The following is a 59,514-nucleotide window of genomic DNA, read 5'->3' on the forward strand; positions in this document are numbered from 1 at the left end:
GGGGACAGTCATGTTACATACTGTACTGTAGCAGCAGAACGCCTTAAACACAAGCTTCCATTATCATTTACACTAAGCTTTTTCTCCTACAAAGAATATATATTGTGATGAGTGAACTGCCTCCTCCCTGATTGTCACCGGCACCCCGTCCTAAATCGCCGCCCTTCACCAGGCTCCCGACTGGAGTGGGTGTGTGAGGGGCGCTGGACGAGTCAGGGCTGCGGCGTGTGATGGGGCACACCTGAAGGAAATGGAGCCTCATCACTGGCGCTGTTTAAAAGCCCAACGCGCCTCTCCTCGGGAGACTGGTCTCTTCCCCGTGCATGCACACTGGTGTCCTCGTGGGTCCAGGAAGGGTGCGTTGAGGGACTCCCGCACCACCACGTGAGCTGCCGGACCTGCGATCCGGGTGGGAACCGCACCCGTTTACATGGCTGTCTGGCCAGGATGCCGGGCCGTCCATCCCCTGCCAGCGCCGCGGCCAATGAGAGTGACTTCTCTGTTACTGTCATTTTCCCCTTTGGTTGGTTGAGACTGTCACTAAAACCGGGTTTCTCTGTCCCTGTTCCAGAGCGCTGCGAGAGGGAGGACTGCCCGGAGAGGAATCCCCGCCCACTCCGAATGTTTGGGGCCTGGTTGAGGATGGTAGCACTCCCGTGTGGGTGGCGCCCTGATGACGGGGATGTCGCTTGGGAGGGGGAATGTGACGAGTCAGCTGCCTCCTCTCTGATTGTCACCGGCACCCCGTTCTAAATCGCCACCCTTCACCAGGCTCCCGACTGGAGTGGGTGTGTGAGAGAAGGGGCACTGGACGAGTCAGGGCTTGCGGCGTGTGATGGGGCACACCTGAAGGAAATGTAGCCTCATCACCGCCGCTGTTTAAAAGCCCAACGCACCCTCCTCGGGAGACCGGTCTCTTCCCCGTGCATGCACACTGGTGTCCTCGTGGGTCCAGGAAGGGTGCGTTGAGGGACTCCCGCGCCACCAGAGACGTGAGCTGCCGGACCTACAATCCGGATGGGAACCGCACCAGTTTCCACGGCCGTCGGGCCAGGATGCCAGGCCCTCCATCCCCTGCCAGCGCCGCGGCCAACGAGAGTGATGCCCCTCGCGCCCCGGACCGAAGAGGGGAGCGCGTGTGGCCGCCAGACTCCGCCCCTTACCTGGACCCTTCCTCCATGAACACTGCCCGACCCACACGGATGCCACAGCACAATGAGGACACCAGATTCCCTGTTTATTTTGGACACTCTTCCCCTTTGGCCACCTTTATCCCGTTTTATTTGATTTTCTGTTAATAAAAGCCTCTCCGAGGCCTGACGCCACGCCCCCTGTGTCTGTTTTGTGCTACTCCCGTCACAATTTATATATGTGTATATATATATATATATATATGTATGTATATATATATATATATATATATATGTATGTGTATATATATATATATATATATATATACATATATATAATGAATTACACTAAAAACAGTGGTCATGCAAGTAAGACAAAATAATGTACCCTTAATCTGTAAGTAATGTAATTAGATGTGCATTAAATTTAACTGAAAATAAATAGGTGTTTAGACCGCAAGCATTTCCCTTTTGTTAGGCACAGATTGCAATGATTATTCATGCGTAACATTCAAATATAATTTAATTTTTTCTTAAATTTGATCAAATAGCCTACAGTACACACCTAATCAAATATATATATATATATATATATATATATATATATATACATATATATATATATATATATACATACAAGTCCGTCTCAAAAAATTAGCATATTGTGATAAAAGTTCATTATTTTCCATAATGTAATGATAAAAATTAAACTTTCATATATTTTAGATTCATTGCAAACTAACTCGTTTTAATATATTACTCGTTTTCAAAAGTCTGTTTTCGAGGGTTGAAAGCGCCGTAATAGTGTAAAGGACAGGCATAACTGTAGCAAAGGTTCTGAGTTTTAAAATGAAAACGCACTAGTGTAAACGTAGCCTTAAGATGAAAAAAAACAAAAACCTGTTACTCATTTCTCCTTATTAGAAGATCATTACCAGAAGGTACACAGATCAGACCTTAAAAAAAAACCTTGCACTGTTACAATCATTTGGTGATGAAAATCTTGCAATAGTGTTTCTTCTAAATATAAGTCTTGACATTTACTTTTAGGTGCTGTAGAAATTTTACAATAAAAAGACAATTAAGTTTTATTCATGTGATGAAGTGTTTTAACTGATGAATAAAGATTCATATTGCTTGTCTGGGCATTTGAATTTTAAATGAATTTTAGATTTAAATTGTATTATTTATTTATTTTTCATTCAGTCATGGTATTCAATGTGGAGAGAGCTCTGTACATTTACTACTCCCACCTAAAATTCCTGCCTTGAACTCACAACCTTTTGGATTACAAGTCCGACTCGCTAACCATTAGGCCATGACTTTCCCAAACTCAAACCTAAAACTCAAAACTCACTTATCAGATTACAGACACAGAACAACACCCGGACTCAGTTTTAATCATTCTTGGGAACTTTAATATAGCAAATCTCTCCCTTGAACTTCAAAAATACAGACGGCCACTTTAGAGAGAAGTGCAACCTTTTCAACGATTCGTGTACCCAGAGAGACAGAGAGAGATCCAATTGCAGGTATTTATTTATATGGTAATCCAAATCGTAGTCGAGTACAGCCAAGGTCAAAACCAAAAGACAGTCCAAGCAAAACAAACAAACAACAAAGGAGGGAACCGGAAACGGGAACTCGGAATGCGAGATGACTCGGAGGACGAGCAGACAGGAAGAATCTCGGGGGACGAGAAAGCTGGACACACGAAGGGTAAGGACTCCATACAAACAACAGGGAAAGACAGGTATTTATAAGGAGGCTAATGACAATCAAGTGACTGCACCTGGTGCAATTAACAGGAGTGCAATTACTGTGAAGACAGGACCAGACTAGAGGAATTCTAGTGCCTACGCTGAAGTGCCTAAGGGGAAGTGAGCCCACTAGTGGACACCCAGGGAAACAGAGACTAGACAGCGTGACATTACCCCCTCCTCCACGGAGCAGCTGCCAGATGCTCCACCCGAACCCAAGGAAAAACCAAAAACACAAAGAGACCAGGAGGGAGGTGGAGCGGCGGAGGACCAGGGGGAGGGACGGAGGGCCAGGTAAAATGGGGAAAACAGAGACAAGACAACCAGGTAGAATGGGAAAACAGAGACAAGAGAAGTGCAACACAAAACAAGGAGTCCAGGAGGGCGGTGGACTGGCGGAGGATCAGGGGGAGGGACGGAGGGCCAGGTCCTTAGAGGGAAACAGAACTAAAGACACAGACAAGAAACCCAGGCGGGAGGTGGACCGGCGGAGGATCAGGGGGAGGGACGGAGGGCCAGGTCCATAGGAGGAAACAGAAAGAAATACACAGACAGAGAAACAACAAAAAATAAACACAAAAACACAAGTCCAAGAAGGACATCACGTGACGCCCACCAGGGCGGAGCAGAAGACCACCATAACCGTGTGGTCAGGGGGAAGCCCCCCTAGGCAGAGCAGAATACCACCACAACCGTGTGGTCAGGGCGGGAGCCCCCCAGGGCGGAGCAGAAGACCACCACAACCGTGTGGTCGGGACGGATGCCCCCCAGGGCGGAGCAGAAGACCACCACTTCCGTGTGGTCGAGACCGGAGTCCCCCAGGGCGGAGCAGAAGACCACCACAACCGTGCGGCCGAACCAGACGCCCCCCAGGGCGGAGCAGAAGACCACCACATCCGTGCGGCCGGACCAACAGGAGGACAAGTCTGGTTGGGCAAGTCTGAAACATTGAACATGTTAGAGGTAGCCTCCGTGGCCACAACAGGAACAGTCGGGTGCTCAGAGAGTTCGACTGAGACATAATAATTAATAATAATAATTCATTACATTTATATAGCGCTTTTCTAGGCACTCAAAGCGCTTACATTGTCAGGGGGTATCTCCTCATCCACCACCAGTGTGCAGCATCCACCTGGATGATGTGACGGCAGCCATAGTGCGCAAGAAAGCCCACCACACACCAGCTTACTGGTGGAGAGGAGACAGAGTGATGAAGCCAATCAGCAGATATGGGGATTGTTAGGAGGCCATGATGATCCGAGGCCAATGGGTGAGTTTAGCCAGGATGCCGAGGTCACACCTCTACTCTTTTCGAAAGACATCCTGGGATTTTTACTGACCACAGAGAGTCAGGACCTCGGTTTAACGTCTCATCCGAAGGACGGAGCTTGTTGACAGTATAGTGTCCCCTTCACTACACTGGGGCACTAAGACCCACACAGACCGCAGGGTGAGCACCCCCTGCTGGCCTCACTAGCACCTCTTCCAGCAGCAACCTAGTTTTCTCAGGAGGTCTCCCATCCAGGTACTGACCAGTCTCAACCCTGCTTAGCTTCAGTGGGAAACCGGTCTTGGGCTCCAGGGTGATATGGCTGCCGACAATGATGAGTCTCTGGAAGTTCCGCAGAGGCGAGGAGAGACTCTGGTAGTTCATCAGAGCCATGGAGAGGCTCGGGTAGTTCCAAAGAGAAGTGATGAAAGTCTGGTAATCCCATGGTGTTTATACTTGATTCCAGAAGATCGGTGCTGACTTGACTCTGCTCATGAAGATTATTGGTGACTTGCATTTGTTCATGAAGATCATTGGTGACTTGTGGTGACTTGCCTTTGTTCATGAAGATCAGTGCTGACTTGCCTTTGCTCATGAAGATCACCGGTGACTTGAATTCTCCCATTAAGATCACCGGTGACTTGACTCTGTCCTTGAAGCTCACCGGTGACTTGACTCTGTCCTTGAAGCTCACCGGTGACTTGACTCTGTCCTTGAAGGTCAACGGTGACTAGCCCTGATTCTGGAAGGTCAACGGTGACTAACCTTGACTCTGGAGGGTCAACGGGCACCTGATTCGACTCTGGAGGGTCAACGGGCACCTGATTCGACTCTGGAGGGTCAACGGGCACCTGATTCGACTCTGGAGGGTCAACGGGCACCTGATTCGACTCTGGAGGGTCAACGGGAATCTGACTTGATTCTGGAGGATCAACTGAAACGTGATTCGACTCCAGATGGTCAACAGGAGCCTGACTCGACTCTGGAGGGTCAACGGGCACCTGACTCGACTCTGGAGGGTCCACGGGCACCTGACTCGACTCTGGAGGGTCCACGGGCACCTGACTCGACTCTGGAGGGTCCACGGGCACCTGACTCGACTCTGGAGGGTCCACGGGCACCTGACTCGACTCTGGAGGGTCCACGGGCACCTGACTCGACTCTGGAGGGTCCACGGGCACCTGACTCGACTCTGGAGGGTCCACGGGCACCTGACTCGACTCTGGAGGGTCCACGGGCACCTGACTCGACTCTGGAGGGTCCACGAGCACCTGACTCGACTCAGGAAAGCCCACTGTAGCTGCCATCCTCTGCAGTGGCTCCGGGCTGGCGGCCATCTTGTGCAGTGGCGCTGGGTTGGTGGCCATCTTGTACTGTGGTGCTGGCTCAGCAGACGTGACGTGAAAAGTCTCTGGATCAGCAGACGTGACGTGAACACGCCTGGGAATCTCTAGGATCTTTGACAGCATGGAGAAATAATCCAAAAACGTCTCAGCGGCCATCTTGGGCGTTGGTGCTAAGCTGGTGGCCATCTTGCACCGTGGCGCTGGGCTGGTGACCACTTTGTGCTGTGGCACTGTGCTGGCGTCCATCTTGCCTCGTAGCGCTGGGTTGACAGCCATCTTGTGCAGTGTCGCTGGACCTGCGGCCATCATGGGCAGTGGTGCTGGGCCGGTGGCCATTCTGCGCAGTGGCTCTGGGCTGGCGGCCATCTTGTGCTGTGGCGCTGGGCTGGCTTCCATCTTGCCTCGTGGCGCTGAGCTGGCAGCCATCTTGTGCTGTGGTGTCGGGCTGGCTTCCATCTTGCCTCGTGGTGCTGGGTTGGCCATTCTGTGCAATGGTGCTGGGTCGACGGCCATTTTGCGCAGCTGCGCTGGGCTGGCGGCCATCTTGTGCAGCGGCACTGGACTCGCGGCCATCTTGTGCAGCGGCGCTGGCTCGGCAGACTTGCGCCTCCTTTCCCCTCTCCGTCCACAATGGTTAGACGGCGGTTCCCAACCGAACTCAGGGTCGCTGGTGGGCCATATTGGAGAGTGATGCCGGACCTCCTCTCGACCACTCACTCCTGAGTGACCTCCCCTGGTCCCCCATTCCTCACCCGCTCGGTGACTGGGGAGGAAATATGAATAGACATACCGCTGGATCTCTGTTTTGGATGGAGTCCTTCTGTGACGATTTGTGTACCCAGAGAGACACAGAGAGAGCGAGAGATCCAATTGCAGGTATTTATTTATATGGTAATCCAAATCGTAGTCGAGTACAGCCAAGGTCAAAACCAAAAGACAGTCCAAGCAAAAACAAACAAACAACAAAGGAGGGAACAGGAAAAGGAAACTTGGAATGCGAGATGACTCGGGGGATGAGCAGACAGGAAGAATCTCGGGGGACGAGAAAGCTGGACACACGAAGGGTAAGGACTCCATACAAACAACAGGGAAAGACAGGTATTTATAAGGAGGCTAATGACAATCAAGTGACTGCACCTGGTGCAATTAACAGGAGTGCAATTACTGTGAAGACAGGACCAGACTAGAGGAATTCTAGTGCCTACGCTGAAGTGCCTAAGGGGAAGTGAGCCCACTAGTGGACACCCAGGGAAACAGAGACTAGACAGCGTGACAAACCTTCATTCAAATTGCGTGCGCATTAATACTTTTCTGCACAAACTTAAACATGGGGCGTCGCCCCCTCACTCAAGATGAGTGTGAAAATAGATTTTATTTATGAAAAATAATGGGTTATTTAAAAACAAAACAGTTGCCAAATGCATAGGCTTTCTAGCATTAATATGGTGCGGCTATAGCAACAATTTAGGACAGTCCATTTCACAAAGTCAACTTTTTATTGTTACATCTGATAAACTTTTTGTGAAAGCGGTTCAGCTAAGAATGCAGCACTGAGTAACCTGAAGGTATGATGAAATAATTCCTCAATGTTTAACCCTTGTGGATTGTTCAAATTCACTACCCTTTCGAGTTGTTCGGGATGAAAACATCCACTCAATTAAACTGCTGTAAAAATGTATCAGATTCATATTTTTTTCCAATTTTTTTGCATAAATCTGTTAATCAACCTCAGTCCTGATCAAAACTACCAAATGTTTTTTAAAAATCCAAGATTTTAACTCTTTAATTGCCAAGTTCATAAATTATGTCACTGATTTGGGGGAAAAAAAACACACAAAATGACTTATTTTCAATATAAAAGTAATTGTGGCTGGATTTTTTTTAATACTTTTTATAACAGTCTTAGGCATGTCAAAGTTTAGTAGCAACATTGGCTTTGATGCATTTTTTGTTTTTGTGCAACATTAGATTTAATTTTTTTCTCCCTAATTAGTTGTTGGTGGCTGTTTTTGCCCCATTGACTTCCATTATAACGACATTTTTTGATTGCAAAGCCATGACACCATGTAATCATGCATTCTTGATTGTTTGTGGTTTTCCCTTTTGGGAAGAGGTAAAATTTGTTAATTTTACAGTTGATCACTAGGTGGGACCATTAACCCTTTAGATAGGCCTGTGCAAAAAAGGCTTAGTTTCTGGCTTGTATATGGAGTTATATGGAGTATAACAGCAAATTAAAGTGTTTGTGTGTGTGTGAGATTCTTGATTGTTGGTGGTTTTCCCTGTTGCGAAGAGGTAACATTTGTTATTTTTACAGTTGATCACTAGGTGGGACCATTAACCATTTAGATAGGCCTGTGCAAAAAAAGCTTAGTTTCTGACTTGCATATGAAGCTATATGGAGTATAACAGCATATTATATTGAGTGTGTATGTGTGTGTGTGTGAGAAAGAGAGAGAGAGTGTGTGTGAGAGAGACCTTTGCGCACTTACCTTAATGTATTTCAGAAAATCACAATGTACACCTCAGCTCTTAGAACTACATGGAGTAAACAAAAATGTATTCATGCACCTGCTGCCTTTTAATGGTGGTGAAAGTATTCGGTTGTTAAAGGGGGGGTGAAATGCTCATTTTCACTCAATCTCCTGTTAATCTTGAGTACCTATAGAGTAGTACTGCATCCTTCATATCTCCAAAAAGTCTTTAGTTTTATTATATTTATAAAAGAAAAATAGTCTGTGCCGATTTTTTTCGGAAAAACACGAGCGTCTGGAGGCGTGACGTGTGGGCGGAGCTAAAGAATCACGAGCGCGAGTAGGCTTTTGCGTTGAGAGCGTTTGGAAGTTGTGACATTACCGTGAGGAAAAAAAAAACAATCCAAAACAAACCATGGCTAACAGTCAGATTCAGCCGTTTATTTATGATCCAGAATCAGATCACGAGGCTGAAACTGAACGAGAGCAGCAGCAGCAATGACTACAGCAGGACGTCTCTATGTGGTATGTATTGAAAGTGTATATATTTGCTTAGCGGTTTTGGAAAAAGACTAAGTTCCACTTTGTCATCTTTTTTTTTTCTTTAAAGGTGTACAAGGTTTACTTGATGTGCTTACGCGCCGATAGCTAAGTTAACAACACAGAGATATATGAAGCAGTTTTACTCACCGCCTGCGGTTCCAACACACGATCGTGACCCTTTTTCGTTGGGATTGCATCATCCTTAAGAAATAAACGATATGCAAATCCGTCGTCAAACTGGGCCTTGTTTCTAAAACAAGCATCTTCGAAATGCAGGGAACAAACAAAAACACTTGCACAACTCCGTCGATGCTCTGTAAAAATAAACTCCGTCCACTGGTCCCTTAATGTTTTTTTTTTTTGGTAATCTGTGCAGGGTTGTCTTGCCCTCGCAACCAAAAACACACTTCTTTTGTGACATTTCGCGATGCTCTGATCAGTGAATGTCTCTGCTCTGCTCTACGGGAGCGCGCGCACTTCCGGCAGAAGTGCCCTTAGGACCCATATAAGGAAATTCCGCTCCATCTAACGTCACACACACCCATACTTGAAAAAAAACTTTCCGAAACTTGTGATAAACCGGAAGGAGTATTTTTGGAACAAAAACGTACTTCAAACGTACAACTTAATTTTTGAAACTTTGTCCATGTTTAGCATGGGAATCCAACTCTTTAACAGTATAAAAAACTCAGTATGCATGAAATAGCATTTCACCCCCCCTTTAAGTAATGACGTAAGAAGCGCTGGGCTGGATATTTAATGGTGAGAAGAGCAGCAAGCAACACGAGAAAGGGCTTGACTTGTACCAAAGTTTTAGAAATGAATGTAGCGTGACCCCTCCAGCGAGCTGCAGCTTATTTGAAGTTGGTATTGCATTTTGGTTCATAATAAATTATGTTCAAAAATTTGATGCGAAGTAGATTTTTTTACAGGATTTTAAGGTTTTAAACTGGCTTTACCATCAAGAAAAGAGGAGCATTTCACTTATAGGCCATCTGTACTTTTCACCATCAAAAGGAGGCAGGTGCATAAACACACTTCTTTTTTTATTGTTTACTCCATGTAGTTCTGAGAGCATGAGGTGCATATTTTGATTTTTTCAAATACTGTACATCAAGGTAAGTGCACAAAGGTCTCTCTCACACCCTCTCTTTCTCTCTCTCTCTCTATCACACACACACACACACACTATAATTTGCTATTATACTCCATATAACTCCATACAAGCCAGAAACTATGCCTTTTTTTGCACAGGCCTATCTAAAGGGTTAATGGTCCCACCTAGTGATCAACTGTAAAAAATAACAAATGTTACCTCTTCCCAACAGGAAAAACCACCAACAATCAAGAATCTCACACACAAACACTATAATTTGCTGTTATACTCCCTATAACTCCATATACAAGCCAGAAACCAAGCCTTTTTTTGCACAGGCCTATTTAAAGGGTTAATGGTCCCACCTAGTGATCAACTGTAAAAATAACATTTTTTTTTACCTCTTCCCAAAAGTGAAAACCACAAACAATCAAGAATGCATGATTATATGGTGTCATGGCTTTGCAATCAAAAAATGTCGTTATAATGGATGTCAATGGGGCTAAAACAGCCACCAACAGCTAATTAGGGAGAAAAAAATGTAAATCTAATGCTGCACAAAAACTAACAATGCATCAAAGCCAATCTTGTTACTAATCTTTGACATGCCCAGGACTGTGATAAAAGGTAAAAAAAAAATCCAGTCCACAATCACTTTTTATATTGAAAATATGTAATTTTGTGTGTTTTTTTCCCAAATCAGTGACATCATTTATGAACTTGGTAATTAAAAAGTTAAAATCTTGGATTTTTTTTTTTTTTAAATTTGGTAGTTTTGATCAGGACTGAGGTTGATTAATAGATTTATGCAAAAAAAAAAATAGAAAAAAATATTTATCTGATACATTTTTACAGCAGTTTAATTTAGTGGATGTTTTCATCCACAAACATCCTGAAAGGGTAGTGAATTTGCCCACAGTGTACCGTTGAGTTTTTGAAAACTTTCAAAGCATTTTCCCAAAATATGGGTCAAAATAAGATTTGTCACCAAAAATCATTCCATTAGCTCAAACAGAGAGAAAGTTGTGGCCAAAATAAGACTCAACTTTACCCCCTAGTGGACGAAAACGTCCCCAACAACCCACAAGGGTTAATAGAGGGCTAGATTGGTGTTGTTAATTGGTTATTTAGCTGTATTGTTATTGTATTTTCAAGTTGTTTTAACTTAAAATTATGCATCTGTTTAATGGGTCAGAATGAATATCAGGCAATCGGTCGCAATGAGCTTGTGTTTCTGTGGTTGGGGTGGATACACTTGTCTATATTTGCGGTAAAACTGCTGCCTAAAACATGTTATTTCCTGAATATCAGATTTTCGAACTTGTAGCCTATGCGATTTTGCTTTATTCAATACTCTGCCTCCGTATTTGCAAAGTAACTTTTAGTAGGGTCATTTTTCACTCTACTGTTGTTTTTCAAACATTGTATTTCAAACTAAATGCGCTACTGACGTCTTTGAATTTGTGTTTGAATGCTGCGTTTGTCTCAGGTCAAGGCAGCTTCTTGCGCATAAAACATTATGTAACATGAAGTAAATTATTATTAGTATTTTTTTAAACATTTCTCTAGACCTTGCAGTTAAAAAAGGAAAAAAAAAAACTTCCACTGACCTGTCTCGCAACCAAAGCTCAATCTGTTTGAACACTGTTCTAATAGTCGTAGCAGTAGCAGGCAGGCTTGTTTACGGTCTGACAAATACATGAATGTGCCACAAAAAGTTTTTATTTAATTATTTTATATATTATTTATATTTTATATTATTTATAATATTTTTTTTACTTTTTGCTACGTCATTGTCATTTCGTTACTTTAGCTGCCCCCTCATCAGGGGTGTGCCGGCACCGAATCTCCCCTTATACAAAGTCTCCGGTACATCAGTCTGGCCAATAAAGCTGGCTATAAGTTTCAAATCCACCTGCAGAATGTGGAAAAAACATAATACTTGCTGGTCTGTGGCATAGACCCCGGAGGGATATTTTTATTCACAGATTTGTAGAGCAAGCACAAAAACTGGTCACAGATGGGGTGGAGAAAGATCATAAATTTGTGGATAAAAACTAATTGGGTAGGGTTATGCTATTGTGGGACTCTGTTGCTAGACCCCTGATGCAAAATTTACCCAGTTCAATGGCTACCGTGGCTGTGGGTTTTGTTATCATCCAGGATAGTATTTCTGTGGAGCAATCAGGTATCCTCTAGTGAGGAGCAGTAAGCTGACAGAAATGCACCAGAAATTATCCAAGACATGGAAGAGGCAGTTAAAGGAGGACAATCTATCAGAGTGGTCAATGGCCTATCACCATTGGTCAATTTGCTAGATCTTGATGTGGTTTATGGACTTGTGCCAGATTTTATGCTTTGTGTTTACTTGGTGTGATGAAGCAGCTGTCAAAATTGTGGCTAGAGATTTGGGTTTGGGTAGTGAATTCTACATTGGCTGCCCAGACAATCTACGTGTTGTAAATGCATGCTTGTCCAAACTAAAATCTCCTCTGTATATTCGCAGACTCCCCTAGGATCTCAATACAATACAGTATAGAAAAATACTGGAAAGCTGCTAACTGGAGAGTTGGCTCCTTTTTTTTATGCATTGCCTCAAATATGTTTAACCATCTAAGTATCTTGGCCCTTTTGCACTATTAGTGCAGGCTGTCTATTAGGATCTATTATTTCAGTTTGTGTTTTGTTTCTAGATGTTGTATGGAGAAAAGTCTATTACATTTAATGTCCACTTGCTTTTCAGTGAGCGTGAAAAACTGGGGACCTCTTTGGGCACATTCAGCCTTTAACTTTGAAAATGGCAATGGACAGCTTGTAAAACGTGTTAAAAATGCCTGGGGAGTGCCACTTCAAATCATTAAGTTCATTATGGTTAAAACTCTTCCGATGATAGCCAGCACAGACAAAATCGGTGAGAGCACACTCAAGTTATGTGGAGATATGGCTGAAACAGACAGACTTGAGCATTCTCATACGGTAGGTGATGTTGGTCTACTTGGCTCTGCTGTGGTTTTGTCACTCAGGTTTAAGGAGGAAGTTACTGTGAGAGGAATTATTCAAAATATGCCTGATGATATGTGAGTGAAACATTTACTACAGACTAATTGTGAATTCGGAGGCCATTCACTCCACAGATTACCCAAAATCAGTCAGGTCAAATGACACTGTTGTGCTTTTGAAGGATTTAAAATTAAGTATTGTCAACAAGATCCTAACTTTGTGTAGTGATGAGTCAGAGAGCTGCATTGTGCTGTTAAAAAAAAAAAAAAATCTGTCCTGTTGATGTGCCCTTTTGCAAAATGGGAGATCAAGTTTTTTCCTTTTCAACATTTTAGTATGCTCTTCTTATTTAGGTCAATTATGGGCAGTTCCCCCAACCGAAATAGTGAACAAATGGTTGAACATTAACTTCACTAATAAAAACTACATCTGTGTGTTTCCAAACATTGTGGAATGGGACATTTATATATATGAGATACTCTATAACAGAAAAATTACTGCAAAATAGCTGTAAAAATGTAACTTACTGTAACGAGTAATCCACTGAAGGCGAGCATAGAAGTACCCAAGAGCAGCTTATTTACAGAAGTGATAATTTAAACATCCAAACAATAATCCCAACACTAAACAAAGACTGGACTTGATGTGGCATGGCATGAACAAACTTCACCAGACTTGATTTGGCATAAAACAGATAAACGACCAACAACAGGTACATACGTCAATAAACGACAAAGCACAATGGTAAAAACATGACTACTTATACAAACAATGAGGGTCACATGACAAGAACAAACCAATGGGAAACAAGACTAAGTCAACCAATCGGAACATTACACAAGGAGCAATAGGAACCAATAGCAAGACAACAAGAGGACAAGGGAAGCAGGACACAAACAGATTAAATCAAACTAATGTCATTTCAAAATCACACAAGGTCCCCAGATAATATTAATCTTGTGCGAATAGGGCTAAAGATGATGTCTGCTGCAATGCTCAGTGTTCACAGGTGTCTGAGTAACGTCTGCCATTCCTTCAGTGATGACATTTCTCTTCATTACTGCAAAACTTGTGGCATGTTAAGAGAAATAACCAGTTACTCCTTTGTGTCCCTACATCCGGAGTAAAGAAGCAATTAAAGTAGCAACAAAAGTGATGAACTGTGATGCTGTGTTTGTGTTGTAGTCACATGTATTTTGGCAGAGGTGAGCATCGGTACATGTACAGTCTGTTACATGATGCACAGTATTGGGGACTAACTAGTTACATGTAACTAAATTATGTAATTTGATTACAAAATAAGTGTAATTGTAACTTGATACTAAATGTAATAAATGTAATTACAGTTACTGAGAAAAAACTGCAGTTAAATTAGTTACCTATGGAAATGTTAACTATAACAAAGGTATTTACAGGGTTTTTTTTCCACACACATCCGCATACAGGTTTAATTGATTTATTTCATAAATTGCATTAACTGCTCTAAAATATGAGACAATATTACAGGTGTTTAGGACATAGAGTTACTTATTTGATAACTTATTTTATTTCCTTTTTGCGATTATGTATATGGTTAATTTTTTAAGATGAACCTTTTCCAAGGCATTGTTAGATGTCAGTGAAATCAAATCTTTGCACAGCTATTACAGAAAACAAAGAAAGTATCATAGCTATTAAACTATTTCTTGTTATGATTTTAATCTGTATTAACCACAGAATGATCCCGAAGTAAAAAGAGGTGGTAATCTCTGATTTTGTGGTGGCTATGCTTTAAAATTATCCTCTTAATTCAAGTGATGAAGGATTTGGAAAGTCTGACGGTAATAGTTTACAGAAAATGATTGACAGTTAAACATCAAAAAGTAATCACATGAATTCAGTTACATTACTTTAATTATTTAATAATTGAAATAGTTACACTACTTATTACATTTTATATAGGGTAACTTTCCAAATTTCCAAAGTAACCCTCCGAACACTGCTGAAGCATACGACTGCAGTATATTCTCATAAAAATAACTGAAACTAGCATATTATCTTATGTATTCAATTGAGGTTATTTGAAAACAATGGCTATATACGCACACTACAACAAATCATCTTCACTCTCATATCCTTTAAGAAATATGGAGAAAAACAATGTTTGCTTTTTGTGATTGCATTTACAAAATTAGGAATTTGGAAGCTAAAAATACAAACAAACCTTTCTCTTGTAAATGCTGGACCGCCATCCTCCTCCTCTTCCTTGACCGCAGTGTCGCTCATCAGTTTTCTGTAGCATAAACACTCTAGACCTGCACGACAATACTTACAGGTGCCGGTTTTTAATTAGAATATCAATAAAAAGTTTTAAGATTTATTTCACTAATTCCATTCAAAAAGTGAAACTTGTATATTATATTCATTCATTACACACTGACTGATATATTTCAAATGTTTATTTCTTTTAAAAGGAAAATCCCAAATTCAGTATCTCAGAAAATTAGAATATTACATAAGGCTAATACAAAGAAAGGATTTGTAGAAATCTTGGCTGACTGAAAAGTATAAAAATGAAAAGTATGAGCTGCAATGCGGCGTGGCATGGAGTCGATCAGTCTGTGGCACTGCTCAGGTGTTGTGAGAGCCCAGGTTGCTCTGATAGTAGCCTTCAGCTCTTCTGCATTCTTGGGTCTGGCATATCGCATCTTCCTCTTCACAATACCCCATAGATTTTCTATTGGGTTAAGGACAGGTGAGTTTGCTGGCCAATTAAGAACAGGGATACCATGGTCCTTAAACCAGGTACTGGTAGCTTTGGCACTGTGTGCAGGTGCCAAGTCCTGTTGGAAAATGAAATCTGCATCTCCATAAAGTTGGTCAGCAGCAGGAAGCATGAAGTGCTCTAAAACTTCCTGGTATACGGCTGCGTTGACCTTGGACCTCAGAAAACACAGTGGACCAACACCAGCAGATGACATGGCACCACAAACCATCACTGACTGTGGAAACTTTACACTGGACCTCAAGCAACGTGGATTGTGTGCATCTCCTCTTTTCCTCCAGACTCTGGGGCCCTAATTTCCAAAGGAAGTGCAAAATTTACTTTCATCAGAAAACATAACTTTGGTCCACTCAGCAGCAGTCCAGTCCTTTTTGAAGTGAGATGACAGTCTTCCCCATGATTGTGTAGCCTAAAGAACTAGACTGAGAGACCATTTAAAGGCCTTTGCAGGTATTTTGAGTTAATTAGCTGATTAGAGTGTGGCACCAGGTGTCTTCAATATTGAACCTTTTCACAATATAAATTTTTTTTTCTGAGATACTGAATTTGGGATTATCCTTAGTTGTCAGTTATAATCATCAAAATTAAAAGAAATAAACATTTGAAATATATCAGTCTGTGTGTAATGAATGAATATAATATACAAGTTTAACTTTTTGAATGGAATTTGTAAAATTTCTCCCTCCTGCAACTATTTGATGATATTCTAATTAAATCACCAGCACCTGTAGATCAAAGATGAAAAATATAAAGTTTATTTATTTTGTAACTTATGTTTTGGACAAAAAAGAAAGAAAGCCACTTTCATTGCAGTCTTGCACATGAGGTAAACTTTTGCGAGTTCCGTTATTAGCTTATGAGCACCTGTGCTAGTAAAATAACAAAAATAAATGCTTAATAGAAATGTTTTATCGAACCAAGTCCATACATACATATCATAGGTGACTGAATAAAGTCGAGCCCAATATACCCTGCTTAAGATACATACAAATTAGCATATAAAAGAATGACCTGATGCTCATTACATAAATAGATTTTCTATTGTGTGACGGTTCAATGAGTCTTGTGCAGTGAGTGCTTGTGTGTTTGTCCCGAGATACAGGCTGATTGCTGGTGGGCGTGGCTTTACACCTGAACCAGATCAGGCTACTTTAAAAGACACACTGTCAAACAGAGAGAGGGAGAAATATCTTCTCATGTTACATACTCCTATACAGTAGGTGGCGGTATGCACCTTTATAGTCATGGTTGCAATCTGCCAAAAAACGAAAAGAAGAAGAAGAAGAAGAGAGAGGGAGACAGCCTAAGAGTAGTGTGATATGTACAGACTCACTATCAGTTTTGAAGAGTTTAGAAAGTGGAAAATCTTTAGCAAGACAAGATATTTTAAATGAAACATTACAGAAGCTATACAACATAAAGCATTTAGGTATAAAGGTGAGTTTTTTGTGGGTTCCAGCCCATGTCGGAGTAAAGGGAAATGAGGTAGCTGATAAATTGGCAAAGGAGTCATTGAAAGATCCTGAGATCAACATCAGAGTACAGATGAGTAAAGCGGAAATTAAGGGGCTGATCGGGACTAAAGTGAAAAAGAGGTGGCAGAGGATATGGGATAATGAAATAAGAGGAAGACACATGTATAGTATACAAAGAAATGTGGGGGTGGAAAGAACAACTATAAATAATAGGAAAAAGGATGTGATAACAAGATTACGTATTGGGCATACTTCATTAAACCAAAGTCTACATAAAATAGGTAAACATGAAACTGGTAATTGTGATAAGTGTGGATATCCTGAAACAGTAAAGCACATATTACTAGATTGTATAGCATACAATAGAGAAAGACTTGAGTTAGTTCAGTCACTTAAGGATATGGGTGTAACCAATTATTCACTCAAGGAAATATTAGGATAAGGAACAAAGTATGAAATACACGAGAAAGTATTAAAATTTATAAAGGATACAGAACTGGTAAAAAAGATATAGCCAAATAGATTTTTTTTTTTTTTTTTTTTTTAACCAAGTAGTGCTCCATACTCCAACCCAGTAGGTGGCGGAAATGCACCTTTAGTTGGTTTGCCAACCGCCATATAAAATCGGGGGGGATTGGGTGAAAAGGATCCTCCTCAAAATTTGTTGGAATATGTAGATGGTTTCCGTAGACGTTTATTTTTAGCTGGACTGAGTGCTCAGAAAAATCTTGTTGGAGCACAAGATAAGATGAAGAAACACTTTGACAAACATACCGAATGCCGTGTTTTTATACCGGGTGATCAAGTGCTGGTTTTATTACCTTCATCTGGCTCTCCTTTTTGCGCACGGTTTACTGAACCATATACTGTTCTTCGAAAAATGGCTGACCAAAATTATCAAGTTGCAACTCCAAATCGGCGAAAGGTTAAACAGTGTTTTCACGTAAATTTACTTAAGCCTTATAATTCTCGTATTTCTGACACTCAACTGGTTAAGCCAACTGTTACTGTTGCTGCTGTCCCTCTGGATAATTCTCAACCTTTTTCTGTAGAAGGAGGGGAGGATGTAATTGAACCTGGAGACTGTGTTTTGCTTCCACGGTTAAAGAATTCAGAGACCCTTCAGAATCTGGAGGTTTTGTTTTCACATTTGTCAGAGTTAAAAAGGTCAGAATTGATAGTTGTTGTTTTTTCCTAGTTTGTTTGCAGATGTGCCCACCCGTACGCATCTGATCCAGCATGATGTGGATGTGGGAGATGCGCGACCTATTTGTCAGTGTTTTTACAGGGTTCCCATCAATAAGCGGTTAATGCGCTGGATTCTATTTTTGCAGCCTTACAGTTTAACTGTAAAACACATCAAGGGAACTAATAACGTAGTGGCAGATGCATTATCCCGTGTTCCTGACTAGATCGAATAGTGTACTGTAAGTGTTTGAACAGTTGTTACTATTTTTCTGTGCTCTCTGTTTGTTGCCTTAATATGCTTTCAGGATCCAGATTGCTGGGGATAAATTGAGTAGTCTAGGAGAATGGAGGTGACTGTGGAAAACACTTGTACTATGGAGATCGGATCTCATATAAAAAATAAAAAAAAAAGAATGATTTTGAAAGGAAAGTATGCTTTGTTAGTTTATTTTTTTTTTAGATTCTTTGAGAGGTTTTGAGGATCCTTATAAGATATCGGATCTTTTTAAAGGGGGGTGTGTGACGGTTCAATGAGTCTTGTGCAGTGAGTGCTTGTGTGTTTGTCCCGAGATACAGGCTGATTGCTGGTGGGCGTGGCTTTACACCTGAACCAGATCAGGCTACTTTAAAAGACACACTGTCAAACAGAGAGAGGGAGACGATGGCTCGCTGGTGGCTCGGTTCTGGAGGCTTCTGGAGAGCTGACGGGATGTGTGGGCTATGGGAGATCACAGCCGTTTCGGAGATCTGATGTCAATATGTTGATTCGAACTTCTCTTTATGTTTGGTTGGACTGATATCACTTGAGCTGGCTTACTTACAATTACATGCTGACACGCTGACTAACATTTATACTGCTCTCTTGACACTTCATGTTTATTACTTTTATTTAAATCTTATTGTTTACGCAGCGGTTGTGTGGCGTCTCCCTTACTTTGTTGCGATCTTTGAGAAGAATCGTAACAATTGTTATAAATAAATATACCTGCTCCATAATGGTCACATCTCATTTTGGGTAAAATTTTAATATAATACTAAAGTACTTTGTAATTTAGTAACTTAATTAGTTTTTCAGCAAACTACTTTTTTTTACTCTTACCGGAGTCATATTATTTTTCAGTACTTCTACTTGCACTCAAGTAAATTATTCCATAAATAGCAATAGTTTTACTTAAGTACAATTTCTTAGTACTCTTTTCACCACTGTGATGTTCTAGCAAACAGCTAAGAAAATGCAGTTACAATTGTTACAATATTAAGACTGCTTTGAAGACTGTGCCAAAGCAATTGAGAAAAACTGTAATTAAAATTAAGTTAAGAATTATTTAGTTTTTACTTTTTCTATCAATTATTGTGTTTACTCAATACATCTCATTTTCAGATGGCTATGGAAACAAAAGTGTATAATCATATGAATTTTATGCATATATATACTTCATACAGGAATGAAGACTGTAACACTCCAATGGAAGAACGATTAAGTGAAGTTCTCAAAAATAGTAAATCAAAAAAAGGACCCACTACTAAATATATACTCAATACAACAGTCTTAACTAAAGGAAAATTACTGAAGAATGAGAGAATTGGGGGAAAAAATGACAAAAAACCTACTAAAGTCATATTGATGGTTGGAGAAACAGGAACCGGGAAGAGCAGTCTCATCAATGCAATGGTCAATTACATCATGGGTGTCAGATGGGAACACAAGATTTGGCTGGAGGCAGTCGAGATATCAGATGACTCCGAGTCTCATACAGCAGTAGTGACTGTTTTTGAGGTTAATGCACAGGACAGTCCATTTTCTCTCATTGTTATCGACACACCTGGCTATGGTGACACAGATGGTCATAATAAAGACAAACTCATTCCAGAAGCTTTACAGCAGTTGTTCAGATCTGAAGATGGCATTCATGAAATCCATGCAGTATGTTTTGTGTGGAAGGCATCAGAAACTCGCCTACATGAAAGACAGCGGTATATTATGGATGAAATTTTATCATTATTCGGAAAGGATATAGAAAAGAACATAATTGTAGTCATCACAAACTCCCATGAAACTGTACCCAAAAAAGCTCTTAAATTAATACAGACAGCAAAAATTCCATGTGCAAAGAACAAAAATGAACCTGTTTATTTTCAATTTAACAACTGTCAGAGTGAGAACTTTGATGAGGAGGACAGAAAGAGTTACAAAGCATCATGGGATCATGGAATTGAAAATTTCAAACAGTTTTTCGATTATCTGAATGGGATAAACCCAAAAAGCTTGGATATGACAGAAGGTGTCCTTAGAGCCAGAAAACAATTGGATGCCAGTGTAAACAATTTAAAAGACAGAATCGTGTTTGCAGACTATAAAAAACAAGAGCTGGAGCAAGCAAAAGCAGCTCTGGAGGAATGTGAAAAAGGCAGAGAAAAAGAGAATAACTTTGTATGTGAAATCGATGAAGCCCATAAACAAGAGGTCCAGATAAACTCATCATGGTGGCACTTGAGCAAACAGGCGACCCGCTGCACTGACTGTAAGGAGAACTGCCACTATCCAGGATGCTGGTGGGCCAAAGATCTCAAATGGTGTAGTGTGATGACAAATGGAAAGTGTACAGTCTGCACTGGGAAGTGTGACCACACTAAACATGTTAAAGATGACAAAATGTATGAAATTCAAAGAAGAAAGGTCAAAAGAACAAAGGAGGATCTGAAAAAGAAATATGAAAAGGAGCTTGGAGAGAACAAGAGTTTGTGTATTGGACTAGAGAATGAGATCAAATGGCTAGAAGCAGAGAAGATCAGGCTTGTGGAAGAGTGTTATCAGTGTTTGGATAAATTAATGGAGACAGCATTAAAATCTACATCCATGTCTTCTGTGAAACATCTGGACTTCATGATTGAAAAAGTGAAGGAAACTGGGAAACAAGAAAGAGTACAGAGACTTGAGGACCTTAAAATAAGAGCTCAGATGGAAAATGTGGGATTATATAGATCAAAGTGTGAAACTATAATTATTTATTTGTAGGTCTACATCTTATGTGACTGTTATAAATTTATCTTTTGTAAACTTAATTTTTATACATTTACAAGCAAATTACAAACATTCTTTGCCAACAGCAGTGACTCAAAGAAAACAGGGAAACATGTTCCTTGCTGATCAGTTTATTGTCAGTGTATCCAGAAACATTTTACCAGTTGTCTACCTTTGTATAAAAATGTCCATTTTCAGTTGGAGTTGCAGTCATGTATTACATTTTACATTAACATTACATTTAGTCATTTAGAAGATGTTTTTATCCAGAGCGACTTACAAATGAGTACAACGAAATCAATCAAAAACAACAAAAAGAGCAATGATATATAAGTGCTATAACAAGTCTCAGTTAGCTTAAACACCGTACATGTAGCAAGCTTATTTTTTATATACATAATAAAAAAAGAAAACAGATAGAATACAAAAAGATTAAAAAAGCTGATACTTTATTTCCTTTTTTTAAAGAAAACAAGCAGTTAGTAAATGAATAGAGAACAAGCCTATTTTTTAAAGAATATAATTAAAATAGAGAGTGCTAAAGTTAGAGAGTCAAATAAAAAATGGAAGAGATGTGTTTTAAGCTGATTCTTGAAGATGGCTGAGGACTCAGCTGTCCGGATTGAGTTGGGGAGGTCATTCCACCAGGAGGAACATTTAATTTAAAAGTCTGTAAAAGTGACTTTGTGCTTCTTTGAGATGGCATCAAGCGACGTTCACTTGCAGAACGCAAGCTTCTAGAGGCACGTAAGTCTGAAATAATTAATTTAGGTAAATGGGAGCAGAGCCAGTGGTAGTTTAGTAGGCAAACATCAATGCCTTGAATTTTATGCGAGCAGATTGGTTGCCAGTGCAAATTGATAAACAGAGGTGTGAAGTGTTTCTTTTCTGCTCATTAAAAATGTATCTTGCTGCTGCGTTCTGTATTACTTGTATATTTAATAAATTTCAATTTAATAAAGTTTTTCTATCACTGGACCATTTTTGGAGGGTGTAGCTTCATCCAGTTTATTGTTATTGTTTTTCTTGCATTTAATAAAAATACATACAGAATATATCTGGTTTTTACTACACAAATCCTGGGGTATCCCTACAAGCCAGAAAAAAGGGCCATACTTGCCAAGTATGCAGAATTTTCATAAGCTCAACCTTTACCCCTTGCTAAAATTTAGATATTTTCAAAAAAATCCAAAAATATGTGTGTGATCTCCTACTTTCCCATCCAACCTTTATCTGCTGAACTGTTAACAAATGTTGATATTTTCAGTGGTGTACTAAAAAAAGAACTATTTTTTGTTTTCCAGTCAAACTATTTACAATTATGACTACTACTCTTTTGATATCCTGTATATATGTTTCCCAAATCTCATCCTCAGTAATTTGGTTAAATTCAACCTCCCACTTTGTCTTTATGTTGAGGCGGAGGAGAATCGAATTGAATTCTGTAGCCTCTTTCTACAATGTGCAGGACCCATTGAGACAGATATGGCAGTAGTTTCCACGCTGCTAAATAATCCACACTCGAGACTTACCTCTGGTGTAATCAGAAAAGCTAGCTCGGTGCCCTGTAACAGCGGACCGGCATGAGACAGCCGAACTAACCGTTCTAGAGACCTCCGCGGAGGCAGTGAGCCACTCAGCACCGCTACATTTCCGGGCGGTAACTGGGCGCGATTCTCGCGGGAGACCGCTGTGCCCTGTAACTCCAGCAGGGTTGGCAGAACGATCTCCTGAGGGCACTGAGGCGAGACGGACACAATGTAATGTAATTCTAAAACTTAGAAGCCCCGCCCGAGATGTAGCGAGGACAGGGAGGAACACACGGTCTGAAATGCTGCTTGCCTTTGCCCATTTTTTGTTAGGTTTTGTAGGGTGCTTTTGGCATACTTTTTGGGGGATGACAAACAACACTAAATAATAATCACAAACGTAAATGGGCTAATATTCTATGACTTTGAGGAGAAGCGTTTAGCATTTGTCATCAGTCATAGCGAGTACTAATTAGTCTTAAATAGACTGCACATAGCACTTCATTTTTTAAAAACATAAAAAATATTTTGTCCTGATGTCAACAAACTTTATAACCTGTAGATTAATGAAAACTAACACAATGCACTTACTGCTTTTAATGCGACCATTCTAATGATGGACAAAACACATAGATGGCAATATATGCTGGTTAAAAACCTTGTAACTACACTTGAGATTGATTATGTTAATAATATAATGACATATGCAAGTGACCATATATAAAGCCGCAATATCAATATTGGTAACAGTGTTTACAGTTGCGGCCAAAAGTAATAGCAGTGACATCAATTTTGTGTTGTGCAAAATTTGCTGCTAAACTGATGTGGTGTTCATTCACATTGTTTCTAGATTATATTATTTTACACAATTTGATAGGATTCTTTAGTGTCTTAACATACTTTGGTTAAAATTTCTCAATGGTAGTGTAAAACAACACCCTTTTTACCCTGTCAAAATCAGCTCTGTTTTCAACAAACCATTTTAGTACATGTTCCTGTAAATGCTAATGAGCTCTGCTCATCCTGCCCCTCTCTTCCGTGGGGTGACGAGCAGTTCTCATGAGACGGTTTAATTTAGCCGCAGAACTTGCTAACTAGTATGTTATTATGATTTGCAAAGATTCATAAAAGAACCTTAAACTCGCTTCTTATGTAGGTGAGGCTGGATCACGAATGATTCACGTGAACATAAACTCATTTAGGTAGATTGGGGGGCGCATTGCTTTCATAAACAACTGTAATCCACTGCATCTTCAGCACCTCAGGAGTAAATGACAACTGCTCTGTTCATTATTACATCCAACAAAAGAACACCTCAATCACAATCACGCGTTTCCACCGCAGGAACATTACCCAGGAACTAGGAACTTTGGCCAGGTACTAAATAAAGTTCCTGGTAAAAAAATGCCCCTCAGAAAGTCCCTGCTGGCGAGGTAGTTCTTTTTCAAAGTTCAGGAACTCTCGGTGGCGGGACTTGGCCGCTAAACATCCTGATTGGTTGAGTACACGCAGCATTGGTTGAGTTCAACCACCACTTATTCGGATCTTTTTCAAAATATTACTGTTATTGTGTCATGAAATGTAATTTCAAAAGTATTTCAGGCGAGAATGTAGTTGTTTAAAACTCAAATCTGTGGTTTATTTATAAAGACAGCACCTATTTAAAAATGTGTTTCGCTGATCTCGGAGACGGTCAGCTCCACGCGATCAGCGGGAGCTCAGTGCTTATGTATCCGCCGAGAGCAGCCTCAGCTCAGCTAGCCCTTCTGGTGTGTGCCGCTGGCTTTGATGTCTCTGTAGTGGTTAAACATAAAATATATTTCTTTTTTGGTAAATCTAACAGGTTATCTTTGGTCTGTATTCAATTTATCTATATGTTAAAGTGAAAATAAAAAAGGCAAATTTATATAATATTTAGTTTCATTTGTAATGGCTGTATTTATACACATATCCCTGAACTACGTACATTTCTGCAGCTGTTATTATGTTTAAATGAAAACGAAAGGAGGCTGTGGTATTTGATGTCCTATTTCGTTTTATTGTAAATATACAGAGAGGAAATTTGCAGTAGCCATGGTCAGGTGACTGAAGTTATCAAGTATGCTGCTGTTTGCAGATTTACCGGATTTGCGTCATCGCGGACATCACACTCCCGAGTCGAATGCACAAAGTCTGAACTACCGAGGATGCACGCCCAAAATCAGCGTACTTTTTGTATTGAGAAACATGCGCAGACCTACGTCACCAGTCTATTTGCCTAATCTTCACGGTACTTTACACCGCGGTGGAAACGCAGAAAGGAACAGGTCTGGGGGGAAGAAAGTTCCTGGTACAAATGTTGCGGGTAATGTCGGTGGAAACGCGGCATTAGGAGTTATTCTGGTCGACATCTGTGCTGGTGTTGTAACAATGACGGACTGAAGACAGCTCACTTAGGGTGGGTCTAAGGTAAGACGCTTGTGTCAATAACCAATTAAAACTACCGGTACGTTAGCCGCTATAGTTAAATAACAAGAAGAAGAAATACTTGCAGTAAAAGTGTTTGTACTATCAGCCAGTGTGTAAGATAATACATTAAAATATGGTAAGACAAATCAATTTTCAATATCAAGCAGCAAAATGAACTGTATTGTACAGCTCAAAACAGCTGGAAGCAGATGAGACCGGAAGCTAGACCCATAAAATTTACAAATGGCCAATTTTTACGGCTAGAAAAATGTAGATATGAAATTAACATCATCCGCTGCTCAATATACAGCATTAAATTAAGATAAAGTTTGGTTCTATGTCAGAAACGCTAACTTATCTATAATGCTTACAAGAAAGCATCTTGAAGTACAAACAGAAGTAGCATCAAGCCACATTTGAAACTGTGTGTATGTTAATTAATGTTTTTGCTTAAAACTCACTTTAAAGGGGTCATATGATGCTGGTAAATAGAACATAATTTTGTGTATTTGGTGTAATGCAATGCAGTTTAAAGTAAAAAACAAAACAAAAACATTTTCCATATACTGTACATTATTGTTTCTCCTCTAAGCCCTGCCTTCTACAACAATACTACAACGAGAATAAAAGGTATGCCTTCTTATTTGTGTGAACATCTGGGTGGCATTATGCAAATCTTCCCACATCATGCCGTAGAGATGTGGGGGAATGTTAGAGCGAGCCGGTTTAGGGGAGTGTGGAGGAGTCTAAACATTTATAAATAGTATCTCTGGAATTTGAGACTTTAGTGGCGCTTTAACCACAGGTTATCAAACAAGCGCATCAAAGCACATTTTCCCAAATAGACGTCAGTTTTGCCTCGCTGGTGTGTTATATTTGATGGCTGCAGTCACAGAAAATGAAAGAAAAACACTATAGTTAAAATATTTAATATGTAATATTTACCGATGAAAGTTTGGTACTTACGAAGTTATGTGCATTTCTTAGAACGAATTCAAGCAGGATAAATGTGCAGTATTTATATTATATGAATTATGTGTTATATTATTCTAAAGAAATGGTGGTTTACTTTGCATCGAAGCATTAAAAGTGGTAGCCTATTTTAGTGAGCTACAGTAGGTTGCAGTGATGCGCGGGTCAATGTATAAACAACCTGCACCCGACCGATGTTTCCACCTACCCTGCCCGCAACTCGGACCGCAAAAAAAAGAAAATATTGTACCCGACCCGCTTCCTGACCTGGATTTTTTAAAAGTAGTAAATGCGTCGCCCCTTTATATTAATTTAATTACTTAAATAGGCTATAGCCTACAGGATAATAAGCATTATGACCGCATAAGGCTTGCCACAAAGAACCGGTAAAGTAATGGATTATGCATGTGTCTAAATGAGCAAGGAGACATTTAATTGTTTAGTAATAAACTGAGTTTTCTGTGTTCCTGCAAAGATGACACATGAGGCTCATTTGGTTTATTGAAAAACGATTGCACTGATTTGCATGTTTCTTTATGATGTGCTTTTTTCTGTGGTACTCACATGCACCATGTTGCTTCACGTCGTATTCTCCACCATGTCCCACAGAAAAAGTTCTCTCTGTTTCGCCATCTACAGGTCTTAACCAAGAGTATGTTGTGGTCCATTCGCTATTAAAAGTGCATATTATCTTTTTCGTGGCCACACTGGCCATGTCTGCTTCCCTTACGAAAATTAACCATGGTTTTACTATAGTAAAACTGTAGTTAACTATGACTGTAGTAACCGTGGTATTTTGGTGCGAACCATGGTTTTTAAAAACCATGGTTTTGATACCATGGTTTTACTTCAATTGTATTGTAGTAATAATATAGTAAAACTATAGTTTTCCATGACTGTAGTACTGGTAGGCCTATTTTTAAAAACCATGGTTATGATTCCATGGTTCTACTACAGTTATATTGTAGTAATACTACAGTAAAACCATAGTTACCATGGTCTTTGGAGCAAACCATGGTTTTTAAAACCATGGATCATGTACCATAAATTGGTTATAGTGTAGCCATATGGTTTTACTAAATTATCTTGAATTACATTTAAGTCATTTTAATTACAACAAACATCTACAAAATAACAACAGAAAGAAGTTCCCATGATACAGATTTTATTACAGAAATTACATAATCTGAAGGAAATAAACTTGCATTTGTTCTTAGGTGACATAACTACAAAGTTGTACAAAATTATTGCTGATAAAGTGGTGCTGTGCAATGGTTCAGTTGCTCATTTACAAATAAAAAAATAGCAATTTGTTCTACTGTAATAATGATTTATATACAAAAATAACATTGTACAAATAAACATGACTAAGAGCACCTTTAAATACACAGCTATCTCCTCTAAAATGTCTATAACCTGTAAACATGTGCCAAAGCATACATTTGCAATTTATACTGTATATTAACAGGATTACAACACCATTGCTTAACAATGAATTACTTCATTACTTAAAAACACAACTAAAAGTTTATTTTCTTTTAAATGGAAAATTCTTACATACTACAAAATAAATTCAGAAGAAATGAGCAGTTCTGTAAAAGAATGTTTAAAATGGTATCCACTCACAAGAGATGAAGACATAGAGTCTCCTCATGGGGGATGAATACTCCACACTTGAAATTCTTTGTTTCAAAAACATGTGATGCAGCATCCATGCCAGTAGCTGTCAGTATGAAGTCTGTCATATAGGCCAGTAGGTTACAGTCCAGCTTTGGTTTGGTTCTGTCTTGACCTTCAGCCCAAATGGATGCAGGAGCTAAAATGAGAAGAATACACACCACATTAACACACAGCTTGCTGGAATACTCAACTGTACTATTGAGTAGCCATGTAACAATGTCCAAGTGCAATAATGTCCATTTAGCCAGTGTTTTCATAAATAACCCATAAATTATTAGGGCTCCAAAAGCCAAGCAGAAAGAATCTACATTATATGATCAGCTGAGTGTATACTCCTTTAAAGTGTATACTCTTGAAATGTTAAACAAAACAAAAAGTACTAGTCTCATATATACATAATTTCACAAAAGAGAAAATGGGTTGGAATAAAGGACAAAAGAGATGGAGAAAGTATTGGTTTGAGTAGAGACATCTAACCAACAAAGGGATAGATCTCTAGACACTCAATTCAATCTTAAATGCATAAATAATAAGGAATTGAGAAATACCCAGATAGATAATCAAGAAAGGGTTTTTATTCACCCAAAGCTATTGTATTGTTTCAAACTGGAAAACAGTACATGAGTCTTGTGGACCTATTTTATGGTTATTTTTTATTCCTTTTACAATTTTAAAAAAGATTGGCTCTGTTATATTTCACTACATGGTAAGAACAAATCAGAACATTCTTCCAAAGTTCACGTTTTGTGTTCCACAGAGTCATAAAGGTCTGAAAAAACGTGCGAGTAGATGATGACAGACATAAGATTTTTTTTTTTTTTTGGCAAGTTAATTATCCATTTAATGTTTATCATATTTAATTTGGGGAGTTATACTGACATTTGTTAGACAAACATTCATTGGATTGTAAATGTACTTGCCAATAGAACTCACTTTCTTTCAGTCCAAGAATTCTTTTTTTTTTCATGTTGGTATAGACTGGACAGGTCTTTTTAGCAGACTGGGGACCAAAAAAAAAATTGAGGTATAGAGTACATACACTGTTAAAAATGTATTGTATTTTTACAGGAAAATCCTGGCGACTAATTGCCGTGAATTTACAGCAAGTAATATACAAGAAACATACTGTTGATTTAATACAAAAAAATTCTGTGTTTATACAGCAGTGTTGCTGTGATTACAGTAGCATTAATACAATAAAATGTTGTATTTTGTATTGTTGTCGTACAATCCTCAACAGTTGTGACAATCCCGAAAAACAGAATTGCAGCAATGCATGCTGGGAGCCATGAACATGTTTTGTATGCTGGCATGAAACATTTCACCATGGTTGTGTTTCATATGCCAAATGTTAATGTCTGTGAGTTTATAAATAACCTAAAACATGTTTTAAACAAAAAGTTAGCAAAGACAATATTTATACACTGTTAAACATCAGTGTACGAACCACAACAGTGTTTCAAATTACTTATTTTTATATCAGTTGGTTCACTTAAACCATTTTAGTGCAGTCAGTAGGTTGCTATTAAAACAGACTTGCTAAACTGCTTTATATATGCAGAAATGTTTTCTGAAAACAACTGCAACTGATGCAGAAAAAAGTAGTTCAGCAAAAGTTGAGGGTCAAGAGCACAACTGAAGCAAACCCTGGACTTTTTTATGTTAGAAAGAATATGAAAGTACCAGTTTTAATGCTATCCCACAATGCTTTGTGGTGTCTGTAAAACAATGCTTCTACAGTGTAGTTACAATAATATTACAGGACTGTCCGTTTGTCCGCGTTTGCATTTACAATAAAAACCATGAACACAGTGTATTGTTGTAAAATGTATTGTAAAATTACATCAATTGCTAACAGTGTTATAATCATTATACGTTTATTGATGGCATTCACTACGACTTTACTATTTACCTAGCAAACAGCTGATGGTTTCACACTCTCTCTTGTCTGTATTAAAGAAGATGATAATTAGAAATGACATTTTTGCCAGTCGCAAGTTGTCCAAAATCATTAAATGTAATGCTTAAAGGGTTAGTTTACGAAAAAATGAAAATTCTATCAGTAATTACTCACGCTCATGTTGTTACAACCCCGTAACAAATTAAGATATTTTTGATGAAATTTGAGAGCTGCCTCACTCCTTCATAGGCTTCTAGGTAATTTCATCCTGCTGGCCCAGAAAAGTTAGTAAAGACATGGTTAAAATAGTCCAAGTTACTACAGTGGCTCAACTAGAAGTTTATCAAGCAATGAGAATACTTTTTGTGCACAAAAAATAAAAATATATAAATAACGACTTTATTCAACTATTAATTTTCTTCAGTGTGGGCCTCTGACATGAGTTCATGAGAGCGCCACGACGCATACGTGAGAACTGAGAAGATGACGCATGCAGATGGGTCTGGATGTAGTGTTTAAAATGGTTCTAAAGTGTGCATTTCCTGGATGTCCGAATCGTGAAAAAAACCAACAAGAAAATGTAAAAGTGCCTCACCAATGCCGCAAAATGAATGGCTTACATTTCACTTTCCTATCAAATGATCGTGAGCTTCATCTTCTCAGTTCTCGCGCATGCGTTTTGGATTTCATCAAAAATATCGTAATTTGTGTTCCGAAGATGAACGAAAGTCTTACAGGGTTGGAACAACATGAGGGTGACTAATTACTGACAGAATTTTCGGGTGAACTAACCCTGTAAGATCTGTGCATGGGAGACAATTCTGTGTGGATGTCAAAATATATTAACAATACAAAACAATTTTAGATTCAAATTCAATTTCTATTGTTTATAGATCTGCCAGGTTCTCACACCAGCCAATCACAGTGCACTCCCTCTCCCGAATACTGATTACTCAGACCTGCACCTCATCATCACACTCATCACCTACATCATAAATACACACACCTTACCCCAGCTCATTGTCCGGTCTCATTACCTTACCTCATCCAGCGGCAGACAGTGAGCCTATGTTTGATCAATTTAGCCTTCTCAAATCATTATGACCTGCCTAAAATAAAATCTATAGATATAAAACAGTTCAAGCATATAACAATGTTTAAACGTAAGACCCAGATAAATGTGTGCTATATCCAATAGTTTGTGCGAAGACGCTTCTGGACATGGAGATGCCAGCGTGATCTTGCATTTTTTCAGTGGATACGCCTTCATTTTTGATCATAAAGGTAAGAGTAATACATCATTTGTAACTGCAAAGGGTCTTTTATTTGTGTGCACTCACAGCATCAACAAAACGTTGTCCTTTTATAAAATAAAGAAAACAAACACGATGAGCTTTCTGCGTCTCGTCTTTAACATAAGTACAAAAAAACAGACACTGCCTAAATTATAAATATATCTATAGACATGCTTAATATATCTATAGAAAGCTTTAAATGACAACTTAACGAAATAAAACAAATCGAAAACAAAACCTCTTTCTTTTAATCATAATCCGTAAAGATGCACTTCTCTCTAATGCTCGTCTGAGGAGATGGCGAGTCCGGATCAGCAACTTCATCCTTGAGACACAGACTCAGAAAACACTAGTTTATTAGTAAATAATTCAAATATCTCCTTACTATTTCCCCCTGTCACATTTATGGTATTTACTTTTGCCGGTGCTTTGCGGCAAGTTTGAGCTTATTGCGTGTATTTGAACGTCTTTTCAGCTACGCTGATAGCACACACCATACCGTTGCTGCGGGACACTAAACACCGTCCAGTCGCAGAAGCACGGTTTCGTGTTGTTTCCGCCAGCGCGACAAACAAGCAGAAAAAAGTCGGGGTCCGTCAGGCTCAGGCTGAAATGTAGAGCTATGTCTGTTGTTGAACCACAGAGAGACTTTCGGAGTCGCGGAGAATTATTTTTTCCTTCGAATGGCTGGTCACACTGGTGTGACCTCTGATTTTTTTTAGTCGCACCATTGAGAAATTAGGTTGCACTCTAGAGCCCTGAAATAGCCTAGTTCCTTCAAAAGTAGAAAAATATGCTATAATAAGTTTTGAGATTCTAAGCTACTTCAGTGATAAATCACAGGACAGCGCTGACAACTAGTTTCTGCGTTCTTCACATCTACTGTTTATATGAGTGTTCGTGCCACAATGCAGCTGCGCGAACATGGTAGCTCGATATAATAATACACATCCGATCGTCTAATTGCTTGAATGTCCAAACCATAAAACAAATACAACTGACAAAGTTTAGTGAAGACGCAAGGCTCACCGCTCCTGCGCCATCACTATGTGTTGAACCAGCGTTCACCTCCGTCTTTTGCTTTTATGCCACTGACTGAACGGGGCAGAGTCATATGGCTACATACGCGGTAGTTTGCTTTTAAGGGGGAAGTATTAACAGGATTAAAAACCCGAAATAACCGACATGGGAAAATTACGTTGGTTAGAGGTTCTGAATTTCGGTTTCGATTACTTTTCGATTAATCGTCCAGCCCTAATGCAAAGTGAACTAACTTGAACAAACAATGAACTGCTATATTTTTTATCAGATTAAAAAATACTGTAACAAATGTGTTGAAAAAAAAATGGGGAAAGCTGCACTTGCATCTGCGCAACACTGCGCATGCGTGTTAATGAGACAACTTTCTATTTCTGCTGATATATCTATTTCTTTCATAGCCCTTTATAATTTGATCTCTTAATTTGATCAGACTGTGCTTATCAGCTGTTTGGAAAATAAATTTGTGCAAAATTACATTTAAACCTCTACTAAAAGCGGTTTAATTTTTTTAAGCATTTGACAGTAGAGCAGAATCTGTGTGGGCTTGATAAAACTGCACAGTTTGTTTGATTGCATAAAAACACCAAAAAAGTAAAATATTTTTTATTTGAATTTATCCACTTAAAAGCTTTTCACGCTATTAGATGTATTTATCGTGCCTGTGTGACGTCACTCGCTTAGTTTAGGTCCATTTTTGACGCCTCAGGGCGAAAGTTGTATTTTTATTTTGCAAAAGCACCGTTTTTTTAAGCAGATAAAAACATACCTACAATATGAAATTATGTAACGTTACTTACACTCTTAGTTTTATGACAAAAAAATGAAAATGTGAGTGAATAACGTCGACCGTTCTGGGATCAAAATATGAGCAAAATAAACATTTTAAAAGAATTTTCACTGAGGTCCAAAAACTTAACTTACCTGACATTTTAAGAATTTTCGCAGGGTAGAGCTGATACTGGCCCTTTTTGTCAGGCCATCTCACCGTTATCACGGTATCTTTTTTCCAATGCTGTGGGTTCAATTTGTCCCTAGACACTCCGCAACCACTCAGGTTTACCCACTTGAGGTCCCCTACAGCAAACGAGTCCTCTTCAAAAAATGAAAAAAGGCAGTGGAAATTCGACACATCCATTTTCCCACAAATTAATCTGAATAAAGGCTAAGCTTAAGCAAGCTGGAACTGGAACTGGAACCACAATTTAAACTGTACTGTAACCGTCCGTTTACTTCTGAGCTGACGCACGCGACGTCACGCGAGTACGCATACACGCCAGTAAGTGGTACGTATAGCTACGGTCCATGTATCTTTTGGTCATTTGATTTTCTATTTAAAAATAAATAAAGATAAATGAGAAACGATTTGATTTTCGTTTTAAGCAATGCAAAACGAAAATGTGGCTGGATTTTTCGTATTTTTGTTTGTGGGTAAAAAATGAGATTATGCTTTAATATTTGTTTGAATGTGTGGGCGGCGCTGAAACCCTTTTCAAAACAAAACGAAAAAAAAACGAAAATCAAACCGTTTCTCATTTATCTTTATTTATTTTAAAATAGAAAATCAAATGATCAAAATATACACGTATTTCGCGCCCTTTTCATTTTGAACTGTGAGCCCGGTAGTGGCTGCTATCAAGTTTTTTTCCGTTTAGCAGCGATACGTCTGTACCTAATCTTTCTTTACATATTTGTTTAGAAAATGTTAAACAGTTGTTGAATCAAATTGACCTGATAATGGCGCAGCGAGGCCCATACAAGAAGTATCTTTTGGACGTGGAGACCGAGATGCCTGCAACTACCAAAAGGCGCAGGTTGCAGGTAAATAATTCATGTAGAGAGGCATTAGGTTACATTGATATCCACGGAAATCATCAGTTGCTAAAATACAATGTGTATGACTCAATAAAAATGTTTTGTGGTTGATTTCATGAGCTATATTTTTGAGTCAGCAAAAAAAAAATCTAAATTTATCATGTAATTTTTTAAATGTTACTGTAAACAATTTATCTGTTTGTTTATTTTTGTAAAACTATTTTCAATATGAAAATAGTTTTCACAATCCAATAAAACAGCCAATTTATGTATGTAATGAGTGGAGCTTATAAAGTCTCCCAAACTCTGTCCATAAACATAATTAAGCTTTACCCAGTAACTGTTATGTAAAGAGAGAGGCAGCTGGACATCAAGCACCACATGAAGTCAGTCGCAACTTCATTTTCATGCTAACTTAAGCTTTTAATATTTTTTTCATCAGTGCATAAGTAGCCTATCAGTTGTCTTGTTTTACAATGTGATGGTGGACAAACACTTATCAATTTATATCTTAAAACATTTAGGCAAAAGATGCCCAAACAATACATGGCGACATATGTTCTGAAATGGAATCTCAGGTTTGTGTGATTTAATTTATGTAAGAAGTTACTAAACTAAAAAAGTTTTTGATTTTAGTAAAATTTACTTTTAAGCCAAATAAACAGAAACACCTGTTAATGTTATAATGTACATTTTAAAGAGTCAAGTATGTGGTCTTTGAATCATTTTTCCAAGCAATGGCATGATAGATAAATACTTCTGTAATACAATATTTTTTTAGGAACCAGCCAATTCAGAAAATTTTGAGGTACTTCCAGAAACTGAACATGAGGTCAGTATTAAATGTAATTTGATTTAAGTGTATTTTTGTCTATAATAAAAGGTCCTAAAATCTCAGCCAAGTAATAACTAATGTGAATAAAATTTGTAATGTGATGTGTAGCAATACACAGATTAAGCAGAGATTGAAGATGTGAATGAATATCCAGAAGCTGTACCAGAGGTAAGCTAAAATAGTTATATATTACACTTTAGTTTATTATAATGTTTGATTAGGATTCAAGCTAATCTCTGCAGGACATACAGCGACAATTGGTATTTCTATCTGATTTTAGAAACTATTTTAGACTATTTTAGAAAGTCTGACTGATAAAACTTTTGCTTTTGCAATTCCATATTATGTCATACTTGTGGTACAGACATTGCACACTTCACTTTTATTTTCGTCTCACGTTTTCTGCGTGTTATTGACATATTGACTTCTGTGTTGTGTTTTACAGGAAAGCAATAATTATTTTGACCATGAGAGGACTAACAGTTCAGATGAGGAATCTGAGGTGTGTAGAATGAAGTGTTTAAAATTAAGAAATTAAATATCTATTATTCAACCTCATATTGTTCATTTTTATCATCAATGGAACATAAAAGGATATTACAAAAAGATTATCAAGTTTACAAGAGCTTGCTCTATTTAATTAATTTAGTTAGTTATTCAGATTAATGCTTCTTTCTGTCATATGATTGAAGCTACAGTGACATTGAGCTGTCAAGTATGAGTTCCAAAAATTAAATGATAGTTTTCCATTTGACATTAAAATTTTGTGTTGCTGGCCAACATCTCAGGAAATTATAAAGTTAACGTGATTTTTGACAAACTGAAAAAATAATCTCATTTTGATGTTAATTTTGCACTGTAATCTTTTGGGCTAAGTGTAGTATATGCTATATATTAATAACAAAGCATTTATGTCAAAAGAAAAAAGGTTTATTACAGTTTGTTTTCCCACACTGTTCAAAATCAGAGTGAAAAGATGGTGATAGAATCTTTTGTGAAAACATAAAAAAGAAATTCGAATTGCAACTCAAAATAATAAAACACGTTTCACACCACAAGCGCCAGCAGCCCATATTTTTTCCATCGTGCATGTTAACTAATGAGTGCATTCACACGAGCAGCAGGAGCAGCGCTTGAGCGTCAAACAGGAGCGTCGCGTAAACAGCAGTGAAGCGAGGGTTTCGGCGCCGAGTCTATTTTTGCTGCGCTGCTCACTCTCAGAGTGAAAGCACAATTTATGATGGACAAAATAAATATGATTTCACACAAAAATGTGCCCAAAATGCACAGAATAAGCATGTCTAGTGTGTTTTAACAAGAACTGGAGAATGTCAAAAAAGAAAATGAAGAATCAAATATATTTATTTACCCATTAAAACTTGTTTAATTATTCTGTTTGGGTGAAAGTATGGTGTGTGTGTGTGTATAATACATATATATATAAATATATATACACACATACAGACACATACCATACTTTCACCCAAACAGAATATACACACATAAATATTAGGGATGCACCGAATATTCGGCCACCGAAAATTTTCGGTCGAAAATGGCCCAAAACTTTTATCACCGAAACAACAGGCAGAAATGTTGTGATGACACAAACAGAAACCGCGACCTGCACGTGCACCTGCATAGCGCAGACCACGAGCTCCCCGCGACATTCACTTCACACAAGTGGGTCTTAATAGAGAACATTCTCTCTATTCTTATTCCTTTATTCGCAGCACTAAAGCGTCTCCTAAAGAGATTGAAACGGACCACGAAGTGAAAACAAAGAAAAGTACAGTCTTATAGAGTCTGTTAGCACACGTCTCACTGAGATCTTTTCGGATCATCTGCACTTCATCGCGAATGTGCTTGATCCGCGTTATAAAGACCATTACTTGGATGCGGAAATAAGGCAGCTCGCACGAGAAATGATCCAGGCCGCGCTGGATGCGGAGAACCCGCGTGGAGACGGAGAAGCGCTAAGCACAGGAGACAGTTCAGAGCGCAGAAAAAAAGACTCGTCTGTGCACCAGATGAGGCGCTTGCACCCTCGTTGTCTGATGTGTTCAGTGGAATTCTGCAAGAAAGTGCCTCAAATAATAATAATACATTGGCTATTTTGTTCTTAGGCTACTATATATGTGACATATTATATATATACACACACACACACACACACATATACATAATATCAGATTGTAGCCATATTTTTGCTAGATTTCTGCTTTAATTTGATAAAAAATGTTTATTTATGCCCTGGCCCTATTTAAATACACTCTCTCAAATATTTCTCAAATGTCAGGCAGATGACAAGCTCAACTGCTCAACAGCTAGATGGTTATCTGTCTGAAGTCCCCATCCCCAGAAGTGATAACCCTCTTGCCTACTGGAGTAATGCACTTTCTAGTCCTACAGAGAACAATTTCAAATGCACTTCCCCTTAAATGCACTTTTTTTTTATGAGAGAACAGTTCATTTTAAAACCTTTCTGCAGGCCTGTACATTATTATTTAATATACACATGAGTGGGATACATTTTTAGTTTTAATTTTATTTTATACTGTGCATTGTTGCAATGTGCTTAATAAATATTTGCATAATTTGTAATTATGTAGTTTTGTTTTTTATAATTTATGTAATTGTAATTATCTTTGAAACTTTAATATTAATTTATGCAATTGCAATGTCTTCAATTTAGTAAAGTTAGTACACAGTCATAGCAATAAATGCAATGGTACTAATAATTGGCATAGTTTCTTTCGGTGTTTCGGTTTTCGGCCTTGGTTTTCTCTTTTTCGGTTTCGGCCAAGAATTTTCATTTCGGTGCATCCCTAATAAATATATATATATATATATATATATATATATACACACACAAAAACTAGAGTGAACAAGTCACAAAATATGAAATATACATGTATCTTATAATTTATTTAACATTGTCACTACCCAAATTAAACCCGAGTTTTTATCTGTGGAGTTTGCCATCTTGTAAACATATCGAAGTGACTGAAATGACAAGATCGGAGCGGTTTTCTTGGTTGTTTTTGTTGTTTACTATTTACATGGGAATGTTGTACACCTCCCCATCTTAACAAACTTTCAAGACTATCAAGTTTATAAATGACCAGCTTCTAAAAACAAATTTCTAGTTGTCTTTGTAAAAAAAAATGCTGGCTTATATGTAGCTTTGGAGTCGCTGCTGTGACACTGTACAAATGCTTCCAGTGTGAATACCCTTGCGCGTCTGCAGCTGCAGTGACGATGTAGTTATGCTGACGTGAAGCTGACGCGCCGTTCACGCTTGTGGTGTGAAACGGCCGTGAGCGTAAATACAATTCTGTAGCAGTTAAAAATAAAAAATGCAATGTTTAGTTTTTTTCTATTGTAGGAAGTGGATGACCCACAAAATGCTGAGTGGAGCAGTGATGTAAATTCTCAGACTGCACCTAAGGTTTGTTTGAATTTGAAATTAGTAAAGTGTTTATTTTGTAGTCATTAGCTAGTAAGTGTTGGATCATTCCGTGTCAACTCAACCAGAGGGTTCCCTGGCAAAAAACTGTGAAAACTCACACTTATTTAAAAATAAAAATCACATTAAATTACAATCGTAACAGTGGCTGCAGAGGAGCATTTATTAGCTACTTCCACTCCCTAATTTACATTTTCACTCGTTTTGATTTGAATTAATATTAAGACATTATGAATGATAATAAAGTTAATTTGATCTGCAGCTCAACTCAAGCTCATTGCTTTATCTTCAGCCCCCCAGTGCTACCAAATACTGTCTGTAGATCTGAGTTGCTCTGGTAGGGCTGGGCGATATATCTGATGATATGATCATGCGCATCTAGTCAGTAAATCTGGTGATGGCGATTTAGAGGTAATCAGGGAACCAGATTTACTGACTAGATGCGCATGATCATATCGTCACATATATCGCCCAGCCCTAGGCTATGGTGCTGCTGCCCTCAAATGTTAGTCTGGAGCCTGTGAACTTAAAATAAAACTGCACATTGTAATGTCTGTAAAAGGCACTTGTTGGTAATAAAGTCAAAATGGGGGGAAATGTGAAAAACTGCGTTGCAGGTTGATTTAAGGTGTGTCTCTAAATTTTCTGCTTGTGCTCCTAAAAATGTTCAGTAAGGGGCTACAGTGTTCCTAGTAAAAAAAAAAAAAAAAGTTAGTCTGGAGCCCTGGATAGTATTGAAGAAAAATGTATTATCAATATATTTTGAATATAGCCTTCATAATTAATTAATTTGATTTGCTGTTGCAAAATATGTACATTAGTGTGATAAATGCGGAACCAGTTTGGTAATTGCTTCCGGCCGGTGCAAAATTGCCATTATGCTGGGTTTTTGGAAAGCGGCTGACTGACAGGAATAAAAGCAGAAAAATGGGAAAGTGCAAATTCCAGAAGAAGTGGCTGGAAGGTGAACAGTTTGATTGCAGCCCAATCGTTGGGCAAAACGGAGAAGGATTTTGCTGCGTTTGTAAAAGGGTATTTAAGCTGGGAACAATGGAAATTAACACTGTAAAATCACATGCAATCTGACAACCACAAATCAGGGGTAAAAGACAGACTGCAATTAACTATGTCTATTTATTTTGGCGTGGCCAACAAAGCTTCAACAACTTCTACAACTATGACGACAGCTGCTGCTGTAGTCACTACAAGTGTAGATACCGTAGGAAAATCGAGCAACATTTGAGCAGCATTTGGCTATTGATAATGTAAAGTCTCCTGAGCCATTTCTAATTCGGTTCAGAGTGATATAGTTTCATCATTGCATCATCGTCAAACTGAATGGTTGCAAATCAGAATTTGGGACATGGGTATTAAAAAAGAAAAGTAATGTGTATATACGTGTGTGTATATATATAAAATCTGTGGTTAGTCATGGGTCATGTATGGCATTAAGAATGTTAAAAATAGCATTAAAAAGCATTAAATTAGATTTGAATATACCTGCAGAAACCCTGAAAATAGGTGGAACTAACGTTCGCGCGAAAGTCCCTGTTAACAGTGACAATGATGGAGATAACTAAACATTCAAACGACTGGTTACACTTTAGCCCTGTGATATTAATCAAATTTTATTTTCGATTTCGGCTTCCTAGGATTATAATAAGAAGATATTTGAGGTAAAACTATTAAAAACTTGCCGCATTCAGTCTAGTGCATCTTCCTTCCCTTCACATTGCAGTGATCGCACGCTGTCATTTCTCCCTAAACCCAAACTTAACGTCAGAATCAGCACAATCGGTGATTGTTGTAAAATGCAGTCTCTGCTGTTGCTAAATTGCAGGACGTGTTTGATAATAAAAAGAGCTATTAAAAGCATAATCTGTGCAAGAGACGTTGCCCCGTTCCCAAGGCGGTGCACACTCGGAAACGGACCGCAACTAAGCAAACTGTATTTTGGGTTTCAGGTGCGCGTCTAAACAATCAAATACACACACAATATAAACACAGTTTATGTCTTAAATTGTAGTTAATAGTTGGGAGAAAATATGTGTATTATTAGATCTGCATTCCGTCTTAAAGTGGTAGCATCTAACAAACATGCTGATGATTAAGCCATTAATGTGAATCAAACAACTAAAGGCAAAGAGAAAATCACTCACAGCTCTTGAATGAATAACTTTAGCTTTAATAAGCATTAATCTATCTATAATAAACTATGAAGTGTTATTTTACATTTGATAACTTGGTAACACTTTACAATAAGGTTCATTAGTTAAGATTAGTTAACTACATTAGTTAACATGAACTAATCATGAACTGCACTTATACAGCATTTATTAATCTTTGTTAATGTTAATTTCAACATTGACTAATACTAATAATTTATTAAATATTAACTTTATTAAAACCTTGTTAACGTTAGTTAATGCACTGTGAACTAACATGAACTAACAATGAACAGCTGTATTTCTATTAACTAACATTAAATATGAACAAATACAGTAACAAATGTTATGTGTTATATGTCATGGTCATGATTAGTTCATATTAGTTAATGTATTAACTAATGTTTAATAAATGAACCTTATTGTAAGGTGTTAACAATAACTTTATTAATTTCTTTTGTAGGTCATATTACTTAACTGAACAGTATGTAGACCTTCCTTAAATTAAAGCACTGTTTATTTAATTTCTATCTTTGTTTTATTCTATATTTATTTTCTTTTTCTGTTTTTGTTCTTTGCTTATTGTGTCTTATCTTATGTAGTCTATATAAAACACAAAAAATGCCAAACAATGTTAAAACATTACTGTTTCTTTTGCTGTAGATATTTATTTTCAAAATATAAAGCCATGTTAATGTTCTTAATTATTTCTTTAAATAAAATAACAAAAAGAACCGATAAGAATACTGTTAAACTGGGGAAGTTTCTCAAATTTGGTTGATTTGACATGAAATGACCCTATTGCAGTTTAAGTTCTTTTTGTGAGGTTGTTCCATCCAAAATCATGAAAGTTTGCACACATGGCTTAAAACAATTTAATCATGATAATGCTTAACTTTTTTTTTTAGGATCCCTTGCACTTGGATGATGGAGATGAACCTATATATCCAGGAAGTGATGTCACAAAGGCAGAGACTATTTTAATGATTCTCACATTTGTCCTGCGTCATAAAATAAGTGGAGAGGGTCTGAAAGATTTCCTGTCACTACTGCACATCTTGTTTCCTAGTATTCTGCCAGCCACAAAATACCTATTTGATAAGTACTTTCTATCCATTACAAATCAATTTGAAATTCACTTTTATTGTGAGTCGTGCAAAGGATACATTTGTAAGGAAGTAACAGTACTCACCAAATGTCCTCATTGTGATCTTCCTTTTGACATTGCCTCTAACCTTAAAAGCGGATCATTCATGATCTATTTGCCATTGTCTTCCTCATTGAAAGATGTCCTTGAAAGTCTGAAAAAGAACTCCCAACAGCTAATAAACAAAGCTGAATGGGAATGGGATGACACAATACGTGACATTTTTGATGGTGACGTCATGAGAGAGCACATTCAGAACAAAACAACTGGCCCGTGGGATTTGACTTTACTGTGGAATTGTGATGGAATTCCTGTATTTGAATCATCTCAGTGTTCCCTCTGGCCAATACAAGTAACTATCAATGAGCTGCCACCAGCTATGAGAAAAGAACATATCCTGCTGTCATCACTATGGTTTGGCAAGTCAAAGCCAGTCATTGATACCTTTTTAAAGCCATTTGTTGAAGAGATGGAAGTTTTAAAAGAGACTGGACTACAGTGGATTGATGGTGATGAGATTCGCACTAGTAGAATCTTTGCAGTTGTAAGCGCTTGTGATGCTGTTGCAAGACCAATGCTAAAAGACAGCACACAGTTTAATGGCAAGTATGGATGTGACTGGTGTCTTCACCCCGGTGAGCGTGTAGAATAGGGAAATGGCTTTGTGAACACCTACCCTTATGATGATTCCCCTGTAGAAAAAAGGCAACCCCAACAATGGGAAGAGGATGCAGTCAAGGCCTCACAAGAAGGCTCTCCTGTGAGGGGAGTAAAAGGAATATCCCCACTTCTGTTTCTGCCATTTTTTAACATCATAACTGGTTTCGTCCCAGAGTACATGCATACTGTCCTATTAGGTGTTGTTCGTCAGTTTATGACCCTGTGGTTTGACAGCTCATATCACTGCAAGCCATGGTATATTGGAACAAGAAAACAAGTCATTAGTAGTCGGTTGCTGTCACTTAAGCCCCCCAAGGAAGTCACACGTACTCCTTCTTCATTGGACAAGATAAGATTTTGGAAAGCTTCGGAATTTAAGAATTGGCTGCTTTACTACTCCTTTGCTGTTCTTCAAGGTGTCTTGCCCTCACAGTATCTAAACCACTGGTTGCTTTTGGTTTATGCTATGCATGAACTCCTTATGAATAACATCTCACGGCAAGCTATACAAAAGGCTGATCTTGCTTTACATAAATTTGTGATACAAGTTGCACCGTTATATGGCAGGGAACACATCAGCTTTAATGTTCACCAGCTAACACATTTAGCTGATACTGTCAAGTTATGGGGTCCATTGTGGTGTATATCAGCATTTGCATTTGAAAGTAATAATCATAATCTCATGCTGTATTTTCATGGTACCCAGTGTGTTCCTGAACAGATCTGCCGCACATTTCTCCTTTGGCGTTACATCTTTAGACAAACAATAACAGAGCAAAATAGTCTTGTTTTCCGTTACTGCAGGAGACTTACGGGAATGAGACAGGTAAAAAAACTGCTCATTTTAAACAATCTACATCTCTTTGGCACTCCAAAATTTCAACCACTGTCACCAAGCCAACTTGCTGCTATTAACCGAACATTTCACATTATCGTACTTCGTCCATTACAGTTCTTCAAAAGATTTTTACATAATGGCATTTTGTACACTTCCGATACATACACAAAAATGCGAAAGCGCATTAATTCTACAGCAATGCTTCAGGATGGAAGCTTTTTGCGTATTCAGCATTTAGTTTTGCTGAGGGGTCATTGTGACTGTGGATTTAGTGATTGTTCCTGCACATCAATGCCTTTAATTCTGGGTCGTCCTCTCAAAAAACAAAACAAAAGCGCCATTCACAGACAGACAATTAAACTTTAGTATTGATTTTGTGACCGAGGTAACGGAGAGTCTCGAAACAATTGCGGTTCCGGTTTCATCACTAAAAAAAAATGTGTTTTCATCAAGATTAGGGAAAAGCAGTATGTGATCCCAATTGTAAACACAATCGAAAACAGACTAAAAGCTTAGTTTAGTGTTGTTACAAGCATCTGAACAGATAGGTAGCTTTACCCACTTGTGTTATTAGATAAAATATCTATATCTAAATATCTATACGCTACATTGTACACCATGCAATTAAGTTTTATTCAACAGACTAGTTCTATGAGTTCAACACTCTTGTGTCAGGAGAAAATGTCTTTTTTAAACATTGTAAACTACACAATCTGTTTACACAATGATTCATAACTATTGTACTCCATAATTAAACACACAAGTAGTCCTATATAGTAATGTTAAAAGACAATAAGATGTCTATGTTATAAGTAGATGGAAGTTTTAAAAGAGACTGGACTACAGTGGATTGATGGTGATGAGATTCACACTAGTAGAGTTTATGCAGTTGTAAGTGCTTGTGATGCTAAAAGACAATACACAGTTTAATGGCAAGTATGGATGTGACTGATGTCCTTCATAAGAAAATCAGATGTCAATGTACTAGCTGGATGAACATGTATGAATGTTAAACATTGTAAACCATTCAATTATTTATTTATTTATTTAACAGACAAGTCCAGCAGTTCAACACTCTTGTCATGAGAAAATTTAATGCACGTGTATAACAGAAATGTGTGTTGTACAAAAAAAAAGGAATAAAGAGATTAAATAAAATGGTCATACATTTTTTTGTTTTATTAATGACATGCTGCAAGATGATTTAGAAATATTTTCAGGGAAGTTTAAACATCAATGTGTACAATTTTTTTTGTTCATTCATGATTGTTCATTTTAAAACATGCATCTTATATGGCTGCATTTTCGTTTTATCTAAAAAGATGCCTTTCAGATATTGTTGGCTCTTATTTATTTTTGTTACCCCTAGATTCCATATTTTTCCTGTTAATTTAGTAATTTTATGAAAACTTATTTACTTTTATGAAGACTTAGATTAAATTCAAAACTCACAATTTGCAATTGCTAATTTTATTTGCCATGTTTACATTCAAATATAAAACATGTGCTGAGAATTCAGTAGGCTAAAAAATGTATATTTAATGATCAATAGTTATGACATTTTGGGTGTATGAAAAATAATTAATAGATGACCAGACAAACTCATTAGTAGACCTGTCACAATATACTTTTACACAATATATATGTATATATATATATATATATATATATATATATATATATATATATATATATATATACGTATGTATGTATATGTATGATTTTTAATGTCTTCATTTATTTAAGTACTTTAAGTAAATTAAGTAATTTTGCATTGCTACAGTTTAAATTATTTTTTAACTTTTAATAAAATGTAACTTATTCAAAGCTGTTTTATAAATGTTATTTGTTGTAACAACTTACAAAAAAGCACATTTGCCAAATTTTATGATTGTTTCATTTTCACAAACTATTATAATAAGATTAATTATGATTATTCTATTAAAAGTAAGAAATAGCTAAATCCTGAGTAAGTATCTATTGTAGTAAAAGCATTCTTCATTTTATAGTTGGTTCTGCTGCAAATGCTGTGGTAAAACCATGGTTCATCATGGTTACTGTAAAAACCATGGTTCATTTTGTAGTTACTATGGTTTTACTACAAAAACCATGGTTAAACCATGGTTACTACAAAAAAACCATGGTTACTACAAAATGAACCATAGTTTAACTATGGTTTTTGCAGTAAAACCATAGTAACTACAAAAAAACCATGGTTACTACAAAATGAACCATAGTTTAACTATGGTTTTTGCAGTAAAACCATAGTTACTACAAAAAAACCATGGTTAAACCAGTTACTACAAAAAAACCATGGTTAATTTTCGTAAGGGTTAACCTGACCGAACGGCGCATGTGCTCTCCAATTTGAGATTGTTGACAAATTTTACCCTTTGTCCCACCTCAAACAAATTGAGCATCTGTCCCGCTTTTTCATTCGACCTTGCCTAATAAATACACGGATACATCCATAGGGGTACTGTTAACTTATGTCCAATAGTTCAAAGGAGAGCAATAAAAGTGTTAGTCGATAGGCTGAGTCGTAAGTCAATCAAACTGTTGACTGGCCTATCGACTAACACTTTTATTGCTCTCCTCTGAACTATTGGACATAAGTTAACAGAGATGAAAGACAGGGCATTAAATAGGCATATTTTATCTTCATTACAAACAATCAACATGACGTAAAATGAGCAGGAAACAATGCATTCATGAACGTGACAGCCACAGCATTAACTGCAATTTAGTCACATGTTAAAATCATTAGCAAAACTACCGCCAGGTGGCGCAAAGGGATGGACTCCGAAATAAAGGTAATTGTAAAATGAGATAATATAACATTATAACATCTTTAAAAAAAAAAACATACATTTTTTTTTCAGTGAGTTAATTTCAAAACATAGTATATAGTCTTAGGCTACAGTCTACTTATCAAAAATTGAAAGAAGACCTTTACACAAAGGATCATATGCATGCTATTGTTATTAAACAGTAAATAAATATAAGGCCTATAAATATATATATTTCTATATATACAGGGCTCTACATAAATTTTTTCCTCACTAGCCAATGTGGCTAGTGGTTTTGTAAAGTTACTAGCCACACAGCATTTTTACTAGCCACATTTTTGTTGTTGTGGAAATACCTGATAAACGTTGACTGTGGCATGCTAAAATTTACGTGAACTAGATTTACAACCCTTTTAAATGTAAAACCACTGTACACACAAATCAAGACTACATAAATGTAACCTCCAGCATCTCCTTTCTGTAAACTGTCTACCACCCATGGACTCAGTGGACTATTATAATAACACCCTCAGAAGCATTCTGGATCTTCATGCCTCGGTCAAAACCAGGACAGTCACTTTCACCCGATCAGTACCCTGGTATACCGGTGATCTACGAAAAATGAAGGCAGCTGGGCGTACCCTTGAGAGGAGATTCAAAAGCACAGGTCTCACTGTGCACAAGCTTGCTTTTCGGGAACATCAAAAGGACTACTCAAAGTCACTTATGGAGGCATGGTCAAATTTCTATTCAAATGTCATCAGAAATAGTCCCGGAAACTCCAAACAGCTGTTCTCCACCATAAATCATCTAGTCAAACCACAAACCCCCTCACTTACAGAAACTACAGAAGAGCACTGTAATAATTTCCTGGACCTTTTCAAAACAAAAATAGACTCAATTTACTCTACCTTTTCCTTTGTCTTCTCCACTATCCACCCTGACTATCCACTTACAGTCTGTAATTTTGGAGCCCATACATCGTTTTCCAGACATTTCACAGCAAGAGGTTGAGACAATAATTAAAAGGATGAAACCTACCACCTGTGCCCTCGACCCTTTTCCTACAGCTCTAGTGAAAGTAAACACCTCTTTCCTAAGTCCTCTGATTACCACTATAATAAACCACTCCCTCCAATCTGGTACTGTGCCATCTGCCCTAAAATCTGCCATAATCAGACCACTTCTCAAAAAGCCCACCCTTGACCCAGATGTGCTTGCAAATTACAGGCCCATTTCCAATCTCCCATTTCTCTCCAAAGTATTGGAAAAAGTTGTAGCTTCCCACCTCCAGGATCATCTCAAACACAATAATCTTTTTGAAAAATTTCAGTCTGGTTTCCACACTGCACATACACTAAGTAGACATCCAAAAGTCCCTTTTTACCGCCACACGTACCGCCGCGGTGGCGGTATAAAGTGCATTTGCAGCCTTTGACCGCTGAGTGGCGCTTTAACCACAAGTTATCAAACAAGCGCTTCAAAGCACATTTTCGCTAATAGACGTCAGTTTTGCCTCACTGATGTGTTAGATTTGATGGCTTCAGTCAGGGAAAATGAAAGAAAAACACTGTAATTAAAATATTTAATATTTAATATCCACAGACGAAAGTTTGGTACTTATGAAGTTATGTGCATTTCTTAGAACGAATTCAAGCAGGATTTCAAGCCTGTGCCTGAACCTGTGATAATATTTTCTCTAATCTACATGGTATTAAACCATATTTTAGATTTGACACATTTAAAAGGAGTGCAGTATTATTTATATTATATTATGCGTTATATTATTCAAAAGAAATTGTGGTTTACTTTGCATCGGAGCATTAAAAGTGGTAGCCTATTTTAGGGGGGTTGGCTACATGGATTAATATGCAAAATGTCAATATTTTCATATATTATGCCTATATTTTAATTTATATTTTCAATATAAATATATTTTGTTGTTTTCATAAGGATTACTTTATCACAGAATATCTGTTTTCGGCAGCACTTGTTTAGTTTAAAAGTAGACATGTCAAGCTTTCTATAGATATATCTCTCATGTCTCTTCGTTGAGTATTCACGGAGTTACAGTTCATTTTAATGACGTGTTTATAAATGAAGACCAGCGCAGACAAAGGCTGCAGACAGCACACCTTGTTTGTTATCTTTATTTTATAAGTGCACCAAGTTTTGTTGTTATTATGTCTGTATCCAAAAAAAAGTAGACCGTTTACAGATTCGATTGATGTATTGCTCTTATCTGTATGATTAAAACTGAAAGTGTAAATTAAGTTCTTTTCGGGTTATCAGGAGAAAATGACTCATAACGCGTATCCGCGTTAATCGACTCCAGAGGGTTAATAAAATAACATGCATTTTTGTTATTCGTTACCTGTCCTTTAACTTATTGGGGAAAAACATTTGTCTGTAAACTGATTAAGAAATTTTTGCATGTTTAAATGTGAAGCACTGTATAATTTCGTTCCCATTATTTAGGCCTAATTTGCCTAAAACAAGAAACGAATAAAATTAAACCGACACGATTAAATCTTTGAAACTCTAAAGAATTAATAAAACGTCCTCGCGATTAAACTCAAGTTCTCTCATTATAATCAACAACATTCACACGATGTAAAAAAAAAAAAAGCTTTAGTAATTGACAACTAAAGTAATTTTAAAGGGAACCTTCTTCCTACTTGTTTTTAAAGTAGGGTAATATCATATAGCCTAAAAAAAAATCCCTGTTTATTTTAGGAAAAAAAAATCTGATTTATGATTTAAACCGATTTTTAAATCAATATTCAAATGACGAAGAAATTTTACAAAACAATTTTAATATAGTTCTTTATCATTCATTTAGCAGTCAAATTTATAACTGCAACAAGATGATTAAAAAAAACTGTACTGTTATTACCTTAATGCTGGAAAGATGCTATTTTTTTTTAATACTAGCCCATCATGCATCTAACCATCCACTCAGCTTTAAGAGCTGCTCAGATTAAAACTGCAGCTCCGCAGTGAGTCAGTGTCATGGACGGAGGACCTGTTAATATTTTTTCTAGTTTATATTTCCATCTCGTTATGCCACTGGTTTAGAATTTTTTTTTTTTTTTCTTATAGAAATTATTTGTAAATAGAGCAGTCACTGTCTGTGTCTACACCGGACGCGAAAGTTGTCATCTGTGCCCCACAGCGAAAAGTGTGGCTAAACTTGATGACATTACACTATAGTGTCAAATCATCTGAACGCAGTGTCAGAACATTTCATCATAAACAGAACGAGCATCAGTTCACTGATGGGGATCGAGTCCAGTGTATCCATCACTGTGTTCTGCTGTCTTTTGTTGGATCGTTCCACTTGTGTCCGGTGTAGACCTGGCGTGCGTTTTTTTTATTGTTTTATTTTACAGCCCTGCTTGTTTTAATGTTTTTATTAAATATCTGTATTGACTGCATGGTCATATTATCGAATTATTTACTGCCATGCGACCTACAAAAGTAAAGCTTCGCGAGTCGATGAACGATCATTGCTGCAGGTTGATTTTCGGCGGATGTGCTGTGCTTGTGCAGCCGTGGTCGTCTTCATTTCGTCGGGTGAAAAATCTCTCAATCGGCAGCAGAGTCTGTGAGCAGTAACGCGCTCTGATACCAGAAACATAACATAGCATATAAAATAATAATAATAAAAAAAATAACAGGCGAGTTTCAAAGTGGCTTAAGCTATTTTGTGAAAACTTTTTCCCTATAGCCTATCACATGCCAAACTAATAACATTGTAAGCATTACATCTTTAATTGGTGCTTTCTGCTGTGAAAATTTTGTTTGTGATTAAAATAACAGTATATTTTTGTCGGTTATTTTATCTTAACAGATCGATTAACTTCTTCAAGATTTCAAAATCAGATAGCATGCTGATAATGTAGTAGCACTGTAAGATTACATTTGTTTGAATGCATTATTGCAAAAGCGATTGAGTGTGAATCTGTTTAAATCATGCTTTAACCCGAAAATAATCAGTAAAAGAAACAGACAAACTCTTAACATCCCGCTCGACTCTTGCAGTCAACCTTCTGATCAAGCTAAATATGTTGGCTGTTGGCATGAATTTTACTCGTGATAAGAAGCTCATATTCAAGTGTTTGTGCAAAAATTATTAATGTGCATTAATGAAAGGGAGGCGCCGTCTCATCACTTTAATTTTTCATGATAATGAATGTATAATTTTTTAATTAACATAATATCGTGGTGTCTCACATAGGTACATTAAAAATATATCTACAGAAAGCTTGAAATGTTTTTAGACGAAAAGGAATAGTGTAATGTGTGAATGTTGCATTTCTCTCGTCGGAGAGAGCCAGCACTGTGAATATAATCAAAACAACAGTCGTATATAAACCGGTTCAGCAAGTGAAAGCCTCATAAGATACTGTCCATATGAAAGAGCAATTCACACCTTTATCTCGACCCCCATAAGCCATGAATAACTATCCAAAACCCAACCCCCTCCAGCTGAACAGAATTCGGTCTGTGTTTTGGCTCTGAGGAACGGTGTGTTACTGGGCTGAAACATGCTTGCACTCAGCAGTAGGCTACTCTTTGTATTCATAATTTTCTCGAAACCCATATTATTATTTTCACAAGACCATAATGATAATAACAAATCATCAATTAATAATTAATCATTATTTTACGAAAATCATTGTTATTTGTGATCGTGGATGTTTGCGGGAGGCTTTAAGACCAAGCGGAATCCTCTGTTCCCACCTCACAGCACACGGGTCTCGAGGCTACACTGTCTGCGGTTTGACTTTACTGAATCAGATTGAGGCGAATACAACTTATTGATCATGAGCCCAGGGCCAGCGCAAGCTCAAATGTCGCTCTAGGCAGAGCACGATCATGCCGCCCCCCTCACATTCACAATTAGGGATCCTTAAGATGCATGTAAAAAAAATTTTTTAATCTATGAAATTACACTAAAATAAAAACGTGCAAGCATGTTTTCAGGGTTTTTAATTTTTTCATTCTGCAAAAAGGTGAAAAGGGTACACAATGCAACAGCTAAGTATAAATTCTGTTTTATAGGCTAATAGATAGTGTACAGAATAAAACTAAACATGTGCACTCAACTTTTTAGCTCACAAACTGGAGTTTTCGATTGTTTTCTTGACTGATACACACATTCACACACCTACATTTCAGAAGCGTGCGCGTCGGGCTTTCGCTGCGGCAAACACTTTGATTGCGTCCTCGAGTTTAACTTGTACTTCGGAGATCATTTTTATCAGTTTAAGCTTTGAGAAACTGCGTTCTCCATAGCTCACAGTGACAGGGAGAGTGAGAAGCACTCTCAATGCTACAAAAACATTTGGAAAATTGTTTTCCATCCCTTTTTCACAGATGAATTTAAGCGCATCCAGTGGTTTAGATCCAGCAACCAGGCGTCTGCCCAAAGCGGTCAGCTCTTCAAACAATTCATGCCCATCAACATCTCACGAGTCTCCATGAGTCAGGGCCTTTTCCAGTCCTAAACAATCCTGAAGAACTAGGCTATTCTATTCTCCTTTTCTTTGAGGGATGCGATGTCTTCTAAAAATCCAAATACGCGCCCATGGTCTCTAAGCAGCGAAAAGCGCTCTTCCACGGAGGCGATTACTCATGACCAGATAAATTTATTCGGTTTGACATTTTTGAATATACATTTAAGTATTTTGCATGCATATAGACTTATTAATAGGGCGCTGCCGTGCGGGAATTTTTATTGGAAATGTAAAGTTTTTTTATTTATTTATATCTTTTATTTTAATTATACCTAATGTGAAACAAACAAATTAATTAATAATTCTCTCTCTCTCTCTCGCCTGGCGCCCTGGCTGAGCTGCCTAGTTCGCCTATAGGCACGCGCCGGCCCTGCATGAGCCCAACATTTAGCAAGGCAGGAAAAATCTAACGGAAGGAAGACGTATATCATTGAGCTAATGCTTTTAAACAGAGAGAGAGAGAGAAACTAATCTAGGGCTATTCTTAAACTTGTAGCTCATTATATTGAAGTACAAATCCAAACAACAGAAACGTTATGCATTTTATTAATAATGAAATGTTATGAAAATTATGCAGTTTATTTATTCACATGCTGTATGGTTGAAATAATATTTTAGTTCACAACTTTAAGTTTCGTTGTTTAAAAAAATGCTTTATTGGCTGTTTCATAAACCTTCAGTTGTTATGCTCTAAAATCCATGCCATTATTAATTACACAGTATTTTTATCACCTAAATGACTAATCTTTTTTAAAGTCACAATTCTATAACGGTCAAAATTTTTACAAGAATAAACATGATAACATATTAATAATTAATAAAAATAATTTAAGCTATTAAAAACTTTTTTTAAACTTGAATTTAAATACTATTAAACTAACTTTAAATTCTCAAGGAGTTTATAAGTAAAAAAAAAGTTCTAAATGAACTTGTGTTAACAATATAATTAGATTTTTTAAAATGAAGAATTCCTGTATAAAATGGGACCGCAACCTTTATATCAGTGGTTCTCAACCTTTTTTTCCAGCGGGCCGCACTATGGTCTAAGTGCAAGTCGCATATAATTTACATATTACGTCAGCAATACAAACCAACCTGATTTATAATATTGTAGCCTAACTATTATGATATATAATCTATCACATTCATTGAAATAAACAATTCTACTCCCCATAAATAAAACACCTGATGCTGTCGGGACCAATTTTGTGAGATTCAGCTTGAAAGGAATAACACAAAGAAGTTGCGATTGTAACGCCTGTGTTATACTTTCCGCATGAGCAATCCGGACGCAGACACGGCTGTCAATTTTTTTTTCTTGAATTTGCACGCTTTCTCTCTCTCTCTTAGTCTGGCGTGTGCCATTTTTGGGTCATGCCATTAGACGAGGGGGCAGGGGGCGCTTATTATCTCCATACATTTCTGTAAACAGACTTGACCTGCAATCGGTTCATTGGATAAATGAATTCCCCATTCCCATGAGGTTTTACTCCATTCTATGTTAATTTAAGAACAAACAAATGAATTAAATACTAATTTTTTGTTTGTTTTTTTTGTGACCATGAAAGTTCTGTATGAAGAATATGACGGGGGAGATGAGATGAGTGTACAGTGGGGTAACTATGACTGAGAAATACAGTGCCGGCCGCCGCGCTCCCGCTCCCGCTCCCGCACCGGCCACTCTCACGGCCGTTATGAATAATTTATAATGGGCCGATCATGAAAATTCATCAACCGGAATTCATCAACCGGCCGGCCGACCGGGAAAAGTCCCGATCGTCCCGATTGCCACTCCGCCCCTGGCCTCGACACACACTCTCCAATGACGATAAGGATTGTTACATAGTGTATGGGGTTTCTATTTATCTGAACTTCTTCAAGTGAGTTAAGGGGCAAAAAAAAAACAAACGAAAATCCAGCACTTCTCCTTCAATACTGATACTGCGACTATTCACAGTTTGTACATGTTCATTCGCTGGCAGTGCTCATGTCTGAAAATAATATATGAAGAAAAAAAAAATCACATAAAAACATTAGGATATAGCTTATATTTAATTAGTAGCATAATTTTTTTTAATTGATGTAAACAAAATTTTTGAAAATTATAAAGTTTTTTTATTTTTTTTATTCAGCATGTGGTGCGGGCCGCATTTGAATTTGTGACGGGCTGCAGGTTGAGAACCACTGCTTTATATCAAACATTTTTAAATCGTCCACAGCTGAGTTTTGCGGGAGGCTGATCTGCGCCAGATCGCGTGAAATGAATGTAATGAACAAAGTCATTTTCAGGTGCAATGTAAAAAAAAAAAAAACACGGATAACCTAGATTAGTCCCAGCCTCTGTTCTGAAGTAAAATAATTATAATTACTGTTAACCAAGAGTAACACATTTTTAACACATTTTAACGGATTAATCGCCTATTTTCATTTGCTGAATGTTTCTTTATTTTTTATTTTTTAAACACGCTAAAAATTAAATTAAGTTTGTCAGAGGAAAAAAAATATGAGTCGTGTATAGGTTTCATTTTAACGGATCAATCACCTATTTTCGTTTGCTGCATGTTTTTTTTTTAAACAGACTAAAAAATAAATCAGAGTTTGTGAGAGGAAAAAAAATAGGCTATAAGAAAATATTTTACAACAAATCCTTTAAATTTAACAAATTTATCAGAAAAAAACAATAATTGAAAATATATAATTCTAATGTATAAATATAATTGCAGTATATAATAATATAGGCTTAGTAATAAAAAAAAATAAAAAATAAAATAATAATAATAATAATTTAAAGCTAAGCATAAGGTAAGGTTTGGCTTTCTCAATCGGGAGAAATCAAACGTTTCCATATTTGTGATGATGCCCATTTGAAGCTTAACTATTATTCATGAGGTAAATAGGCTGTGTGCTTTCAGTATCGATGAAAAAAAAATTATTAACAATATGTCAAAGTGCTCACGCCGAATGTCTGGTGAACGACTGCTGTTTCCAGTGAATATGTGCGCGAGGCACCAGCACGCTCAAACAGCTGTAACAAATAATACTTAATTTTTGGTCACACATGAGGCATAATTCAAAAATGCTGGTAGTTTGAAAAATCAAGAATAATAACAGAGTTAATACTAATTATTGCTAAATGCTGGACCGTTCCCATTTCGCTCTGCATATGGAACCTGAAGATTTTTTTAAACCAAGAATGAACCGAAATGAAAATGAAATTAAAACATTTAGCTTATATATATATTTATATATATATATATATATATATATATATATATATATATATTTATATATATATATATATATAGGCCTTATATTTATTTACTGTTTAATAAAAATAGCATGCATATGATCCTTTGTGTTAAGGTCTTCTTTTAATTTTTGTTTAGTAGACTGTAGCCTAAGACTATCATACAGTTAAAAAATTTTTTTTTTTTTTTAAATGTTCCAATGTTATATCATAATGTTATTGTTGTTTTATTTCCTTCTTTCATCTCATTTTACAATTACATTCATTTTAACACGCGACTGAATTACAGTTACCACCGCGGCACCGCCGCAAGACCCAGATAGGCTGGCCACCTACTGTAGGTGTCTTTTATAGCTTAGTCAATGGATTCACATATTAACCAATAATATAAAATACTCATTGATCATAAAAAACTGACGTAGGTATATTTAACTTTTTTAAACACCTTTGCTGAAGCATTGTCTGTTTTCTTGCAGTTCTTTTAGTCTTAAAAAGGCTTACATTTTACAATATTAAGTCTTAAATTAAATCAAAAAGTCAACAATTGAACTGATTGGGTCTTAGTTACAACAATTAACGTTAGTATGTTATTTCAGCCATACTGATGTCTAGAGAGAAATACATTTTACCTGTCACACGTTCTGTGGAATAAAGTCCTGATAAATGTATTACAGAATCTGCTTTCTGTCTAAACAAAAGGAAACTTAAACTTTAATGATTCCTGCAATATTGTGTTAAATTACCCACCATATTCCTTCCTTAATTTAACATCTGCTCTGGACAAAATATTAAACACTTTTATTCTTAAAAACTTTTATGCTTAACATGAACAAGAGATTTTTTTTAAAAATATTAAATGTAATAAAAACCATTAAATGTAACTTTCTCATGCATGTCAACACATTGTTACAACACTAATTTTGTTTTAAAACAAATTATAACTAAACCGTTTTTCTTAAACAATTGCTTCGATTATTTTTTTGCAAGATATTACCTTATAATTCTAGGTTTTAGAAATCTGCATTTGATCCATTCCAGAAATCACAAATCTGACATATTTTGATATCGTTCATTTAAAATACTTTAGGGTCTCTGCCAGTTTCATGTTTTAAAGAAACTTGTTCCCCGTACAATTTTTTCTAAATGAAATGCAAAAACTTTGAAGCTCTACATCTCAAAACTGAGTATCAATTGTCCCAGCACTAAATAACAAAAATAACAAAGAAAACAAAAATAACAAAGAAAACAAAAATAACGACTTTATTCAACAATTTGTCTCCTCAGTTGTGAGAATGTGAGCTGAACGCAGGCAGCTTACACTCTTCTGTGTCAGTCGTGCCACAAGGATTTGTTTTTTATGTGTATTTATGCTTTAATTTGAACAAAAACAAAACACAGAAGACAAATTGTTTAATAGTTGTTACTTTTGTTTTCTTCATGTACAAAAAGTATTCTAGTTGCTTCATAAACTTCAGAACCACTGATGGCAGATGGACTATTCTGAGGATGTTTTTCATACTTTTCTTGACTTTGACACTGTTATTTATTTGTCTGTCTATGGGACAGTCACAAGCCTCCCTGTTTTCATCCAAAACATCTTAAACTGTGTTCTGAAGCTTTTACAGGTTCGGATCGACATGGGGGTAGGAGATTAATGACAAAACTTTTCATTTAGGGGTGGAGTGTCCCTTTATTCACCCTTATGTCTTTCCAAACAGTAAAACCTTTGTTTTTATCTTCGCAACACAAATTACGATGTTTTTGATCAATTCCGAAAAGCTCTCTGACCCTCCACAGACAGCAAGATATTACCACGATCAAGGCACAGAAACATGGCAAAAGGACATCGGTAAAATAAATAATAAATCAGGTTAGACATTTCTCCTTTCTCTGTCCGTTGGTCTCCGCGATGTTTGTAGTTTTTAAACTCATGTTAAGCGTGTTTGTAGTTCTAATCGAGTCCTCGTCCACAGCATTGTTACAGCGTGCATCGATCTGCGCTATGTATTTTAATCACGAGCAGCAGACCAGCCGGAAAACTAGGCATACTTTTCAGCACATTAGGGTTTGGGCCATAATAATTATATTTTCGAATACTTAGACGGACGGAATGTGAATTGGACGCAGCAAAGTAATCAGCGTTGTTTACAATCAGCACATGCGCTAACTTTATTCTGTAAAGTTTTTATTTTTCTTCAAACAAGTTAAACATTTAAATAAAAGCATTCACCTTTTTTTCAGTCGAATCACTGACGCGTGCAAGTAGGTATCGTTGCAGCCCGGAGACCTCCAAGTGGGAGGAGCTGTAAATTATTATTTGTAAATTATTATTTACAAATAAAAATTTAATTAAAAAATCAAATAGTAATACAAGAATTAATAATAGAAAAAACATTCCAAGACTTAAGAGGAAAATATTAAAAGGTACCAAAGTCCAATTTAAGACACTCCTTTCTCCATCTCCTTTTTATCACCAACTCAATCACAGGTAACGCTCCACACCATTCAAGATTCAAGTTTTATTTTGTTATATGACATACAAAAAGCAGTGAAATGTAGGTCTGGCATACTCTTTTTAGACTGTGCAAAAAAAAAGAGAAAATTAAATACAAATAATGAAACAACATAAAAAAATAAAAAGGAACATTTTTTTTGGAGATAATTAAATACAAATAATGAAATAGAAACTCCTCCTGAGCCTCTCCGTTTTTGCCATCAGACTGCAGAAGCGTCTGCCTGACTGTAGCAGATGAAACAGTGGATTTCCAGGGTGGGTGGGGTCTTTAAGGATCTTAACTGCCCTAGATTTACATCTCTTGGTGTGGATGTCTTGTAGAGAGGGGAGAGATGTTCTGGAGATGTGCTCAGCTACTCTTTGCAGGGCATTTGAAGGTATTTGAAGCTGCTCACTCTCTCCACTGGGGTCCCATTAATGATGATTGGGGTAGTTTACACAATGTTTTTGTTTGTTTGTGTTTCCTACAATGACAAAATTAATTCTACACCTTATACTGTTGATATGTAATGCATGGTAGTAGACACTGCTGTTATCCTCAGAGATCCATTGTTATGAGGATTACACTGAAAAAAGTATTTGGTAATTAAACCAAATGTTTCAATTGCATTATATTATTTGGATTAACGTTTCACGTAAAAATAGATAACATTTAAAAAATATAAAGGCAGGTTTTGAAATAATGACCAGCTTTGTTACAGTCAAGCATAATCAGTTAAAAGTTTTAACAAAGACTCATTCTTATGGAACACGGTACCAATTATTATTGAATTTATCGTTTAAATATAAGTGCAGTTATAATACATACATATTTTATGTAACGTTAGTCACAATACCTGCTTATGGTCTTCAGTGTCCATAATCTGCAGCGTAAGTCCTTGATATGTATTGCAGAAATATTTAGCACAAAAGGGTAACAGACACAATGAAGATGTAATTTATCTGTGCTGCTAATGCTGTCTTCACGTGCTCTCGGAATAATCGTAAATATGAGTTTTGAAGGTAAAAATTGCACATGAATGTCCTCCCATTTTCAAACTTGAATGCAATGAGCTTGTAATCATGATTTAACTATGTCAAGACTAAAACATCAACCGCCAAGATACTGTACTTTTTCACAATTTGTAATTCGTTGAACAAGTCTAAAAACTGTTTAACAAACGTACTCCTTCAAACTCATCTTTCTTGACGCTGAAAAACCTAGAGTAATTTACATTTTTGTGTTTTTTTTTTGGTTGGGGTTAGCAGCATGCATTAACCCCATGGTATTAAATAAACCTATCAAAAGAATTGAGGTTTGTACAACCCATTTGGAGCTGACCCGCCCATTTGGAGCTGGCTCCGACCTCCATTTATACCCATCTCGACGCGTGAGCCTCTTATTCTACTTTTTTCAGGTTTGTGTGTTTTTCAGAAAAAAAATGAATAAATTGCATATTCTCTCAGATGCTTTCCCTAATAAATGCTCAAAGTGTCATGCTTTGTTCATCTATTTGTGCCTTTAGTTCTGCCCTATATTCTTCATACTTTTTGCAGTCTCACTGTGCGTTCACACCGCCAGCGTCGAGAGCGTCAAAGTGGCCGGAAGTCATTCATTTTCAATGTGAGCCGGCGTCGAGCAGCGGCGAGGAGCGGTGTGGCGCGACTTGGCCGTTAAGAGCATCGAGGAGAGTTGAAATCAGGGCAACTTTATGGTAATGAGCTATGACGCGGCTGGGCAGCAACCAATTGGAACGTAGAAGTCCATCGCTAGAGAGGATTCCAGAGAACGCAGTCCTGCAAAGTTTGGTTCCGATCACATTAGTTCCCAAGCGAAATGGAGGAGAGATTGATCATTGCTGTTGCGGGTTTCCCAATCATCTACGACGTGTCCCTGTTTGCGTACAGGGACATGAATAAAAAAAATGATGCGTGGACCAAGGTGTCTGAGATTGTTGGTGTTGATGATGTGCATTAATGTTAACGTTATATATTTACTGAAAAAAAAACGGGAATTCCATGCTAAGTTTAGCGCCAGAACTTGCAAAAAAGTATTATTGCTGCAGAATATTTCTGACATAGACACATATTGGAACATTTCTTTGGGGGGTTTAACGTACATCTGATGGAGACCAGATGTGCTTCACACATATTTTAAAATGAAAGCAGTCCCTTCTGCCTATTTTTTATTTATTTATTTTTTCTAAAAAACAAAAGTGTTCTATAGCTGGTCTCCCCTTTGGTATTGTCAACAAATTGCTTAGCTGGAAAAAAATTATGATACATGTCATTAGGCTTAAATATATATACAGTCAGTGGCACATACACCTGTGCCATTTCAGACACAGCATATAAACCAACTATTCTGAATTGTGGGTAATTAGGTGTTTATATTGAATACGTGTTTTCTATTGTCTTCTCACTAGCGGATGAGTGTAGGAAAAGGTGGAAGTCTCTTAGAGACTCCTATAGAAGAGAGAAAAGGAAGGAGTCAGAGAGGAAGAGGAGTGGAGCAGGGGCGAGCAGTGTCTGGCCATGGCGCTATAGTGGGGTCATGGGCTTCCTCAACCCCTTCCTAGAAGACAGAATAACTTCCAGTAATA

At 37.4% G+C, this 59,514-nt stretch overlaps 2 protein-coding genes and 2 long non-coding RNA genes across 4 annotated transcripts; all 4 read left to right on the forward strand.

Annotated features, from left to right (window-relative positions):
• The first annotated feature begins 8,103 nt into the window (after positions 1–8,103).
• LOC132106208 (uncharacterized) lies at positions 8,104–8,818 on the forward strand. The gene is made up of 2 exons (XR_009424079.1): positions 8,104–8,502; positions 8,591–8,818. It is a non-coding gene; the product is annotated as an uncharacterized LOC132106208 (long non-coding RNA).
• Positions 8,819–19,511: 10,693 nt separating this feature from the next.
• Positions 19,512–21,062, forward strand: LOC132105992 (uncharacterized). Its single transcript, XM_059511573.1, has one exon. The coding sequence runs from the start codon at positions 19,512–19,514 to the stop codon at positions 21,060–21,062; it is 1,551 nt and encodes a 516-aa protein (XP_059367556.1).
• Positions 21,063–33,577: 12,515 nt separating this feature from the next.
• Positions 33,578–34,748, forward strand: LOC132106182 (uncharacterized). The gene is made up of 4 exons (XR_009424052.1): positions 33,578–33,751; positions 34,270–34,323; positions 34,527–34,577; positions 34,689–34,748. It is a non-coding gene; the product is annotated as an uncharacterized LOC132106182 (long non-coding RNA).
• Positions 34,749–35,004: 256 nt separating this feature from the next.
• LOC132106103 (uncharacterized) lies at positions 35,005–43,966 on the forward strand. The gene is made up of 3 exons (XM_059511738.1): positions 35,005–35,082; positions 37,969–38,031; positions 41,123–43,966. Exon 3 carries the CDS (start codon positions 42,200–42,202, stop codon positions 43,223–43,225), a length of 1,026 nt encoding a protein of 341 aa, XP_059367721.1. The 5' UTR covers positions 35,005–35,082; positions 37,969–38,031; positions 41,123–42,199; the 3' UTR covers positions 43,226–43,966.
• Positions 43,967–59,514: the final 15,548 nt, after the last annotated feature.

This window comes from Carassius carassius, chromosome 26, assembly GCF_963082965.1.
Source record: "Carassius carassius chromosome 26, fCarCar2.1, whole genome shotgun sequence".
Classification (NCBI taxonomy): Eukaryota; Metazoa; Chordata; class Actinopteri; order Cypriniformes; family Cyprinidae; genus Carassius; species Carassius carassius.

Bases quoted from the DNA above. Each gene is read 5' to 3' on its own strand.
- LOC132105992 (XM_059511573.1), top strand. From the start codon at position 19,512: ATGGAAGAACGATTAAGTGAAGTTCTCAAAAATAGTAAATCAAAAAAA.
- LOC132106103 (XM_059511738.1), top strand. From the start codon at position 42,200: ATGCATACTGTCCTATTAGGTGTTGTTCGTCAGTTTATGACCCTGTGG.